This window comes from Hibiscus syriacus, unplaced genomic scaffold, assembly GCF_006381635.1.
Source record: "Hibiscus syriacus cultivar Baekdansim isolate YM2019G1 unplaced genomic scaffold, ASM638163v2 tig00002880_pilon, whole genome shotgun sequence".
Taxonomy (NCBI): Eukaryota; Viridiplantae; Streptophyta; class Magnoliopsida; order Malvales; family Malvaceae; genus Hibiscus; species Hibiscus syriacus.
Window position 1 is genome coordinate 837,091 of NW_024061952.1, and position 67,383 is coordinate 904,473.

General features: G+C 34.5%; 8 protein-coding genes, 1 long non-coding RNA gene and 2 pseudogenes across 10 annotated transcripts; 5 read left to right on the forward strand and 6 right to left on the reverse strand.

Annotated features, from left to right (window-relative positions):
- Window positions 1-1,743: 1,743 nt before the first annotated feature.
- LOC120161936 lies at window positions 1,744-3,183 on the reverse strand (annotated as a pseudogene).
- A 1,190-nt stretch (window positions 3,184-4,373) lies between these two features.
- On the reverse strand, window positions 4,374-14,713 carry LOC120161254 (annotated as a pseudogene).
- Window positions 14,714-14,911: 198 nt separating this feature from the next.
- Window positions 14,912-16,388, forward strand: LOC120161262 (flavonoid 3-O-glucosyltransferase-like). The gene is made up of 2 exons (XM_039171532.1): window positions 14,912-15,395; window positions 15,496-16,388. Exons 1-2 carry the CDS (start codon window positions 14,912-14,914, stop codon window positions 16,386-16,388), a joined length of 1,377 nt encoding a protein of 458 aa, XP_039027463.1.
- A 1,009-nt stretch (window positions 16,389-17,397) lies between these two features.
- Window positions 17,398-19,754, reverse strand: LOC120161955 (serine/threonine-protein kinase STY8-like). 2 transcript variants are annotated; one of them, XM_039172164.1, is made up of 6 exons: window positions 19,583-19,753; window positions 19,244-19,391; window positions 18,827-18,949; window positions 18,599-18,686; window positions 17,881-18,049; window positions 17,398-17,571 (listed from the first exon to the last, which is right to left on the reverse strand). In XM_039172164.1, the coding sequence occupies exons 1-5, from the start codon at window positions 19,624-19,626 to the stop codon at window positions 17,883-17,885; spliced, it is 570 nt and encodes a 189-aa protein (XP_039028095.1). In that variant the 5' UTR covers window positions 19,627-19,753; the 3' UTR covers window positions 17,398-17,571; window positions 17,881-17,882. The 2 variants fall into 2 exon arrangements, with proteins under 2 accessions (XP_039028095.1, XP_039028089.1); XM_039172158.1 differs by lacking the exon at window positions 17,398-17,571 and having other exon boundaries at window positions 17,669-18,049; window positions 19,583-19,754.
- A 2,210-nt stretch (window positions 19,755-21,964) lies between these two features.
- LOC120161947 lies at window positions 21,965-23,214 on the reverse strand. The gene is made up of 3 exons (XM_039172146.1): window positions 22,817-23,214; window positions 22,618-22,718; window positions 21,965-22,563 (listed from the first exon to the last, which is right to left on the reverse strand). Exons 1-3 carry the CDS (start codon window positions 23,088-23,090, stop codon window positions 22,318-22,320), a joined length of 621 nt encoding a protein of 206 aa, XP_039028077.1. The 5' UTR covers window positions 23,091-23,214; the 3' UTR covers window positions 21,965-22,317.
- An 11,561-nt stretch (window positions 23,215-34,775) lies between these two features.
- On the forward strand, window positions 34,776-38,085 carry LOC120161971 (nucleotide-sugar uncharacterized transporter 1-like). The gene is made up of 7 exons (XM_039172172.1): window positions 34,776-34,917; window positions 35,744-35,889; window positions 36,000-36,205; window positions 36,296-36,389; window positions 36,905-37,071; window positions 37,338-37,508; window positions 37,642-38,085. The coding sequence occupies exons 1-7, from the start codon at window positions 34,788-34,790 to the stop codon at window positions 37,910-37,912; spliced, it is 1,185 nt and encodes a 394-aa protein (XP_039028103.1). The 5' UTR covers window positions 34,776-34,787; the 3' UTR covers window positions 37,913-38,085.
- On the reverse strand, window positions 36,859-37,416 carry LOC120161979. Its single transcript, XR_005519519.1, has 2 exons — window positions 37,282-37,416; window positions 36,859-37,097 (listed from the first exon to the last, which is right to left on the reverse strand). It is a non-coding gene; the product is annotated as an uncharacterized LOC120161979 (long non-coding RNA).
- Window positions 38,046-41,752, forward strand: LOC120161268. The gene is made up of 4 exons (XM_039171543.1): window positions 38,046-38,083; window positions 39,718-39,955; window positions 40,001-40,654; window positions 40,739-41,752. Exons 1-4 carry the CDS (start codon window positions 38,046-38,048, stop codon window positions 41,750-41,752), a joined length of 1,944 nt encoding a protein of 647 aa, XP_039027474.1.
- A 4,451-nt stretch (window positions 41,753-46,203) lies between these two features.
- On the forward strand, window positions 46,204-48,370 carry LOC120161278 (pollen receptor-like kinase 2). Its single transcript, XM_039171554.1, has 3 exons — window positions 46,204-46,867; window positions 46,971-47,618; window positions 47,706-48,370. The coding sequence occupies exons 1-3, from the start codon at window positions 46,204-46,206 to the stop codon at window positions 48,368-48,370; spliced, it is 1,977 nt and encodes a 658-aa protein (XP_039027485.1).
- Window positions 48,371-50,252: 1,882 nt separating this feature from the next.
- Window positions 50,253-52,756, forward strand: LOC120161996 (FCS-Like Zinc finger 15-like). Its single transcript, XM_039172196.1, has 2 exons — window positions 50,253-50,966; window positions 52,332-52,756. The coding sequence occupies exons 1-2, from the start codon at window positions 50,524-50,526 to the stop codon at window positions 52,495-52,497; spliced, it is 609 nt and encodes a 202-aa protein (XP_039028127.1). The 5' UTR covers window positions 50,253-50,523; the 3' UTR covers window positions 52,498-52,756.
- Window positions 52,757-52,869: 113 nt separating this feature from the next.
- On the reverse strand, window positions 52,870-60,272 carry LOC120161986 (biotin carboxylase 1, chloroplastic). Its single transcript, XM_039172187.1, has 17 exons — window positions 60,108-60,272; window positions 59,935-60,005; window positions 59,407-59,732; window positions 59,044-59,185; window positions 58,150-58,248; window positions 57,998-58,054; window positions 57,349-57,420; window positions 56,561-56,650; window positions 56,034-56,093; window positions 54,942-55,127; window positions 54,770-54,862; window positions 54,612-54,693; window positions 54,224-54,330; window positions 53,827-53,902; window positions 53,424-53,470; window positions 53,276-53,338; window positions 52,870-53,198 (listed from the first exon to the last, which is right to left on the reverse strand). Exons 2-17 carry the CDS (start codon window positions 59,983-59,985, stop codon window positions 53,151-53,153), a joined length of 1,599 nt encoding a protein of 532 aa, XP_039028118.1. The 5' UTR covers window positions 59,986-60,005; window positions 60,108-60,272; the 3' UTR covers window positions 52,870-53,150.
- Between the last annotated feature and the right edge of the window lie 7,111 nt (window positions 60,273-67,383).

Below are 67,383 nucleotides of genomic sequence, written 5' to 3' on the forward strand. Positions count from 1 at the left end.
CGCACCTGGCTCACGAAGAGGTTCTTCTAGTGGAGATGAGGGCTCCTCTATGAAGAGGTCGAACAAGCGGGTAGTTTAATGCCTTCCACTTGAACTTGAAGGCATCGTGTCATACGGGTTTTGAACTGAGTGTTGTGTCGTAGAAATCTTGACATTGAGGTCGAAGAAGCACGTAGTTGAATGTCTTTTCCTGGAACTTGAAGGCATCGTGTCTAATGGGTACTGAACAGATTTTTGTATCGAGGGCATACCATATTCAAGTCAAATAAATTGTCAGATAAATGTCTTTCCCTTGAACTAGAAGCGATGCTGCCATACGGATTATTCGTGGAGCCACCTCGATAGAGATCGTAACAAGTTGCTGATGAATGTCTCCCCATTGAACTTAATGGGATGATACCAAGATGTGGATTTCCCATTAACAAGTTAAAATCATTACACATTACTTGAGTTGGGTTGTCAACTTGATCAGCTTGTTGAGTCAACCCATAGTGGGAGCATAATGACATACTATGCACCACATACACTTCAACAAATGTCGCATACATTTCTGTATCAGTGTCTGAATTTTGATTATGAGAATCAACCATCATAACAACATCGTCATCATTGGAGAGTTCAAACGTTATATAAGTTAATAGATATATTGCTGTTGAAAATTTGTATTGAAGTGAGGAAAATCTTCTAGTACTTCCAACATGAACCTTTTTTGAAATTTTAGTGATAAGCTCCTCAAGAGCGATATTTCTCTTGAAGGATATTCTCACAGAATGATTTGATGCGAAGACAGTGCCGGTTTCATCTTCTCAAATTTCTCTATCATAGTAAATAATAGTTGAAATACACCTCATTTTGAGAGTTTGAAAGTTTGAAAGATTGAAAGTCTTATATCTTTAAAAACAATAGTTGAAATACGACTAATTAAATAAATAATATACGAATTAAAATATAAACTAATGCTAAAAAATTTAAAAAATCACATTAAATTAAATAGCACAATTTAATATTGTTACCGTATCGATAACATATCTCGAGATTTGATCCCGCCTTCCATTTTACAATCGCAAAAAATAATATGAAATAGTTGGTACAAAAAATTTTGGTCAAATAATTAAATATAAAATAAAAATAAAAAATAAAAAATAATTTTACTTTATAAGAACTATAACAAAATCTACTTAGTTTGATAGAAGGAATAATGTGAAAGTAATTTTAATGTGGTTTGATATTTGCATTTGGAGGTATTTATAAGGGAGGAGATGGGTAAGTCGCCGAACTTTAAGGCTCGGATAATAATGGAGTATCTAATAATTCAATGTGAATAATAGAATGCGCGAATGGTGACTAGGAAGACGCGAATTGATCTGCGCTTTACTCGCGTGGCACCAACTCGAACGAAAACCCATTGAAGGCTTGTTTGGTGAATGTCAACAAATGAGTGTTATATCGATAAAATTTGATCAATGAATGTCTAACAGATAATTATTGATTTCTTGAGATATTTTTTTTTTTGGTAAAAACGCCTTTCTTATATGCAGTGTCAGCCAAGAGTTGAGCTCATCATGCCAATCAGTTTGTCGGGGAAACTTTCAGGGGGGAAAAACTGAAAAAAGGGACTATTCTTTTAATACTGCCCACCCAAGTTCACCTCCTATTTTATTGTTAAAAAATAAAGTTCTTAAACAATACTCAAATTAAAGAAAAAGAATTGAGCCAATGGGGATTGAGAAATAGATTCATAGATTGATCTCGGAGAAAAGCCAAGTAAGCTTGATGGACATGGGAACTCAACAAAAACTCCACAGATGCATTGCTTATACATTTTTTTACATAAAAACTGAATTAAAACCCTGGGAATTTTGATTTACTTAACTTCGATGGACTTATACGGTTATTCTAGTTGCTGGATAAAAATAACATTTGAATATTACACGACCGTGTCTTCTTCTTCTTCTTCAGCCTTCAAAAGGATGGGACGATGCCGTACTTGGTGTCAGACTTCACCAGCAGCAGATGCTGAGTTAAAGATGATGTCGATGTCGTTGTCGGTTTGAATCCTTTTGGCGAAACGGCCTTTGATTCTCGGCCTGGACTCGGCGTACGCCTTTCGTGAGGCGTATCGGATTGTTTTCTCGAATTTCCTGTTCTTTCTCTTCTCTCTGTACCTTAAAACTCTAGCCTCTCGATCCATCCCGCCTGCTTGGCTACTTGTCATGGTGTCCGACATCGGTCCGCTTGAATCGGTCATTGTTCGTCCGAAAGAATACGACATGTCGGACATGGAATTCCCGTCTGGAACTACTCCTACATCGAGCGAAGACGATGAAACCTGAAAGTTTTGTGTAATTTCCTTCAGTTTACAGAGATTTATTGATCATTTGATTGTGTAATTGAGGAAGGTGGATTGAAAATTTGAAATACATACGCTATGGCTGAGAGACCGAGTTTGGAATGCCAAGGCAGGCGACTTGGATCGACAGAATTCTATTTCGAAACAATTTTCATTGTTGATGACTGGTTTGGTCTGAACAGGAACTAAACAGTCCGTAGCTGCGTTGTGATGATCGTGTTGGACTTGAAACATGTTCTGGTACTCGAAATCGATGAAGGGGTCGATTTCGGAGAAGAACAAATCACCACCAGCAGCTTTAAATTCATTAGTCTCCATGGCAAGTTTCGGATCTACATCCTCTTGTGGGCAGCAATCGGTCCCATCATGATCCGTGGTCAGGACGAGAAAGCTGAAAGGGGAAGATTTGACCATAGAATCGGTGGAATCGAAGAAAGGCTCGACAGGGACACGCTCGTGGCGAGGAGCCAGGGGATTAGCAGAGTGGATATCGGCATCACAAGTGGCACAAAGTGCAGCAGCATCGGCCTTGCAAGTAACAGCAGCAGGCGCCTCCTCACACACCTCGCACATCCACACCCGATCATGTCGAACCGAACCGAGCTCGTTGGTACCGGAATGGACCCTGGAATCACAATTCATACACATAAAAGCCGAATCGACACGGCAAAAAATAGCCGCCGATGTCGATTTACATATGTCACATAGCTTCGTAGCCATGCCCCAGCCTCCAGTGTTCCTCCTGACGCTGCCTATCTCAATTCCCATCTTCACAAAACTAAAGCAAATTGAAGTTTTTTTTTTCAGCCTTTGGAATTTGGACTAAAACGTGTAGAGACTGCACACTCGCCTATAAGTCTGTTATTTGTATGGTTTGGCTTTGGGAGGGTGGGAAATCTAGGAGTAGACGAGTAATGGAAGGACACGTGGAACAATATACACCAAGAGAAATTAAATTCATTTTCCTTGTAAGAAAAAAATGAGCTTATTTTTAGGACAAATTTTTTTTTTTGGGGGGGTTTAATAATGTTTTGTTCGGTTGTGGTATAGAATCAAATCAAAAGAAGTATTCATTGTAATGTACGTGTCTGTGCCGACGTGGACCCCAAGTGGGACCTACCTGCATCCAACTGAGAAGGGTCGACCGCCGGAGCCGTCGCTTTCATCCACAATTCGTATGGTATTTATCTATCTTTTTCTTTATAATATAAAAAATATATTATCAACTATTTTTTAATTAGATGGATAATATTTATTTTTGTCTTTTTATTAATGTAGTTCATCACTTTTAGAAAGGGTTGTAAATGACACGAAATAGATCTCGAGTTATTTGAGATCGACTCGATCAAGATTCGATAAATATTTGGATCGAATGGACTCGAGCTCGAGCTCGACTCGAGTTCTTAACGAGCCGAAACGAGTTACTTGATATTCGATTCGAAAAGCTTGTGAGCAGCTCGAAAATATAATATATTAAGATTTTATTTTTTAAAAATAAATTATTAATAATATTAACATTTATTTATTGATTTAAAAAAAATACAGGAATATTTTCATATATTTAAGATTTATGTTCAAGTTTAAGTTTGAGGCTTCAATCGAGTTAAGTTAAAAAAAAAAATTCATTTCAGAGTTTTCGAGTCGAGTTGAGCTCAACAATATTCGAGCTCGACTCGGCTCGTTTACACCCCTACTTCTAGGTTTATTCCTTGTCTTAATTTGATGTTTGGGGATCAATTGTTTTAAATATTTGATCTTCATGTTATTTATTAAAATATAAAAGTACTATGGATACATTGCGTTTTTACAAGATTGTGGGATTACTATTTGTTCTCATAAAGATGGTCAAAGTTCTCCACTAACTAACCTTTTGAATAAAGGTTTCTACTAGCATGTAAAAATATTGTTTTTTATTAAATAATCATAAAAGGTATCTGTGTATGATGATATTAACATCTGATCAGTAATGGTATACATTGTACATATATATTACAGTGAGATCTTAATCAGTAATATGTGTTTCATACATTCTGTTGAAAATATTGTTCCAGCAAGCCTAAATGCCCTGAAAATTATGTACCATGCTAGTTGAATGGGTGGACTTCCAATGTAGCTTCATCTGCAGATTCGTCTATATTATCCTGGTTAGGATTGTGACTTTCTTCAACATTGTTCATCTCAGGAGGATTAGTAACGGTGGAGACAGTCATCCGGCAGTAGGCTGAACTCTCGATCCCGGGTTATCACGAGAATTGCGAAAGATGCATCTTCGAATGAGCTTTCCGAACATATGGTTCTCAGAGAAAAGCAAGGCTAAGAACACAATAACTGCGATGATGATAAATAGGCCTGCAAAGCTCCTGAAGTAAGACTAGGACCAGACGACGAGACCGACCCAGTGTCGTCTAGATCAATGGACACTACGCCGAAGTACTTTTTCTTGATCAGAGCCATGTCGTTTCCTTGAGTGAAATTCAGGATCGCCCTCGAAAAATTCGCCACCAGCGGCGACCCGACCGGTAATGCCTGAAATTAGAACAAAATACTAGGTGACACCTAACTTGATAGTCCAGAAAACAATACATGTATAGGAAGATGAAAATAAACATACAAATCCTAGTCCATCTGTCCTGTAGGTCGGGCCGACCATCATGTACCCCGTAGTATACTGAGCGAGAAAGATTCCCATGTACGGAATTTCGTCATAGATAGCGCAAACTCCACCGTTTTCGGATCCCTTCGACAAGGCCTCCTGATAGTCATCAACTGAACCATATGGTTTCAGCATAGACTCCTCGAACCCAAAGTGGCTTATCAGGTAATCTTTTACAAATGATAGATTCTGGTAACCAACATGACATCTTCCAAGTTCTCTGACACTCGGGATCGTCGCCTGTAACTGATTGATCGTCAAGATGGAAGACAAGTTCGCCGTGTAACTCTGCATCAATATAAATTTCGCTATTTGAACAATACATTTTTATTTTCAAAAACAATGCTATTTGAATAATACATTTTTATTTTCAATATATTCTGAGTGAATTAATAGACATGGGAAATGCCACTTTACTTTGAGGAATTGCCACTGTTAGGCATGGATACATCAAAATTTCGCTGAGCTGCTTTCTAGGTGATCCATTAAATTCCGTATTTTCACGAAGCTCTAGAACCCGAACAACGATCCCGATGAAGATGCAGATGCTGATGATTACCAGCCATAGATCCCAGCTTAATGGCTTCAAGAATATCCACGTCTTTTGGTCCATCATGTCTGGTTTTTATCAGCATTGCCACACCAGACTCCAGATATGGCAGCGTAAAATCAACACAATTTGATCTGCTGGATACAATCGAGATATCTCCCATGGCAGCATGGATTTCCTATAACATTTCACCCCCAAAACTAAATTATGTGAGCATTTGGAAGATGGAAAGTTAGAGAAATTGAACACATTACCTTAGCATCAACTTTGCAACAAAGATCATCATATGTTCCGTCCATGGTTCTAAATTCATAACCATTGGGAGATGGGCCTAAGCTCTCCCACACGGCTTTGAAAACCTCTATGGTGAAACCCGGCTTGCGTTCGTCGACTTTCTTATCCAAAGGTTGTATGTTCACAAACTCTTTGAATCCATTCTTACTCGGAACCCCTATTATCCATTTGCTTCCAATTGATTCATTTGCCTCGAGTGTTCTTCGGGTGTGTCTGGAGTTCGGATACAAGTTCTTAGATATTCCCCGGTCATGAGTCCAATAGCCGATCATCCTCTGCCCTTTTCTGGTCACATTAAATATTTCAAAGACCGAAGGCTGAATCTGCCCATTCACCAACTCAAAATCCCCACTGATCCCTCTATAACTAAAATTCAACATCCCCATTAACCAAGTACCATTTGTCTCCTTCAAGAAACGAGAATTTCGATTACGTTTTCGTTCCACACTCGAAGCTAATCTTCGAACTATATCGTAAACCCACAAGAGGGTGGCTGAGGGTGTACAAAGTGCGCGACGGCACAAGACCCAAAAAATGGGGGCTCCGAAATCTAGTATATCTATTAGTTGTTGTTATTAAGAAGTATAAAAATAGATCTAGAGCAGTGGTTAAATCATTGGGCCCAAGACTTTGTTAATCCTAAGTTTGAATCTCTTTAACAAGTAAAATTATTTTTGTGAAAACAATGCAAGTGGGTTTGCTCAGTATAATACAGTAAAGTTTTTATTATTTCAGAAAAATAAGTTCGATATCTAAGGGGCCCTTTACAAGAATTTGCACAGGGCCTCCAACAACCTAGCCATGGCCCTGAAACCCACAAACCAAAAAGATTTAGCTCATGCCCCTCGGTCTGCATCATCATGGAGAACCTTTTGTATCTCCTTCTGAAGTTCTTAAGAGCTTTCGTGTTCGGCACGTAAGGCCTTAATCCAATTACACCCTCCATTAAATCAATAGCCACATGATCCATGGTGTCTACAAAGGTCACAAGCCATGCAAATCCTTTGCTCATCAACCCCGCCTCGTTCGCAACTGCAAAGAAACGAGACGCGAGGTCTATCGACATGTGCAACACCATGAACACCGTACTTTGCAGGGTCATTAGCACTTCAAGCTGTTCTAAAATTTGAGAACTTTGGGCTGAGGTTGGGATTGCAGTCTTGTGTGATAGTTGAATGCCCATGTTCTCTAATGCATAGGTTAAATAGGGGATGATGGCATTACTGAACTCCATGTCTTCGTATACAAGTACGACTCGGTTCCATTCAAACATTTCCAAAGTTGAAATCGTAGCTTTTGCTAGGCGAGAGAAGTCGGCCACGGATGTTCTGATCAGAATAGGACTAGCAGATGGAGAAGAGCTGTCTATAAGTTCTATTGCAAATGAGGCTTCAGCTGATGTTTGTCGTAGATGCCCAACTGCATTTCGTAATTAAATTGTATATTTAAACGAATGATAAAAATTATTTATATTATTATTTTATTTTATATAAATTTAAATCTTAAAATTTATTTTAAAAAATATAATATTTTACTACTTAATGAAAATTTGTCAATTTAAATGAACCAAATGGGAGGATATGTGATAAATGAAGGGTTATTTTCAGGGTGAAAGAACTCTAATAATAGTAAGTACATTATAAATTATTTACTAAAATTTATTAATGTTGGATTTGATTCTTGTTTATTGATTTTTAATTATTTGATTTAAAAATTATATATAAGTAGGAAAATATATAAAATATTTTCATAATAATATTTTAATTCTTTAGTCACTTCAAGTCTCGGCATTGAGAAAATAACCTCAGTGACCAAAAATACCTTATAATATATGATTTTAATCAAATTTTTTTGGATTTGCCAAAATGACCAACTAAATCGCAATGCGATCGATAATTCACAACGCGATCTCCGGTATCGCAAATCAGTTTCCAGATTCGCAACGCGAACTTCGACTATCGCATTGCGATTTACATATTTGCATTGCGATAGTCGAAGTTCGCGTTGCGATTTATTCCAAATTCGTTGCGATAGTCCAAAATCACAACGACTGGTGGTATTGCATTTGTTTCTTAATAATTTTCTCTAAAAAGATAGTATTCGCGCGGACGTGTCGAAGACACGTATGACCACGACCACGACCACGAGACGGCGGCGGCGCGCGAAAGTCCCCCTTGTTCTCTATCACTCAACAAGGAAGTGGGAAAGCCAAGCCTTAAATACCATTCCCAATAGTGTTTCCAATACTATGTGAGATTGAGCATTACCAATACTTGTTTCCAATACTATGTGATTATTCAGAAAACAATTAACAATCATGCACCTTAAAACAACTGAATCAGCAACCAATTGCATTAGTATTATACGATTAAATATGTCATAATTAAAAGTCAATCTACAATCAATCGCTATTATTGCAATTTTAAGCAAAACATTCAAAAAAATTACATCACTCGCAAGAATAAAGAAAATTGTTATCGTGCAATTATAATCAATTGAAAATAAATTAGAATTGCATGAAAACTAAATGAACCACAAATACTTTTCATACAAATACTAAAGTCATTAACTATAATTAACAAATAATATCACTATTTAAGGCTCAATCCCACATAGTATTGAGAACAAGTGTTGGTAATGCTCAATCCCACATAGTATTGGAAACACTATTGGGAATGGTATTTAAGGCTTGGCTTTTCCACTTCCTTGTTGAGTGATAGAGAACAAGGAGGACTCTCGCGCGCCGCCGCCGTCGCCACCTCGTCTCGTCTCGGGTCGTGGTCGTGGTCGTGGTAATACGTGTCTTCGACACGTCCACTCGAATACTATATTTTTAGAGAAAATTCTTAAGAAACAAATGCAATACCACCATTCGTTGCGATTTTGGACTATCGCAACGAATTTGGAATAAATCGCAACGCGAACTTGGACTATCGCAACGAATTTAGAAAATCGCATTGCGATAGTCGAAGTTCTCGTTGCGATAGTCGATGTTCGCGTTGCGAATCTGGAAACTGATTTGCGATACCAGAGATCGCGTTGCGGATCGCATTGCGATTTAGTTGGTCATTTTGGTAAATCCAAAAAAAGTTGATTAAAATCGTATATTAAAAAGTTTTAGTTTTAGTTTTTGTTTAATAGAAAATTAATTTATTATTTCAGAAAAGAAAAATCAATCCTTGTTAGAATAATTATTACTTTACTGCCAATAATCTCTATTTTTTCTCTTGAATGTTTAATGTAGATGATATTTCATTGAAAATATTTTTAATACATAAAATACTTTTATATACGATTAAAATATTAAATTATTCATTAATTATCTATGTTAATCTATTTAACTCTATCTAAATAGTTCTTTTAATTTTTTTTAAAAATAATTATTCAAGTTAAATTTCATATGGATTTCTATATAAAATAATAGATAATTATTATAATAATTTATCTAAAGCTTGTTTTTAAAAACGTATTTGCCGATCTTAAGTACTGTAGCAGTGCATCGATGTACTGTAGCATTGTTCATGATACTGTTCATACCGTATAGTACTGTTCATAAATATATTTTACCTTAAATTTTTATAATGAAGCATAATTTAATAGTATATTATTGTATTTTCTTAATATGAGTTCAAATGTTTTGATATTTTATCAGAACACTGTTTTAAAAAGTCAATGTGACATCTCATAATCGTATCCGAGTCGGGTACGGGTTGGGGTGTTACACTACGCATGAAAATCATCACGCACTAAGTAAAACTTAGTGAGGCAGAAATATAGCTAAAACATAAAAATCCATAAAATATAAACAATAAACTGAAAATTTAAATAAAAACAATGAAAACTTTAAATTGTTCTAGTCAAACCGTTTTCCTTGTGAAAACTTGAAATCATCCTCCTATGATTTTATAAAAAATCATGTAAGTCATCATCAAATATCATAAATAACTTTTGTTCTTTTCATACGAACATATTTCATAATTTTTTTCAATTCTATTTTCATTCCTTTTATATATTGTCATAATTTTTTCGCTTACTGTTATAGCCCAATGTATATGTAAGAGAATACAAGATACGTGAGTATAAGGTGTGTACTAGGCACAACACGGTGCCGAATCATAACTGTAACTACGATATGATGCACTTTAGTGCAATCATAACCTAAGCACCAATGGTGCTGAACATTGGTACACGAATGTACCAAAGTGGAACTGAGATACTGATAATTGATAAGCACTAACTTAATGACATGTCAAATGTACCTACAACTCTCAATTCAACATACAATGACTTATATTTATGATCATAGAATCATTTATTAATCTACATCTGATAATTGTAAAACATCTTATAACTGAAAATCATCTGATAACGTAAATATCTGATAACTATAAATATCTAATAACTGTGAAATGTCTGATAACTGTAAACATTTAGAATTATCATCATAAATATCATATTTGGGCAGTTCATACCCAAAATCATTATAAAACTTGATGAAAAATATTATAGAAATCTTTCATACTAAAAGTTTATAAATCATACTAGAAAATAAAATGAGGTTTACTTATCGCAAGTCGTCATCGATCAGAGTGATTAAATAAATAAACTAAACTCATTTGAACAATTTACTTATAAATCACATATAAATCTCACTAAGCTTTTAAAAAAAAATTGCTTCCACTACACAATTTATTGAAATCTCATATTCTCGTAGTTTGCACTACCTTCAAAGAAATATTATTCTGTATTAATATATATATTGAAAAATTATTCGATTTGCACCAATGAAAACTAGACTCGAATAAAAATCTAACCATATAAGGCACTCCGTCTAGTTCAACCTGTACAATTTATAGCGATTTTTCAAAGTTGTATGACAAAAACTGTTTTGGACAGAATTTGTTGTCATGTTTTTCTGACCTATCACTAATTAAAAATTCATATCTTTTTTTATACTTATCGAAATCAATTTGTGTTTGTTCTAAACGAAACTAGACTGATAAACAAATCCAATGGTATAATATTTATCCTCTATCATTTTTTTATAATTTCTGATGATTTTCTAAACTTATTGTTTAAAATATAATTTCTAGGAAGATTTTACCAACTAGTGTCCTTGACTTATTCACTAGTTCTAGTAGCTTACTAAATAAACATGTAAACTTGAATCACACTTCACATAATACTAGGAGTCACTTCTTAAACGTAACTCTGACACTGGCTCATTGCAAGTCAATATTTGGTTGAAACATATATACAAATGAAATGTACTCACATTTGCCTCACTATCAAATCTTCTCCTCGATCCGACACTTTTTCTTTCCCTTTCAAGCTACTTGAATCACTAAATTTATCGTGAATTGACGACATCATATAATAACATAGAATATTCAAACTATTCGTTAGTATCGAATTAACATAAGCTAAACTTAAATATAAAATTTGATAAAAATAAATCCAATACTTAAATTGATATAAAACTAAATCGTACTTCCATCGTAAGTTCAACTTCTCAAAATATTTCTTAAATTCCATGAATATTTCGTTTCACTATCAACTCTTCAACTTTTACTAATTGGATAATCCAACCACTAATTATGAATTCTTTTTAGAATTCATATCAATTTTCATATTTAATCCATAATGACCCTTCACCCTTATGATAATTTTACATTAATCACATAAAATTTCCAGCACATCAATAAAATATTCAAATCAACAATTAAACATTCAAAAGCTTGCAATTTCATCCTAAACTTTCTTAGACTTTTCAAATTCTACCACACAACTTGATAAACTTAGAATTAAATCTCAACTTAAGAATTAAACCCAAAAACTAGCATATTAAATAAATTTCCAGCATTACAATAATTTACTCAAATGATATTTCCACATTTAATAAACTTAAAATCAAGTCCCTATAATATTGAGACTTTTCAAATTCCACCATCAAATTTTACTAAATTTGAAATTTGGTTCCAAGCAACTTTCCAACTTAAATTTCCAGCATTTTCAACTATAAAAAATCAGCATTAACCCTTCAAATATTACATTCTTGCAATAATATCTCACAATTCTCAAAACTTGTATATTAACCTTTTTACTAACTCAAGGCTCCAAATTGATCTCCAAGTCACATATAACACTTCTAATATCAATTCTAGACCATAGGAAAATTTTCAGTATTTTCCCTAATTTTTTTCCCAATGGTTGAATGCATTATGATCATAAGACTAGTTTTTCATTCAATTTCAAGCATGAATTCAACTTCCTTACTTCAAATTTATGTTATTCTAATCAACAAAACATCAAATTGAACCAAAATCCAATCAATCACCAAAACCCTAATTAGGCGAAATGCTTTAAATCATTATACACTTGATTTTAAATATCATACATGCTTGAAAATTAATCTCCAACATCAAAATTCAGCTTATTGTTCTTCTCTTGGCCGAACCACCTTGCTCAAGGTAAGGAAATTTTTTGTTTTGATTTTTGAAGTTATACACTTATTTCTTGATTATTCTAACATTAAATTAGCCTTTACATTTGTCTTTAAATTATTATAATTGAATTTTTTATTCAATTATGAGAAATTTCAAAAATACCATTAATGAGTCTTAAAAATTACCAATTGGCATTGTCATTTCCTCCATTAAAATATTCTTTAGTCAAAGATGAATCAACTTGACTTTGAATTTTCACTTTGGCCATGCAATTTTATAAAATTGCACTTTAGTCACTAAAATTCCACTGTTCGACCAAATCTGAAAAATTACATTGTTAGCCAAATTTCTTTGATCTAAAATATGGAAATAATATTTCCAACCATTTTCTAACATCCTTCAAATTTTCATAAAATTCCGGTTCGATCCAATTATCCGATTTCAATACCAAACTTTATCGCTTTATAACTTTTAACACAAATTCCGTACAAAAAAATCTAATTTCCACAAAAATTCTTGTTTTAGGATAATCTGTTAATTTATGGCTAAAATCTATAACCTTTTAAAATTATATTTTTAGTCCCTAAACTTTTACAAAGTTTATATTTTAGCCCTCAAACTTTCAAAACTTACATTTTAGTCACTAGTCAAAATTTGGGGTATTACAACGAGTTGAGTCGAGCGGCAAATTTTTTTAACGATCACTAATTGAGCACTGCCCAACTCGTGATCGACTCTCTCAATAAGCACCCTACCTAATGTTTTAACCCGAGGCCTCAAAGAATAACAACAATTTATTTACCATCAAAATCACTTAATTCATGCTATATAACATGCTACACACGAGTTTAAATTAATAAATACAAAAAATTATTATATTCAATATAGGTAAAATATATTATTTTATAAAAATTTTATTCAATGATCATAACTAGAATGATAAAAGATTTACATATCTTGTAATCGATTATTAAATAACATTTTGTAATTATTTTATGTAACGATGAGATAAAATTATAAATAAAATTAAGAAAGTATAATAGCAAAAATATTTCTAACCTTTACTTTTTTTCAATTGCACCCCTATTTTTTCGTGCTACGTTAGTAAAATATAGATAGTCTAACGACCATCTAAAATGCCAGCTACCAATTTTTATTTTTTATTGGGTAAATTACGTGCTTAGTACCTAAACTATCAATTTCGGTTTGTTTAATATCTAAACTTTTAATTTTTCAAAACTATACCTAAAGTTTAGTTTTTGTTTTATTTTAATACCCTTGTTCAAAATTTAACGTTAAATCTTGATTTTTTTTTAAAGTTTAGATACTAAAACAGACCAAAACTGATAGTTTAGATACTAAATGCGTTAAATTTTTAATAGTGGGTACTAAAATGAAACAAAAATTAAACTTTAGGTATGGTTTTGAAAAAATTAAAAGTTTAGATACTAACACGAACTAAAACTGATAATTTAAATACTAAATGTGTAGTTTACCCTTTTTATTTTTAGTTTGTGGCGTAACCGTTCGAAGTGCTTTATTATATTATGGTGTACTGGCACTGCTTCTATCAATCAAACTTCAATTAGCGAGAAAAGTTATAAAACTGACTCAAAGTTTAAATTTCGTTAATTTGATCATTAATTGAATTGAATTAAAAATTTTAATTTGTCTCATGGTGTTAATTAAACCGAAAAATAAGGAAATATAAATGAGTTGAAATGAAACAATTTCAGTTAATTCCGTTGTTTAATTAATTTTATTTTATTTTAATTTTTAACATGTAACAAATATCGAAAGATTATTTATTATGAATAGTGAATCAAAAATATAAATTTTTATAAGTTTGAAATTAGTTTCATCCATTTTACTTAACAAAATAATATTAAGGGTAAAATATACAAATAATTTCGAATGTAAGATGTTATTTTGTTGAGTCTCTCGATTATTAAAAGTTAAAAATAGTATTTCTTCTATAAGATATTGTTTTATTAAGTCCCTCGGCTATTACAAGTTATAAAATGGTCACTTGACTATTCATATTGTTTCAAACTTATCATTTTTCATTAAAAAATCGTTGATCGTCTAAGTTGGATGTTAACATGCTAATTAAGATATGATAGTCATTTGAGATTATATGATCATATTTCTATCACATATGTATCAACAAGTTAACATCAAGCTCAGATTATCGTCTATTTTTTAAATGAAAAAGATGAGTTTAGAACATATGAATAGTCACATGATCATTTCGTAACATTTAATAGTCGATGGACTAAACAAAATAATACCCTATAATCGAGGGATCAATTTACAACTTTTAATAATTAGGGAATTAATAAGTAAAAGCAAAATAAATTTCTACCCAACAACTAACACGTATGCAACAGAAAAAGACGGTTGCTTCTAAAACCGTTCATTATCGTATAAAGTCCCCATGCCAATGCGAATTATCAGCCTCGACTAATTTGTTTCTCTTTGGTTTTTACGTTTCCTTTCTTAATTTAAGAACCCTACTTCTCATCTAATTCTCATATCTCACAATCTTGTACCAGAAAAGCAAGAAAAAAAATCCCAGGGTGGTGTATTTTGAAGAGAGAATAAAGAAGATAATCCAAATGGAGGAGGTTTACAAGAATGCTTCTAAACACATAGCTGTAATGGCTTTCCCCTTCGGCACACATGCCGCCCCTCTTCTCAACCTCATCCGTTGGCTATCGGATGCTTGCCCCGACGCCGTGTTTTCCTTCCTCAGCACCCAACAATCGAACGGTTCGACGTTTCCGATGAAGCTCGAAAAGGTTAAGCCTTTTAATGTGAGGGATGGATTGCCGGAGGGATATGTGTTTAGGGGTAATCCACACGAGCCTGTTGAGTATTTCCTTCAGGCGGTACCGGGGAATTTCACGGAGGTTTTGGATGAAGTCGTGGCTGAAATTGGTAAGCAGGTTGATTGTTTGATAACGGATGCGTTTTACTCGTTCGGGGCTGATATTGCCGATGAACTGAACGTCCCGTGGATGGCGTTTTGGACGGCCGGCCCTAGGGCTCTTTTTGTTCATGTTGAGACTGATCTTATTCGCCAACATGTAGGAAATAATGGTACGAATACATACATAAATACATACATTAATGTTTTATGTGTTTCTTGATATTTGATGATCCACACATGAGACTAATATGAATGCTCTTAATGTTTCAGGTCCACAAGACAAGGCGCTTGATTTTCTTTCAGATTTTTCCGGTATACGTGTTGCCGATTTACCCGCTGGAATAACCTCCGGGGACTTTAATGATGCCATACCAGCACTGTTGCATAAAACGAGACTCGCACTGCCGCGTGCCGCCGCAATCGCCGCTAACTCCTACGAAGACTTGGATAACACAATCTTCAACATGCTTAAATTAAGATTCAAAATGTACCTCAACGTCGGTCCCTTCAATCTAGTATCAACAGTCTCCAGTGTCACCGTGGACGACTCGCACAGCTGCTTGGACTGGCTGAGCAAGTGCGAACACGCGTCGGTGGTGTACATCAGCTTCGGAAGCGTGATAACACCACCGCCCCACGAGCTACAAGCATTATGCGAAGCCCTGGAGGAAAGCGAGTTCCCATTTCTTTGGTCATACAGAGGGAGCCCCGAGAAGCAGTTGCCACCAGGGTTCCTGGAAAGAACAAGCTCGAAAGGGAAGATAGTTCCATGGGCTCCTCAGCAGAAAATATTGGAACATCCATCGGTCGGAGCATTCGTAAGCCACGGCGGATGGAATTCGATCCTGGAAAGTATCGTCGGAGGTGTGCCGATGATTTTAAGGCCGTTTTTCGGAGACCAAGGATTGAACACTCGAACTGTGGAGACTGTATGGGGATTCGGATTGGGATTAGAGGGGGGAACATTGACGAAAGAAGGAGTAATGAAAGCGTTGAAGACGACATTGTGCAGCGAACAAGGGAAGAAGATGAAAGAAAAAATTGGAGTTCAGAAAGAGCTGGCTTACAATGCAGTAAAGCCTAATGGGAGCTCAGTTGAAAATTTCAAAACACTGGTAGAAGTTTTAAGTAACAAACCAACTCTTGGTTATGTCAAGAGTTGAATATGAACATCCGTTGAGGTTCTCTGGGAAAGCATATTCCTCGAGTGTTGGTGTCTTCCGTTTGGGTATCATTTGCCAAATCGTTGTTCTTGTCTTGTTTCTACAAAAATAGGAAAATGGTCGATTGAAATGATAAAAATCTTACAGAAGAGCACTTTTGTTGAGAAGTGGTTGAATTTTCCTTCTTTTCCCTGCTGGTTTTGAGTTTCTTCTTCGACGACACTCCGCTAGAACGGTAAATGGAACGAGATAGATTGTGAATTATTCGATATAGATTTGATCAAAGTTCAATAAATATTCGACTTAAATTAACTTGATTTGAACTCAAGCTCGAATCGAGTTCTTAAGAAACCGAAATAAATTATTTGATACTCAACTTGAAAAGTTCATGAGGAACTCGAAAATATAATATATTAAGATTTTATTTAAAAAAAATAAATTATTAATAATATTAACATTTATTTATTGATTTTTTCAAAAAAAAATGTAAGATATTAAAATATATTAAGATTTTATTTAAAAAAATAAATTATATACATTTATTCGCATACAATACTCTCTATTTAAATATATATTTAAAATAAAATAGAATCATAATTTATTATACATGAGAAAATACAATAAATGATATGAGCATAATTTATTTAAGATAAGATATTAAAATTGTTTTTAAGGTCAAAACATTTTTTTTTAAAGATTTAAGGTCAAAACATCATCACAAATAAATAGTATACACCAATCAATCAGAGTATTTTATAAGAGAATATTCCATTTCCAGGTATTTAGAACTATTTTCAGTTTTGCTGAGCCTTTTCCCAACAACCAAAAGCAACCCAACCAATTAAACAAACAAAAAAACCCTACATTACAGGTCTGCATGGTGCATGCACTTTTTCCTTCCATTGACACGTAAGAACAAAGTTAAAATCATATACAACTGAAGAAAGAAATAATACAGCGTATACATCAGCTCTTTGTTCACTAATAACATAAATAATAAGGGCAAAATTGATTAATAACATATCGTCCCTAGTTTGTCTTGGTTCTTAAGCTATGTGCATTATTGGTTACCATAAATGTATATGCATCTTATAAAGGAAAACAAAAAGAAGCGCCACCTCACATGGCAGATGCATTTGGCCAAGTACTTCCAGCTTTGATGGCTATCAGAATAGCAAAAGTCCTGAGTGGGGAAGTCGAAACATGTTAATGATCATAAGAAACCGTTTCGAGCCAAATTTAATACTTCAATTGCAATAACCGAAGCTTTCACGGCTCTTCTTTGCATATCATGCGGCCTCCCACAGGTCAGAGTGTACATATTTGCACTCTTTAGAACCAGTGGCAGTACTAGTAACCCAGGCATATGAATGGTATAGCAGTGTATTATTAGCCTAAGCAGTGGATGGCCTTAAACTGCATTAATGCTCTTTTTATTTATTTTTTCCCCTGTATGATGGCGGAAAAGTTTAAATCTTAGCTTCGGGTTTACCTTTATTTTACATTTATAGCTGCCGCCATGTTCCTCAACTTCTGAGATATTTCAGAAAACGAAGGTGTCTGTCCAGGATCAGAGGCCCAACACTGCTCCATCAAAGCCTTCCACTCTGGACCACACCATACTGGTATTGTTGGACGTAAAGAGTCGTTTACGATTCCCCCTTCATGTTCAAAGAATGCGATTTTGGAGGTGATTGCAGTTAAAAAATCCATTACCGGAGTTCATGCTAAGCGTCAATATAAAGTCTAAAAACATGCATACAAGTTGAACAGAGACCATCAAATTATAAAAGATCCTTCAAAGTCTGAACTATATTGAATAAAGTTTGAAGTCCTTACTCATCCATCCGACTATTGATTTTCTCTTCCATCATCCATGTCAAATAACAAACAATTTAGTGCTTATTTTCAGATATAATTGAAAACAGAGATCAATTCATATATAGGAGAACAAAAGAAACTTTGTCAGACTTAGACCTACAAACAAAAGAAAACAAATAAATGAACAGAAGTCGCCTTCTTAATTCTCTTTTGGGAACTACCTGCTAGTTAATCAGTAAATAGCAATGCTAAAATCGCTAACAACCGAACCGTACTTCAATAACACTGTAAGTTTTAGAACTTGAAAAGTTTACAATATTTTGATGAGGCCACTGCTTTTACAATCAATGATGGAGGCTCAACTTTGAGGCACTACTTATGACACTTACCGATTATAGAAGCACAATGCATATCGGCATATGGTTCTTCACCAGTAAGTAACTTCCACATAACGATCCCAAAAGAGTAGACATCAATCTGACTCACAGACATAGATGAAACACGAAAAAAAAAGTTAATCTGGCCAAATAAACCTTAAGCAGCAAAGGAAACAAAGAACTCAGGTTCAAAACAACTGCATCTGTCCCTTATTTTTTACACTCGGTATATAGCATTACCTTTTCAGATACCATGTTACTTTTACCACTCAAAAGCTCAGGTGCCATCCACGGTAGAGTTCCACGAACCCCTCCAGAAACGAATGTATGCTGTCTAACCTTTGACAAGCCTAAATCACCAATCTAAAAAGGTACACGTGCATTGCGTGATTTCCAACTCCGTTGGCCGTTATAGGAAGAGTTATAGTAATATGCTTGAAAGAAAATATATTAAAAGAGCCTACGCTAAAGATGAAACTCATACCAAGCTTCCACCATAGAAGAAATTGCAACAAGGTGACAATAACATCCAGAGTTTTCAAGAAACTCTGGATGAACAAAAGTTTACCAAACAATCCCCCACCCCTTTTTCTCCTCTCCATATGTAGCGCGCAACTTAAAGTTTAAGTTCTAGAAACAATTTAAAAGACGGCAAACCTTGCACACTGGACGCTGTGGATCTCTCATATTTACCAACAGATTTTCACATTTCAAATCAAAATGTACAATGTTCTTTCCACGCAAATACTCCATTCCAAATGCAGCATCCATGGCTATGATGAGTCTCTTACGACGATCAATAGTCCTGCTCAATACCATTATCATGTCACACATATTACTTCAGAACATATTACATTCTGGCTTGTTTAATCTGGCTATGAAACAAAAGGGGTGCATGTTAAGGCCAACAACAGCATGAAACAAAATTCATTCCGAAACAAACTGCAGTGAAGATGCTCAAAAGGCAACTGAACACTTAGATATTAACATGGTTACCTGTCTTTCTTCCGTAGAAACTGCTTCAAGGATCCATTAACCATGAATCCTCGGATACATGACAATCGAATTTAATTTAGAAACTGAACTTAATCGGAAAACCAAATTGAATCCAAAGATAAAACACTAAAAACAGCTTACCGAGTGCGAAATTGACAAAACGAACTTCGAATTCGGACTCAGGACATCAAAAAAATATAAAATATGACTTTTTGAAAATTTTAACTTTTCGATCAAAGTCAACGGGTTGACTCGGACGAGTTGACTCAGTCCAAGTTGACTCGATCGGGTCAAATAGACCCGATACAGAATGGTTTGACTGGACCGGTTCGGTCCGGCTGGACCGGTAGGAGAGCTCCACGTTCACTGCCTGCGAGTGGTGGCGCATTCGACGGCGACGAGGCTCGCTTCCACCGACCAATTACACCCTGTTCATGTACTTGACAAAATTGATCCAAACAACATCAACATTCAGCCAAATCCATCAAAATTATAGAATAGGACTGAAACGCTTACCTACACCGACAGTCGACGAAAATGACGACAATAGGCGACGAACCCAGTCGGGTTTTGATCGAAACTGGTCGGGGAACACAATGCTGGTGTTGGTGAGACACGACGATCGACGGTTTGGTCGAAATCGACGTAAAACCAAGGCGATCGGGGGTGGAGACGACGAAGCTTTACGACGGGTTTTACGGCGAACGGTGTCGTCCCACGAAGAAATGGTGGTCGGGATTTGGTCGTCGATCGTCGGCGAGCACGATGGTAGCAACGACAAGTCGAACGGTGGTCGGACGACGATGAATTTGGGATTAAAAAGTGGGAGGGGAACGACCAGGCTAGGGATTTATGGGGGAAATTTAGGGTTTTTTTTGCATCCGATCGGGGGTTTATTTTTCACTAATAAGGAAGAATGAGAAAATTTAGGATTAAGTCCCTAAATTTACTAGAGTTTTGAAACTGAGATACAAGTTTCTAAAAATTTCAATTTAATCCTTTAAATTTAAATTAAATTAATAAAATATAGTCTCTAAATTAGGATGTGACATCTTCGGAATCTTCATGACCGTCAACAGAGTTGGCGGCGGCCGAGCCCATGGGTCTTTCTTTAACTCTGAATAAAAGCTTTATTCTATGTAAGGCTGATTAATTAGCTGATTTCTGCGTTTGATTGTTTCCTCCAAGGCTTTTCTTCGCGATACTCGGATCCATTTTGTTCATCCCAGGATTCTATTATACGAGGATTGCGTATTATGCGTATAAAGGATACAAAGGCTTCTCCTTCTCTAACATCCCCCCTGTCTAGAGCCAATTCTCCCTTCTCCTGCTCCGCCTTATGTACAGATCCCCCGTCATATATTTACTTTGTTTTGAATTTTTCGTTTCTACGGATTCCATGGTTCTGTTCTTGACTTCACTTGGTACGTTATTTGTTACATAGTGCAATTGTCATCAGTAGTCGTCTTGTTGTGTTTCTTAGACCTACAAATTAGTACCTAATGTTGTATTGATCTCATGTATTTGGAGAAATCCTTTCTTGCATCAATAGCTTTTGTATATGTTATTAGCTATAAGGTTATCATTGTTTGAAAGAATACATGGAGAGATCTTGAAGGGTTGTATTTGCTTTTCCTGTGGAATTGGTGCATATAATTAGGCAGCAAATTTTTCACTTTTGCCCTGTTTTGTTACCACTGCTGCATGACTTGTAATTGTGTGAATGTGAATGTGAATGTGAATGTGCAGAAACCTTTGTAATTGTGTCTTTGTAGACTAGGGTTTATTAGAGGTAGTATTCTTGGTGCATGAGGTAGTTCCTGACCGTAGCATTCTTAATCAGGATCGATTGTGATGCAGGAACTATGGATCGGTCCATGGTAAAAAGTTGTACTAACTGACAACAGTATAGAAAGGTGAAGATTGTGAAGATAAGTGTGTCTGTGTGTGAGAGACCACTGTTAACATCTTTTTTAACACCGCCTGATTATGAGACAACCACCTTGTAACCCATCAAACTGAAGCACTAGGTTTCTTTCTCCACTCTTCTCCCAGTTCGTAAGGTCCACAAAATCATGCCCCTCCTGTTTCCATGCATGTCTTGACCTTGTCAGGATTGTCTCTAATTTGGTTTTCATTTTTCTGACTGTTTCCTGGCATATCCCCTATTTATTTCACTGTGTTGGTGGTCTGTTCATGTTCGACATTGGTATGAGGAGAATTGACCCATGTTTATTGATAAATACACGAATTGAGCATACTCTTATTTATTCGCTTATTAAATAAATATAAAAAAATATTCATATTTATTTATTTAATTTAACAAACAAACATAAATAACGTGCATCCTTTTCTTCCTAACGAACTGAGGTGTAAGGGGTTGGTATTGTTACTTAGCGATCAAAACTAAAATATAGTTGTGATTCAATGCATACAATGGGGATGGCAAGAGCTGAAATACAAGCGTGATCAAAATAAAAGGCACTGCATCTTTAGCCTCAATTACCAAAAGAGAAGATACGTCCCATTCCCACCATCTCCATCAAGGATTTCAAGCACAATTACAACCATTTACGCCCCTCTAAACTTTGGGTATTCTCAGAAATGAATGGATAATTTTAGAAGGCAAGCAAAACCAGGGAAGCCCCGAGCCTCCTTTCACCCATCTCATTCCTTGGCCCCAACATTTACACAAAACAAAACTACACTAAATTTCCCCCACCATTAAAAGTTCATCAATCAGACCAGCTGATTGGAGTGAAAGGGTTTTGAGGAGGCTGTGGGAGCATGCAATGTTGCTGCTGCAGCTGCGGCCCCCAGTGATGATGTAAGGCCTCTCTTGGCTTCAACCCTTCAAATTGGTATCCCTCCCCTTCCTCTTCCTGCATGCTTTCTTTCTCCTCTACCTCCATTTCATCTGTTTCCATCGACTCTGCAACTGCAACTTCCTGCTCCCCATCTCTTCTTTCCACTGATGGGATCTGACAAGGAACCCATGGAACACAGCTAAAATCTCTTCTTTCCACTGATGGGATCTGACAAGGAACCCATGGAACAACAGCTAAACACCCATCGTTTTCCTTCTTCTTCTCTTCTGTTTCGGCTGATTTCGTGTCGGTTGCCCGTAGGAATTGGTCTGCACGACAAAATTTCAAACCCCAAGATCAGAACCAGGAAAAATTAACACAAAACAGGGAAGAATTGGGGGGGAAATGAAATGATGAGAAAACGTACTCTTGAAGCCGGAGATGAGGTCCGAATGGAGGGAGAAGATGGGGGTAGAAGGAGAAGAACACAAGGGAGGTGTGTTACCATGTTTAAGTGGGTTCGGGTTAAAGAGAACGATGGCTCTTTTGTGGTTCTCAGGGATGGAGTCTTCCTCGATTATGGGGGGTAAATCAGCATCCAGACGGCGAATCTTGGGGGCCGGCGACGAGAGGGAGAAATCGGAGAAGTCGTCGTTAACTTGGTCGATGTCCTTTCGCTTAAATCTCCCGATCAAACCCATTTATTTGTTTCTATCTTTTTGAGAGAACGTTGTTGTGGAGAAATTGGTGGGATTGCAATATGTGAGAGAATTTAAACGAGGGATGAAGAAATTTCTGACAGTCTCTAGAGAAATCTGCAGAATTTAGTAGTACCTTCTTTACTTTATTATTTTCCTTTTAATTTCTTAAAAAGAAAAACAGTAGAACTCGACTTTCCTCTTTGAGCCTTATGGAATGAAAGTTTTTGACATAAAATGATGTTGATTAATATTTGTAATCGCAAATGTTTTTGATTTATCACACGGTTAGGATGGCAATGGGTCGGGTTTTGGTCAATCCAACCTATCCGAAAATTTTATATATTTCACCCAAATCAATTCGAAAAATATATACCCTCAACGCGATTCGAATCTAATCTAATTTTTTGAGATAAAATTGAATTTGATCTAACTTCGACCTTAAATAATAAAAAATATTATTTTTATTTAATAAAAAAGTGATTTAATTGAAAAAAGTAATATATAGAGGGTATTATAATTATTCCTAAATATAAAGTAAAATTATATTTTTTCGGATCGGATATTTTTCAACCTAAATCCGAATTCGATCGGACTCAAACCATATTTTTTTAAAAAAGTTTGACTTGATCGAGTTGGATCGAGTCGGAACCGGCGGGTTAAGTTCCCATGCCCATCCCTAATCACACCCAGGCAGCTTTGAGTTGGAATTTGCATAGGTATATATTTGGTAAAATCATTCAAGTAGGAAACTGAAAAAAAATTAAGTAAAATTTATCGGATTTTATTTTTAAATAGGGTTGCATTTATAATAAAATATTATAAATGTTTAGATCATCCGATGTCTTTATGAAGATGTTTGAAATATCTGATGTATTCATCAAATAAATATATAGAAAGATATTGTATCTTTTCAACATTGTCCATCGAAGACATCAAATGATCCAAACGTCTTTCCCAAATGTATTACACTCATTCCATTTGAATAAATAAAATATATGTCACCCCTTATAAAAAAATGTATTTTTTCAACACATCATCTAAACAAAATTGCCTATATATAATTTTAAGTTTATACTTTTATAAAATTATAGTAAAAAAATGTTACAAGAGCAAATTAAACATCTACTAAGTAGGTGGTGTATCATCAATTAACATTATTTTAATTTTATTCGATGTTAGATTTAAGGTTTTATTTTGAGTAATTCCTTTCATTTCTTATATAAAAAAACTATAAGATAATTTTAAAAGTGTATTCATATATATTGTATAGGTTATATTTACTATTTTATTAAAATATAAGCACCAACTATGATATTAAATTTTAAACCATGGAAATAGTTGATTGCCCTTTTCAATTATTTTAAAGGGTTACGAAGTTTAGGATCAAATACCTTGATCGAGTTTCGTATGGGTAGTTTTTGTATACAAGCTCCAAATTGTGTTCTAAGATTTTGAAAGCGAGAACGCACTGAAGACAGCATCCAGGGAATCAAGGAGATGGGCTAAAACATCATAAAATATAAAGTTCTTGAACGTGCTACTGTGCATTTTTAACAAAAATGTCACCGGCAATCTTTTATTTTCTTTGGTACAAAAATAGTTTAGTCAGTTTAGGTCAGAGTATACCTAAGACTCAATTGAGATTTACATTCCACGGACATAAGATTGGACCATGGGCTTCTTTTAACAGATCACATCCAGCTTCTAACAGAATTAAAGTTGAAGGGCACAGACTCATCGAAAAAATAATTAAAGGGTCAAAGTGAGAATTTCATTGAAGTATCAGAGAACATGAGTAGTAACCCCGACCCATGCTTTTCTCCGAACTTGCCTATTTTAAGAATAAACCCAAAACATTGTCCAGCATGTTCTATACATCTACATATCTTCTTGTAATATGCAATTATGGTTAAATCATGCAGGTTAACATCCTCATGTAGCATATGGCCTAGAAATTTGAAGTAATGAAATTGCGGTCCTAACTATTTTTACATTTTTTTATCACATTTCATTAAAACTGGTCCATTCAGTAACAGGTTCTATAGCAAGCGAGGCTCTAAAATAGAGTAACCTAATTCCAGTCAAAATAGTCAGCTAGAGATGAGACCGCCTTACTCGTGTCTTGCACTAAATAGTATATTCCTTATCCTAGCAAATAAAAGCGCAAACACCACCGAGTAAAAGTGAAAAAATGCCCTATGTTACCTTTGCGTATGGATCCAACAGAACCTTGGAAGCATCATAGAAATGACCTTTTTTCACGAGAAAATTCCCCGTCAAACATGTAGCCATATAGCATATCTTTACAATCCCCTTATAAAAACACATGCCAGACATCTCCAGTCTTATTAGTCGATGGATCAAGTGGTATCTTCTCAGTAACTTTATTCTGGATGCGAAAACAACCATTTTATCCAAGTTAATCACCAAAAACAAAGATCAGAAACAGCCCATTCTTTTAGCGGCTAATTCTAAAATGAAACAACCCATGAACTTGCGCAACTGCAAAAAGATAACAAGGCTCCTTTTGGTTGTTACTATTAGGGTACGTTTGGCTCACGTAATGTAAAATTACTGATGGGAGCAGAATTACCAGCGTGAATAAGATTACTGGAAAGTTGTATTATGTGTTTTGGTTCGTTTAGGATTTAGTTAAAGTTTAAAAGATTATTGGAATATATATTTTATCAAATTATCTATTTGTTTTATTTAACAAGTTGAATTCTACTATAATATTACTATAATTAATTTATATATTTTCTTTAAAAAAATTAAATTTATAAAATTATTTAATTATTTTTACAAAATTGAAAAAGATAAATATATTTAATAAAAGGGTAAAATTTTATTTTAACCCATGAACTTCATATAAAATTCTAATTATGGATTTTTTTTTGTAAATCTAAAATAATTTAAGAATAAATTTGTAATTTAATATTTGTAGAATTTTTTTATTCAACGACAGAAGAATGATATTTTTGGAAAAAAAATTAACGGCATTTTAATCTAAAACGCCGGAAATGTAACAATATCGAAAGAAATGTGTAATCACATTCCCGATAATATACCCTCAAAATACCACTGTTGGGAATAACTTATTACCGATGATTGAAAATGTTTGTCAACCAAACAGGAGAATGACATTTCATTTCCCGAGTAATATAAGATACCCTGAACCAAACGCACTCTAACCGCTAGCTTTTCTTCGTGCAGAAGATAACAATAGATATGTATAGACAAGTCAATATTAATACAGCATGGCTAAACAATTAAAAACTTCAGATTTGATGAGAATCAAAATGAAAGATATGGTACAACCATGTCGGGAAAACACTATTACATTTTAACAGCTTGGCTACGGTTCAACGATCAAAGGAGCCACCTAAAAGTTTCAAAGTTTATCGTACTAGTGATAACTAAACCCTAAAATTGACACGTCCATCTGGAAGAGTGGCACCAAATGGAGCGGGATGGCCCTCCCGACACCTGAAATCTCTTTATCACCTTGGGATTCTTAACCACTGCAGTTTCGGCCTCAGCCGCTCCTCCTCCTCCTCCTCCTCCGCGTGCTTTAACCACCAATCTTGTCGTTGATACGGTTGCATTGGTGCTAAAGATCGTTCTGAAGTTGGGCTTCGGAGTGGTTTGGTGGCGCAATGCTGGAGGGATGAGCGTGGGAGAATATTGCAAGCAGGAAGTGCAACGAGTTAACTCCATGCGACTCAGATTAAATCAAATTTGCTCATGAGAAACGGATTATTTTCTTCTGATTTGAAATCAGTGGATTTGGCGGCTTTTTTACCCCACTGACACCGTTTATTTTTATTTTTACTTTTCTAACACCGTTCGACCAATATTTCCAAAACTAGCATCCTTTCTGCTGAGTTGGCAAAGGCGCGTCCCCGGGGACGCGCTTTACCCGTGTTTTCGCTGAGTTGGATGCCACGTGTGAAAGGCGCGTCCCCGGGGACGCGCCTTTGCCATATCAGCAGACACGTGTGGAAGGCGCATCCCCGGGACGCGCCTTCCATTAAATGTCATAAATCCTCCACGAAATAGGCAACCACCGCCATGTGGAACTCATTCGAGACGACGACATCGGTGATCCAGTTATATTTAATGTTATTTAAATAATTAAATTTCAGAATTTTATGTAATTTGGTTATGTTATTTAAATGTTTCATGGTTGTTACATACATATTTTTTTATGTTATTTTTTATTCACATTTAACATTAAATGTTTGATAAATGTTTTTAAAATACAAATTATATTATTCGAAATTTAAAATAATAGGGCAATGATAATATTCTCTGACGAAATAATGGAAGGCGCGCCCCCGGGAACGCGCCTTCACGTGAAGTGAAATAATAGGTACTGATATATCTAGTGTCCCCGAGGACATGATGACATAATAGGGCAATGATATATTCTCTGACGAAATAATGGAAGGCGCGCCCCCGGGAACGCGCCTTCACGTGAATAGTGAAATAATAGGTACTGATATATCTAGTGTCCCCGAGGGACATGAATGACATAATAGGGCAATGATAATATTCTCTGACGAAATAATGGAAGGCGCGCCCCCGGGAACGCGCCTTCACGTGAATAGTGAACCGATTATAGAAACTATTATATGCAACGTATTATAAACTTTCAAAACAAACTTCAGTTCACAATCTTTCAAATTCTCAAATTCCCAACTCTAAATTCTCAAATTCTCTGAAAATGAGTCGTCTTTCTGCTGTTGTTTTATGATGGAGAATTAAGGAAGCTGAAGAGGGGTTGTTTTTGAGTCAGATCATATATCCCCTTAACCTTGAAGAGAAACATCACAATTGAGAGTTAATCACAAAAATTTCGTTAAAGATTCGTGTAGCAGGCCAGAGAAGACTATCTTCACTTCAATACAGATTTCCTACTGAACTTTTTCCGCTCACGTATACATCATTTCAGCTTTCAAACGATTATGATGTTTCTATGATGGTTGATGCTCATATGGGGAGTTCACAATCTCTTATTGAAATGTATGCCACTTTTATTGAGGTTCGTGTAACTCGTGGTCTCTCATATTCCTCTCACTTTGGCATTGCATATCAAACTGATCAAGTTGATAGCCCTACACAACTTATCTGTAATGATTTCACATCATTAATGGCGGATCCAACGCCATATACCATGCCATCAAGTTCAATAGGAAGGCATTCATCTGCAATTGCTTATGATCTCAACCCACGTGGCTTCACCAATAATCCATATGGCAACATCTCTTCTACTTCAAGGGGCAGACATTCATCTGCCAATGTTTTCGACTTACATATGGAAATGCCAACGAGACGACAGTCTATTCACATCCCACATGATACAATGGCCTCAATTCAAGGGGAGGACACGCAAGCGGGAACTTATTTGACCTCACATTGGATTATCGGAGGAACCCTCATCTCCACCAGAAGAACCTCTTCGGCCAGGTGCATGGTGCTGAAACGGGATTATTCGTTGAACCTGACTCACCACAGTTTAACGTACATTTGATGATGACGAGGATGACGTTCCGATAAATACAACACCAGCCGAACTTCCTGCACATATGTATGAGGCTGATTATGATGCAATGTATGAGCCTGAATTTCCAGATCTTCCTGATGTTGGAAACTATGGACTTCAATCATCAGTCATGACGGTAATTTACATATTGGAATGGAGTTCGCATCGAAGGAGGAAGCAATGATGGCAATAAAGAGTTACAATATTCGTAACTCAGTTCATCCCGAGTTGATCGATCTAACACGGAGAAATATGTCTGCTATTGCGTCCAACGTCACACGGATGTCAATGGATGGTCCGTGTATCAAAGAGGAAGAGGAAGAAAACTTATGGGAACTAACCAGATACACGGTCCTCATACATGTTGTGCAACAGGTATAAACCAGGATCATCCCAACTTGGACTCCAACATTATTTGTCAAGCAATCATGCCCATTGTGAAGCAAAGCTCTCATATAGCTGTTGCAGTGTTGATTTCTGCTATACAGTCCCAATATGGGTACACTGTCTCATATAAAAAAGCGTGGTTGGCAAAACAGAATGCCATTTGCAAACTTCATGGCGAATGGGATTCCTCTTACAACGAGCTGCCCAGTTGGTTTCATGTGTGTGCAAAGACTTAATCCCGGGACAATTGTTGAGTTCGAAACTCAACATCATTACGTGAATGATCGAATGGTTCGCGATCGCTGCCAATTTTACCGAGTCTTTGGACTTACCCTCAGTGTATTAATGCAGTCAAGTACTGTAAACCAATTGTCCAAATTGATGGTACTTTCTTGTATGGGAAATACAAGCAAGTTTTATATTGGCTGTGGTCCAAGATGGAAACCGCAATATTCTTCCTGGAGCCTCCATAAAAGCAGCAATTGGACTCTTTGGGTACAATGTATAGACCTCCACATGCAACATCGTTATTGTGTCCGTCATTGCTGCAAACTATTACGGAAAATACAAGAAGAACGATGAACGTCAGTTAGTCGTGCGGATGGGTATGTTACTTTTTCCCAATTTTTCTATCAATTTCTTATTACTTATTTATACTTCATATTAACTATTAATATTCCTAATGACTTAGGTTACGAACTCTTACCTCAAAGGTTTGAGTCGATGCTACAAGAGCTGTTTGGCAAAAATAAGAAGGGGTGCGAGTACATTATGGACATCAGCAAAGAAATGTGGACAAATGCATATGACGGGGGTATCGCTATGGTCATATGACAACAAACTTGGCTGAAGCAATAAATTCAACCTTAAAGGGGGCGCGTCATTTATTTACCAGTCACGGCGTTGGTCAAAACGACTTATTTTCGTTTGGGTCAACTCTTTGCAAAACTCGGTGGACAAGCTCTTACTTGGATGCAAAACGGACATATTTACCACCCAAGACTAGTAGCCGATTTACAGAAAAAAAATGGCTACATCAAATGGGATGTTAGTTACAAATTTTTCTCGCACCCGTGAATTGTTTCGTGTAACCGAAATGCCACGTCCGCTGCAAGGGATTGAAGCTAACTCTTTCAGAGTAATCTGCAAGAGAGGTGGTGCGATTGTGGTTTCTTTCAAGCACTCAAATATCCATGCTCTCATGTCATTGCTGCTTGCTCACATTCGCATTTGGACTACAAAAATTATGTTGATCCCGTATACCAACTTTCACAAGTTTTCAAGGTATATGAATTTGAGTTTCCGCCCATAGGAAACGAAAGAGACCCAAATGAGATTCAAACTCGGCTTACAATTGTCCCAGATCCATTGCTATTGAGGGACTCAGGTCGTCCAAAATCTACTAGAATACATTGTGATATGGATATTCGGGAGAAGTCAACAGAACAAAACGATGTGGGCATTGTAGAAACATCGGGCACAATAGAAAAAATGTCCAGCTCTGTTATCATCATATAACCGTTAACTCTTATGTAATTAAAGTTTTTAAATGAATGTTTTTATTTCTAATAATTTAATGTTATTGCATTTATATAATTTGTCAATGTATGTACACCTAAATAATTTTTTTTAACTTTTAAATACATAAATATATTTAATATATTATTTAATATAATATTTAATATTATTAGTTATAATTTTTTTTAAAATATAATAATAATTCCACCTTCTAAGTAGAGAAAAATATTAAATTAAACAAATTAAAAGTTATTAAAAAATTATGTATACGATGACACATTTCATGTTCTGATTGGAGGATTAAATTTATTAAATTAAATTTTCAATAAGACTAATTTTATAAATATGTAAGTCTTGAAGATTAAATATGTAATTATACTAATTTATTAACTTATGCATCAATATTTTCGTTAAATATTGATATGAGATGACTAGATTGATAACATTTAAATAATTAACTGATAAATTAATAGATCGATAATCAAAATTAAAAATACTCGAAACTTGATAATTCTTACATTATAATCGAAACATTTTACATAATATATTATTAATTTCTAATAATAATAAAAATAAACTATTTATATAAAACAAAATACGTGTCTGCTGAGTTGGCAAAGGCGCGTCCCCGGGGCGCCTTTCACACGTGGCATCCAACTCAGCGAAAAAACCGGGTAAAGCGCGCCCCGGGGACGCGCCTTTGCCAACTCAGCAGAAAGGATGCTAGTTTTGGAAATATTGGTCGAACGATGTTAGAAAAGTAAAAATAAAAACAAACGGTGTCAGTGGGGTAAAAAAGCCGGATTTGACTGTGCTCTGCTCAACTTCTACTGTACTCTGTGCTACTAGTAAGTTTAGATTGAGTGGACCCGCTATACTACAGCTTGCTGTTATGCTTTTCCCTCCATTTGTCGTTAACTTGACGGTTGCTTATAGCTTTATCATAGGATATTTATACATTCAGCCTTGTACTTTATTAATAAAAGGTATTGATTTATTTTGGTTTATTATATATTATATAATTTACGTCACATCAATATTACATATATATTATTATTATTATATAAAAATTAAAAATATTAAACAGAATTATATTTTATATACACATTATGTTAAATGAAAAGACACATTATTGTAAAATTATAAAATTGAATTTATTTAATATTTTTCACGATAAACTGAAGGTAGAGGTGTTCATTCGGTGGCCGAATCGACCGAACTATCATTTTCGAAATAATCGAATTTTTTTTTCTTTAACCGTTAACTGAACCGATTTTTTTTTCGAAAATATTAACCGAACCGAATAAATTTCGATTAATTTGATTAATTTTCGAATTAACCGAAATTTTTTAGAATTTTAGAATTTAATATTTTTTAATTAAAAAAAACAATTTACAATTAATTTAAATAATATCTAATTATAAATAATATCTAATTAATTTGATTCAAACATTTTGCATTTAGTTTTGATATTATTTTAATTAATTAATATTGATTTGGGTTTTAAATGGATTTTAAATAGATTGAGTCTCTTAATATAATTATATTTAAAGGTTAATTCGGTTAATTAACCGATTTCGAACCGAATTAACCGTTAACCGAATTCTAAAAAAATCCTTAACCGTTCCCCGACCGAATTAATTCGGTAGCTGACCGAATTAATCGAACTAATTCGATTCAGTCGGTTAATTCGGTTAAAACCGAATTTTGAACACCCCTAACTGAAGGTGGATAAAAATATATCCTTATTTTAAATAAAAAATAAAATTACATCTTATTCGCACATCAAATACAAATTCTTATTTAATCAAAAGAATACAAATTCTTATTAAATATATTCATAACAAAAATAATAGAAATATTTGTTATAAATAAATATAAAAATTAATAATTTAATGAATTTATTCATAATATAAAGATAAAAACCATGGATGTCTCTGTTTTTTTTTTTAAAAAAAACTAATGTAATCATTGTAATATATTTTCTTTTAATGTGACCCTTAAATTCAGGAAACAAATTTATCGTGGTCTTTGATCAATATTTTTTGTCGTTGATCGTTACAATATTGACATGCTAGTTCACGGTATTAACATAACAATCACATTGCTGAGTCAGAGTTATCAATTCAGTCCATCTACCATGCCACCCGTCATGTTAATTTATCACCATGGACTGTTATATTAACATCGTGTACTGTCATGTAATCGTCGTAAACTGCTATATCAATATTATAAGACGAAAAAATGTTGATCAAATAGTTAGATGAAATTTATTTTTTAAATTAAAGAATCACATTAAAAATATAATATAAGATTCACATTAATTTTTTTAAAAAAATACAATCAATTCTAATGTCTTTTTACCTAACATAAATAATCTTAAACGTGCTTGGAATATTCTAAATTGATAAAGATAAAAAAAAGTTATATTTGCAATGGGAACCAAACTCAAACAAACATATAATATTAATATAAAATGCTGAATCCGATCAACGATTCATTACGCGAGTGTAGGGGTGTTTAAATAACCGAACTAATTCGGTTAACTGATCGAATCGAATTAGTTTGATTAATTCGGTTCGGTTATCGAATTAGTTCGGTCGGTTAATGGTTAAAAAAAATTTTAGAATTCGGTTAACGGTTAATTCGGTTTGAATTCGGTTAATTAACCGAATTAACCGAAATTAAATTTTAAATATTAAATATATTATATATAACATATGGGCTCAACCCAAACCATTTAAAACACAATTAATAATTTAAGATCTATTAACTTTTAAACCTAAATCAATATTAATTAATTAAAAAAATTATATAAATTTTTTATTTTATAATTATATATTATTTAAATTAATTGTAAACTGTTTTTTCAATTAAAAAATATTAAATATATTATATATAACATTTGGGCTAAGCCCAAACAATTTAAAACTCAATTAATAATTTAAGATCCAATAATTTTTAAATCTAAATCAATATTAATTAATTAAAAATTTTATCTGAAATTTTTATTTTATAATTATATATTATTTAAATTAATTATACACTTTTTTTGAATTAAAAATATTTAATTTTTATATAAATTAGAAAAATTTAAAAAAAAATCGGTTAATTCGAAAATTAACCGAATTAACCGAAATTAAATCGGTTCGGTTAATATGTTTGAAAAAAAGTTCGGTTCGGTTAAAGAAAAAAAAGTTCGGTTAATTCGGTTAAGGGTAATTCGGTTCGGTCGACCACCGTTTTAACCGAATGAATACCCCTACGCGAGTGATTGACGCCAAAGGAAACAGTAGTTTTGATCGTTGAGCGTGTAACCCGGCGAAGAAACATTATGTCTCAGTTGCGTCAATTTTAATAGATGATTAAAGAAAAATATCACCGTAAATATTAATATTTTTTACTAAAAATATTAATATTAAACGCTATTTAAAATATTTAACATTTTTCGATAAATCATTACATAAAATATTTTTTTATTCAAAATATTAATATTGAATTATATCAAAACTTAATTAATGAAATTAATATTTTTAATAAAAAGTAATATTTTAAATAATATTTTATCAATTAAGAATGCCATCCAGCAGCAGAACTACCGACAGGGCAGAAGACAAAAGCACACTGGTTTTCACGAGGATTCCAACACAATCTCACAAGCGAAGCACAAAGCCACGTACTTTCTTTTTGTTTCCCAGTAGTTCTTCAGGTGTCGGTCGGTAAAGATTAATGTGTAGTTTGTTTATTTTAAAATGATTAAACGTTGATTTAAATATTAAATGATTTAAATGTTGAATGATTTAGGGTCTGTTTGTTTATTTTAGAATGTTTAAGCGTTGATTCAAATATTGAATGATTCAAATACTGAATGATTTAGAGGCTCTTATGAATTAACTCTGAATATGAAATGTTATTTGATAATGACTCTAAATCATTTAAAATATATTTCTATACTAAATCATTCAATACTATCTTACTGAATCAATTAACACTGAATCATTTAAAGTTAAGAAACAAATACGCTGAATGTTGAATGATTCAACATTCAAAACTGAATGATTCTATTCAGAACCAAACAACCAGCCTCGGTCAAACCGTGACTTTCTCTCACTTTCCATAGTTTTTCGGTTCAGCTAACACCGCCACGTGGCTTCTCTATTTTCTCACATAAAAATTGAATATTTTATACTAAAATTAAAATGAATCAAAAGCAGAAAGCACTCTACTAAAGTGGCAGTGTGTGATGGATGTGTAGAAAACCCAGCAAGCTGAAAGAGGAAACCAAAATGCTCTGTAGCCGTGAGATTTTCAAGTTTTTAGTGAGGAAAGATGTGAGGAAGATACTGAAGCGGAAGGACAGCGATGCTGGCGAAAGAGGTAAACGAAAATGGGGTTCTTTTCCCACTCATTTTCTCGATTTTCTCATTTAAATTTGTTGTAGTGTGTTCGTTTCCTCAATTTCTTTTTGGGTTTTCAGTAATCGGTATTTCTGATATTGGGAGTTAAATGTTTAGGATTTTTCTCTAGAAATATTTTTTATTTTTTCAATTTTTTTAACGTTGTACCAATTTCAAGACTACATTTTTGTGAACTCTATTTCGCTTGCATTTCTTTAGAAAGAAATTTCGAATGCCTCTGATATTCATTTCAATATTAAGTAGGTGTTTTGAACTTTTCTTTGAAGCAATAATGTTTCTTTTTAGAGATCATGTTAGTAGAAATTAGAAATTAGCTCAAAATGGGTACTTGAAATGCTTCTCGTCATGACTGGATTGTACTACTAGACTGTTCTTCTGAAACGTTTTTCTTGGTTAAGGATGCATAATCTTAACACCCTTTTTTTATTATGTTTAATTGTTGATGATTTCTGGTGAATTTCAGCCTTTATTACTTTAAATGTCAATCTATTGACATCTATTTACTTTGCCGGAAACTATTGGAATCATTCGGTAATCCATCTGTGCTGCACTTTATCCCTTAACCTCTACTATAGGTTTTTAACTATCCTTTCGTGCTTAATAGCTCTGTCAATGTTCTGTACAAAGCACGGAACTCTATTTTACTGATTTTATTATTTCATTCGTGGATTGAAATACTTTAACTATCGGAACAAGTATACGAATTGACCGAAAAGCATTATTCTCTATGCTGTGTTTCTCACTTTTTTTTGGCTTCCTTCTGGTTCCTTGCCTTACAAATTCAGGGAAAGCCCTTGAGGACCTGCGAGCCTCACTCTTTAACAAATTCTACTCACTCGATAGTGCCAAGCATCAACGAACCTGTGGCCCTGTTGCTGCTCTTACATTCAACTTTATGGTTGCTGTTGGCATCATTTTCATAAACAAATGGGTTTGTATGCCAATTTTTCTCACATATAAAACAACTATTTTTCAAGATCTTGGTTTTAGATTTAACAGAATTATCCCATATGGCTGATATACTCGTTTTGTGTTTTTCAGGTACTTAAAAATGTAGGATTCGAGTTTCCGGTATTTCTGACTTTTATTCACTATGCTGTCAGTTGGGTGCTGATGGCCATCTTGCATTCGTTTTCCCTCCTCCCGGCATCTCCACCCACAAAATCAACCTCATTGTCTTTGTTTACTCTTGGTATTGTTATGTCTTTATCTACTGGTCTTGCAAATGTCAGCTTGAAATACAACAGGTTAGATATTTTATTTCTCTTTTAACAATAACTAACCAAACTCGCTCGGAGGACCTTTTGACTTAATTGTTAATGAATTTGTTTTTCCAGTGTAGGATTTTATCAGATGGCTAAGATTGCTGTCACGCCATCTATTGTCCTTGCAGAATTTATATGGTATCAGAAGAGGGTCACTTTCTCCAAGGTAACTTGATCATTTCTCTTTTCTGCGAACTTGGAAAACATGTGTTGTCATTTCAAGTTCATTGGCCTTAGTTTTAGCGGTAGCAAAATGAGAAAGTTCTTAGTATGGAGCTTAAATAAATTTTAGATTTTCTCTAGATGAAATAAGCTGCTATCATTTGCCATCCAGACATTTTTATTCACCATGTTGATAGGATAATGTTTCCCAAAAATTGGAAGGCATGTACCCATCATCAAGTGGATTTTTTTTATAAACATTGTCAAATACCTTCTTGAAAACGAGTTCTTATTCACTCCCTTGTAACTTTATGGACTACTAACGGCATGCACACTATTTGGCCCTCATAAATGTTTTAGGGTTTCTGAGCTCTACAAGACTTGAATTTATCTGTGTGCAACATCGCATGAGATTTAATGTATATTATGATATGCCGTTGTTATTTTTTTTCTACTGAACTCTGCATGTTGTAATATTTGTCCCCTTTTTCTTGAAATTCTTCCTATGTAATCTGTCAGGTGATTGCACTGACGGTTGTATCTATTGGTGTTGCAATTGCTACGGTAACTGATCTCCAGTTCAGCCTCTTTGGAGCATGTGTAGCGATGGCATGGATTATCCCTAGTGCCATCAATAAAATCCTTTGGTCCAACTTGCAGCAACAAGAGAACTGGACAGCATTGTCGTATGTTGCAAGCCCCTTTGAGCACACTTGTAGTTTTTACTTGTTGATGGAAAGGAATTCAAAGGATAAGCTTAGCCCAAGGAAATCAAGATAATAGATTATTTATTATCCATTATTCTTTTCTATTTTTTTATTAATCGGCAATAGAAAGTGGATCCGTTGCTTCGCCTGGGCTTTTCTTTTCCTTTCTTTTCTTCTCCTTGTGTTAACTTTGTTTCTAAAACTTCTCTATTTGGTGTTGCTGAAGTTATGAATTTGTTGAACAGGTTAATGTGGAAAACAACACCGATCACTCTGCTGTTTCTGGTTTCTATGATTCCTTTCCTTGATCCCCCGGGTGTGCTCGCCTTCCATTGGAGCTTCAACAATACATCGGCAATCCTCTTATCAGCTTTTCTCGGCTTCTTGCTTCAGTGGTCGGGGGCTTTGGCACTTGGGTAATAGATCTTTGCATTTATCATAAAATGTTGTAATATGCTAGTTTGTTCTGGCCAAACATTTGCTTTTTGTACGCTTGTCCCGCCTGGCCAATCTGGTACAGTTCTTGATTCTCGTTCTATCAACTTTCAGGGCAACGTCTGCCATCTCCCACGTGGTTCTCGGACAATTCAAAACCTGTGTTCTGCTTCTCGGAAGCTTCTACCTCTTCGGTTCTAATCCAGGCACAACCAGTATTTGTGGAGCGTTTATAGCTATCGGAGGCATGTCCCTTTTCACGTACCTCAACTTAAATGCTAAGAAGCAACCGGCACCTCTGAAAGTTTCCTCCGCTTTACCCAAGTCCAAATTCAGTGAAGGTAACGGAGAGAGCCACCATGGAAACGGCGCCGATAGTGTCTAACCGAAACGATTCTACGTGGATAGTATTCGACACAAGATGCTATTAATCTATTTAACCAAACCCTTTGCTGCTCTCCGTAACCTGATGGTTTCGATGTGGCGCAATGGATTAGAGTGTGTTTGCAGCTTTGTTTATGGGAAGTGGAAGCCTTAGCAGCTTTTGCTTAAAGATGTAACCGAGCCGAGTGCTTTAATCCGTAGGGCAAAAACACAGATGCTGATTATAGATTCAATTTTTAATATTTTTTTCTTGTGTGTTATCATTTCAATTGTTTTCTTTCGCGCACGTTATAAATGTGTTACAATCTTGTTTTTGTAATATTAATTATTTTGTTTAAATCTAATTATAAATTTATATAATATTAAGATGTCAAACATTATTCACTAAATAGTCTCATTTGAATTATTATTATTACCTTGAACTTTATTGAGAATATATGTTTAAACTATGATACATGGAGCAACGACTTAATTGAGCATGTTTAATTTCTTTAATGTGTTTGATTGGAAATTTTAAAATAATTTTTGAACAATTAAACTTAAAATATATGCAAGTATGAGAAAATATTTCTTTTTTTTTCCATAAATATCTTGAAATTTTGATAAAAATTAAAATATATTATTTAATTTTAAATATAAATTACTTTACCAATAGATTGAATATTGATGTTTAAAATGATAGGATAAGTTACACATGTAGTACCTAAATTATTATTTTTGTTTTGTTTTGGTACCAAAACTTATTTTTTTCAAAATCATACCTATTATTTAGTTTAGGTTTCGATTTTGTATCCTATCAATTTAGTGGTGTTCAATTGGTTAATTCGGTTAACCGATCGAACCTGACTACCCAAAATTTATTAACCGATTTTTTTCCTATAACCATTAATCGAACCAGCTATTTTTCAAGGTTTTTTTAACCGAAGTGGACTAAGTTCGGTTAATTAGTTAGTTAATCTAATTAATCAAAATTTATAAGTAATATATAAATAATATATGATATATTTAATATTTTCAGTTAACTTAGTTAAAACTGAAGTTTAAACACCTATAAAGCTAAATAATATATATAATATATTAAATATTTAATAATTTAAATTAATTTGATTAATTCGATTAATTAACTGAATTTCGAACTGAGTTAACTGATAACCGAAGTTTGAAAAAACTATTAACCGTTAGCCAAACGAATTAAAAATTAACTAGCCGCTTAACTGAAATAAATTTTGGTTCGATCGATTAATTAGATTTTAACCGAATTATGAACACCCCTAATTGTCATTAAAAAAATTAACAAAATTGCTTACATATTTTTTATTTATTTTTTTCAATGATGATGTGACATTACCTTAAGGTAATACGCCAACATCATAATTAATTTTTTAACGGCAATGTACCAAAATGAAACTTAAACTAAACGTTAGGTATGACTAAAAAATAAAGTTCGAATACCAAAACGAAATAAAAATAATAGTTTAAGTAGTTTACCCAAAATAAAAATACAGTATATTAGAATTAATAGTTATAAACTACTATAAAGGAATAAATTAATAAGTATATGAGTTAATTGTAAATGAATGATACGAGTCTAATCTATAAAAGTGAGACAAAAGGATTACGAACACTAAAACAACAAATAATATCATGAAAAGATAAACTAAATTATTATCAAAATTAAATAAATAATAAAAGACGTGAATGTACAAATTTAAAAGATATAAAATAAATATGAAAAAGATAAAATAAATAAATTTATATTAGATTAAAGTAAAAAAAAAATCCCTCTATTAAACGTGGTCGGGGTAGACCAGCGAAAGAACTTAAAGCTGCTTTAGGAGCTTCAAAAAACAAGTTTGAGGTTCTTACCTCAATTGATCCTGAAAATTTGTTGCTTGCTGATGATGGTAAGAAGCAGAGAGCAGCTTCTTTAGGAGTGTCTAAACTTGTTCAGGACTTAAAGTTGAAGAAAAAAGAACAGCTTGATAAAGTGAAGAAAATGGAGGACAGGGGTGGTACCCTCTTCCTCTCCCATTATTTCATGTTAGTTAGTTTTTGGAATATCTGAGGATTTAATAATCCTCATAAACAGAGGAAAATCATTAATTGGGCTACTAGCTGTCATATAAGCATCCTCTGTCTGCTGGAAACTCGTGTTAAGGAAATCAACTCTGCTGACATTCTAAACCGGAGTTTTAGTGACTGGGACTCCTATTGCAACTACAATCACGCAGTCAATGGTCGTATTTGGGTTCTTTGGCATAAATACCTGGCTTGTTCTGTCATCTCTGCGTATGATCAGAGTGTTTCGATTAAGGGCTCTTTTGAGGGACAAAGCTTTTGTGTCACTGCAGTGCATGGATTGAATGATGGTAATGCTCGGAGACACCTATGGAACCAATTAATCTCCCTGGATATTGTCAACCTTCCATGGCTGATTGGGGGCGATTTTAATATCATTTTGAACCCTGAGGAGAGCTCGGGTAGCATCAATACTTCTACTCTAGCTGATATCTCGGACTTTCGGAGCTGTGTGGAAAACCTGGGGGGTTTTGACCACTCGTTCACTGGTCCCTTACTTACCTGGTCAAATAAGCAGCAGGATTCGTATTTAGCTCGCAAACTGGACCGAGTCCTGGTGAACTCTGCTTGGATTGATGCTTTTCCTGAATCCGATGTGGAGTTCCTCGCCCCGGGGGATTCTGACCACTGTCCTGCTGTAGTGTGGCTCCGGAAAGCAGCCCCTGTGACTAGGCCTAAACCGTTTCGGTTCTTTAATTTTTGGGCTTTGCACCCGGACTTTTTAGCCATCGTTAGGGATTCTTGGTAGGTTCCAGTGGAGGGTAATCCTGCCCAAGTACTTTTTCAAAAGCTCAAACGGTTAAAATGTCCTCTCAGATATCTCAACAAAAGCCACTTCAATGACATCTCCAATCAGGTGAAACTGAAAAGAGAGGAGCTGATGCGTATTCAACTTGCAAATCTTTCTGCTGGCAGTATTGTCAACGATGAAATGCAAGCTGAAAGGGAGCTTCATTCCCTTGAAGAAGCTGAGATGCTTTTTTATAAGCAAAAGGCTAAAGTCAGTTGGATAAATGAGGGTGATCAAGGTACTCGCTTCTTTCATTCGGTGGTGGCTAGCAAAAGGAAAAGCAGTACGATAATGGTTCTTTTTGATCAATCTGGTACTAGGCTCGACACTTTCGATGATATGGCAAATGAGGTGATCAAATTCTTTCAGTATCAGCTGGGTACGACCGATGCAAATGTAAAGGGCTGTAGCACAGCTACAATTAAAGATCTCCTCAATTACTCCCTTCCCTTGGGTGCTGACACTGTTTTATGTCGTGATGTCTCTGACGTGGAGATTCGGAAAGCCTTATGGGGACAGGGAAACGACAAGTCCCCTGGACCTGACGGTTATAATCCTTTTTTTTATAAGGTTGCTTGGCCCATTATTGGAGATGATTTCACAACTGCTGTTAGGTATTGCTTCGAAAACTCTTTCATTCTTCCTGCTTTTAACTCCACAGCTGTTGTTCTTGTTCCCAAAGTGCCAAATCCTAGCTTAGTCAAAGATTTCAGGCCTATTTCTTGTTGCACTGTGATTTATAAGACCATCACCAGGATATTGGTTAAGCGCTTGTCTGCTGTGTTCCCCGACATGGTAACCAAAAACCAAACTGCTTTCGTTAAAGAGAGAAGCATTGTTGACAACACCCTCCTTGCCCAAGAGATTGTCAGGGGTTATAATAGGAAAAATATTTCCCCTAGATGTACGTTGAAGATAGACCTCCAGAAGGCTTCGACTCCCTTGATTGGAACTTCATTTTGGTTACTCTGAAGGCATTGGGCTTGCCTGAGAAATTTATTGGTTGGATTGGGGCATGCTTCACTAAACCGAGCTACTCGATCATGTTCAATGGCAGTCTCGTTGGCTATTTCAGAGGTGGCCGTGGTGTTAGACAAGGCGACCCTCTTTCGCCTTACCTCTTTGTTCTCGCTATGAACATTTTATCGAATTTGTTGAATGTGGCAGCTCTTAGAGGCAGTTTTAAGTTTCACCCCAAATGCAAAAGGATAGGCTTGACTCATCTTTGTTTTGCCGACGATCTCCTCATTTTCTGCAAAGCCTCCATTGATTCTATCATTGGTGTACAAACTGTCTTGGATGTCTTCTATTCTTTCTCTGGGCTCAAATTAAATATCAATAAATGCGAGATGTTTGTTGCTGGGATGTCAGCTGATCAATGTAGAGATCTAAGTGTGAACACGGGGTTTAAAGTAGGGAAGCTCCCTGTGCGATACTTGGGTATCCCGCTGGTTACAAAGAAGCTTATTATAGCTGATTGTCAGCCTCTTCTTGATAAAATAAGGGCACGGTTGAACCTTTGGGCTAACAGGCATTTGAGCTTTGCCGGTAGGCTCCAACTTATATGTGCTGTTCTTTTTAGTTTAACTAACTATTGGTGTAGGCAGATTATGGTTCCTGCTGAGGTGATCAGGAGGGTGGAACAGTTGTGCTCTTGCTTCTTTTGGAAGGGAGCTGATCTGCCTGCGAAGGGAGCTCGGGTGAGTTGGAAACAGATATGCCTTCTAAAGTCTGAAGGGGGTCTTGGGGTCATTGATATCCTTGGCTGGAAAAAAGCTTGTTTCGTTAAGCTTATCAGGAACTTGTTGGCAGAGGAGGGTTCCCTATGGGTAGCTTGGATTCGTTCCTATATTATTAAAAGCTCGGACTTTTGGCAGTTGAACTTACCTTATAATGCTAGCTGGTACTTCAGGAGATTGCTGAAGTTGAGACCTGATGCTCATCATTTATTTGTTAATCGGGGCAAAGAACTTAGCACAAGGCAGATTTGGGAGGCCATTCGCCCTGAGGCACCTAAGGTTGTGTGGCATCATCTAGTTTGGTTTGCTGGACGTATCCCTAAGTACTGTATTATTCTTTGGATGGCAATCCTGGATATACTTCCTACCAGGATTAGGCTGTTGCGAATGGGACTTGCCATAGATAATGATAAGTGCTTGTTATGTAACTTGGAGTCTGAGACACGGAACCACTTATTCTTTGAGTGTGACTACGCGGGGAATCTCTGGAAGGCCATTCTGCAGCTCTATGGTGTTAATCGTCGAGCTTCTCACTGGGATGGCGAGCTTGCTTGGGCCACTCACCGTTTTAAAGGCAAATCCCTCATCACGCGAGTGCTTAAACTTGCTTTGTCGAGCCATGTGTACTAGATATGGAAGGAGAGAAATGACAGGTTGTTTGGGGGAGTCCCTAGACCGTGGTCTACTATCCTTGAGGATGTAAAAGCTGTCGTACGAATTAGGTTGCGTGGTTGCTCTATCAACGTAGCAGATCCGAGGAACGCTACTCTCTGCGCTAGCTGGAACATTGCGTGATATCTTGAAGCGCTTCCCCCTCTGTTGATCACCTTGTACTGGTTTTTGGTTATTTGTTGCTAGGGGATTTTGTTTTTTAAAACAGTTTGTTTCTTTGTAAAGTACTGGTTCATATGTAGCAGTCTTCTGCTTCTCTGGGGTAATAAATACAGATTATCCAAAAAAAAATCCAAAAACTGAGAGTAAATTAATTAAAAGGAAAGGGAAAAAATAAATTTAAAAGGATACAACATAATTAGCTGACTCTATTCTCATATGTAATGGGGTAAGGGGAGATAGGATAGTAGGCTGCCCTCAACGTCAGGTTGAGAGCAGCTTCCGTGGGAGACCTCCAATTATGAATTGCCCACCGACAAACATTAAATTTAATAAAAATCTTATTTAAGAAGGAAGCAACATGCTTAACATGAGTAAAAATGAAAAAACAAATTTCAATTGAATTAAGAAGCAAGCGATGGAAATTTAATTAAAAGGGAAAAAGGGTTTAAAATGAATTAACATGAAATTGAAAGGTCAAATTAAATTTTTTTAAAACAAAATAATGAATAAGGGGCTAAAGTGAAATTAAAAAAATGTAAAGATATCGACTGTAATTATTTCATACGTAAAAATAAGTGGATCCCATAGAGATGAAATTTGGGTCATCGGGCGTTTAATTAACTACTAAGCCCAAAAATAATACTAATTCATTTTATTCCTTTCAAACTTTGAATATAAAATAAAAATTGTTTTTTATTCAAGATCTACCATCAGTTTTTATCGAGAAATCTCAAGAAACACTAGATTTATTTGATAGTATTTTTCTTATTTTTTGGTTTTCTCCGATAGGATTTTTGAAAGAGAAAAAACAAGTTCGGGGTCGATAAAAAAGAAAAAGAAAAAGAAAACGAATAAAAATAAATTAACTTAAAAGAAACTCAATTTTATTGTTCTTATTCGTCATATTACAATAGGGGCAGCTGGAAGACCGAGGGAGAGTAGGCTGGAGACTAGTCTACGTGGAACACGAGAATGATGTTCTGCTAGTAGGAGATGACCCATGGGAGTAAGCCCTGTTGCTCCTTTTCTCATAAACACAGCTCGTCCCATACATTCTTTACATTGTTTGCCCCAACGAAAACGACCCAAGCCATTAGACTAATCGATGAAAGTGAAACTATATACAGCAACATTTAATATCCTCGTCCTGACATTCTCTTTTTAACATCTGTTTCATTTCAGGGAGTTTGTCAACTGTGTCCGAAGCATCAAAATCCTCTCCCCTCGAGAAATCCAGCAGATGAGTGTGGAGGGAGATTTCCGGAACTCTGTCCTGCCTAATCAGGCCTGTAGTAGCTCTGGCAATGTAAATGCATAAACTAGTATAGCAACAGGCTAATGACCATCACTAGTTCGGAGCTTATACAGCTTGTACAATAGGATTCGGTCTATCGCTTTCTATACGATATATATTTTCTGCCATAAATGGCATTCGCTTTCATATCCTTCTGCCGGCAAAAGGAGAGATGATTGGTGACAGAAGCAGAAAAGTTGGCAAAGTGTTGGTTTTGATCATGTAAGAAATTACTCCGTTTGCAAACCTAGGTTGATTCAATAGGTTCAGTTAGGGATGGGCATACCCGATCGAGTCGGGTTTTAAAAAAAAAAAGGATTTGAGTCAGATTCGGGTTTATGGTGAAAAATATCCGACATGACCTGGAAAAAAATATAATTTTACCTTATATATTTAGGAATAATTACAATAATATCCATCTATATATTATTTTTTAATTAAATCATTGTTTTTATTGAATAAAAATAATATTTTTATTATTATTTCAAGTAGGGTAGAGTCGGATCGGGTTTGGATTTTATGTAAAAAAATCGGATCAAGTTTGGATCTAGTGAAGAATATATTTTTTTAGTCGGGTTAGATTGACCGAAACCCGACTCATGCCTATCCTTAGGTTATGTATTCATTAGTAGCTCGGTAAGAACTAAGGCTAGAGTCTTACCAAGCCTTCGCATTCGAACTGTCAAAAACTTTGAATTCGCTTTTGATACTCTTTGTACAAACCAGAAATTGTGAATTTTGCGGCTTAACTTCCTTTTGTATGATATGTTGATTTGTACGAACATAGGATTTGTGTTACTATTTGTACATATTTCAGGTTCGATTCGATCAAAATATCAGTTTATTTCGATCGTCGAGGTGTGTTTCGGTCTATTTTGATTTTTCGACTCTTTTCGATCTATGTCTATATTTGTACAAGAATCTAATATTTCTAACCATAATTTTCTTTATAATTATATTTTTAAAAAAGTACGATCTTTTTAAACTTAGTAAATCTATATTTTTATATAAATATATAATTAAAATATAAAAATATGATAGACTCGAAAATGATATACCCAAACTTATGGATATCGAAAATATTAACTACTTCGTTTTGGCCCCTAAACTGTTAGATTAAACAATTTCTTAGACCTCAATTTGTTTTGAAACTAAACAAAATAAGTCTTAATACTCTCAGTTTTTGGATTAATTGCATCTTTGGTCCCCATTATTTTGGTTAAAATACTTTTCTGAACATAAAAATATAAGATTACGAAGGTAATACAGAATAAAAATGGATATTTAGTTGTATAATATATTTGTATCCAATTCAACGGTGACAGAAGAAAATGAAGAAGATGAACTTATCAACGGCGGTAGCAACTACCAAACTCCTTTCGAATTTTGGCTCCAACGGCCTTTTAACGTTTAACAGCACAGCAACTCTGTTTCTAGCGCTTTGATATTTATTATTCCAAATCCCATGAATGGCATCAACATCTCCTCTTGTCTCCAAAAATCAAAGCAATCTTTCTTCCCCTTGACACCGCGACGCCGGCGCTGCCACCACAGCAATGGCCTTTCGTCGTCAACTTCAGCTCATGATCCTACATCTTATCCTGCTGCATTTTTCCATGTTTTCTATTTCTTATGCATTGTCGGATCCCGAAATCCTTCTCAAGTTCAAATCCTCGTTGGCCAACAGCGCTGCTTTGAAGAAGTGGGAAAACAATTCCAGCCCTATATGCAACGGCATACGTGCTAACTGGGCCGGCGTCATTTGTTTAAAAGACACCGTTTGGGGTTTACGGCTCGAGAACATGGGATTATCAGGCACCATTGATGTCGACACCTTGACCGCCCTGCCTCGCTTGAGAGCCTTGAGCTTTATGAACAATAATTTTAATGGTTCCATTCCCGAGTTCAAGAAGATTTCTGGGTTGAGATCCATTTATTTATCCAACAATCGGTTTTCTGGAAATATTCCTGACAATGCATTCCAAGGCATGGTTTGGCTCAAGAAGCTTTATCTATCGAAAAACCAGTTTACCGGTCCGATTCCGGCGTCGCTGGCCACCCTGCCCAGGCTTTCGGTGCTTAAGCTCGACGGTAACCGGTTTTCGGGAGAACTACCGGATTTTGAGTTGAAACAGTTGCATGTAGTTGATCTCTCGAATAATCAATTGGAGGGTCCTATACCAGCTAGCCTTAGTAAGATGAAAGCCGACATGTTTGCAGGTGACCAACACTATTCTAATCCGAATCATCTAAAAAGAATAACATTTACTTTTATCACTCTATCATTTAATTAAATGTGTGATTATATATATATATATCGTAGGCAATAAAGGTGTTTGTGGAGCACCATTGACGGCATGTAAGTCGACCCCTGCTGATGATCCAAACAAAAACGTTGCTGCTGCTGCTCCTTCCAAGAAGAATATCTCAAGATGGGCTATTGTGATCCCTATTATAGTCGGTGTCCTCATAGCCATAGTTGCAGTCATCATGATCAATTGGCGCAAAAGGCAGCAACCGGGTCCAAAAGTGGAGGTTTCACCACCATCAAACCCCAAAACCAAAACAGGTCTCAAGGTACAAGACCGTGCTATCGCCGCCACGCCGTCGCCGCGCTCGAGCAACGGAATGAAGTTAGCGGAGTCCGCTACGAAACTTACTTTCTTGAGGGATGATGACAGAGACAAGTTCAATTTGCCGGACTTGCTCAGAGCCTCGGCCGAGGTGTTGGGAAGTGGGTACTTCGGGTCATCTTATAGGACTGAACTACCAAATGGGTCGGCCATGGTGGTTAAGAGGTATAAACAGATGACCAACGCCGGGAAAGAAGATTTCCAAGAGCATATGAGAAGGATGGGGAGACTGAAACATGAAAACGTGCTTACTCTCGTCGCTTATCATTACAGGAAGGACGAAAAGCTCATTGTCTGCGATTTTGTCAAAAATGGCAGCTTGGCTGTTCATCTTCATGGTTTGTTGAGCGAACTTTCAATTATTTCAAAATTTTGCTAATATATGTTCAAATATATAGTATTTTTGACGATGTTCTTTCCTGCAGGCCATCAAACTTTGGGGCAACAAGGCCTTGATTGGCCAACTCGATTGAACATCGTGAAAGGAATAGCCAAGGGGCTGGCGTACCTATACAAGGAATTGCCTAGTTTGGTCGCACCACACGGTCACCTCAAATCCTCAAACGTTCTCCTCAACGAATCCTTCGAACCACTCCTCACCGATTACGGACTGATCCCAGTGATCGACCCGGAGAATGCTCAAGCCTTCATGACGGCCTATAAATCACCCGAATTCGTGCACCACGGTCGAGTCACGAAGAAGACCGACGTATGGGGTCTCGGTGTACTAATTCTAGAGATTATGACCGGGAAGTTCCCCTCCAACTTCTTGCAGATGGGAAAAGGAAGCGGCGAAGAGGACTTAACGACATGGGTGAAATCGATAGTCGGCGACGACGAAGAAACGTCGTCGATCGACATGGAGGCGTTCGACAAAGAAATGGGAGCCGTAAGCGATCGTGACGGGAAAACGATGCTCCAGCTGTTGAAGATCGGGTTGAGTTGCTGCGAAGATGATGCACTGAAGAGATTAGATTTGAAAGAAGCCGTGAACAGAATTGATAGATTGAAGCTCGGAAACATTAGCAGTGATGAGGAATCTTATCAGCAATATTGGTCCAGTAGTGGCAGTGACGAAGACAACAAGTGATGAATGTCTCATGAATTAGGTTCATGTACGATGTCTTAATTTGTGTGGAAGTTTATTGAAGGGTGCAACTGATGTTAGAGATTTTATGTTCTATATATATATAAGCCACTCAATATTATAACTATATATTAAATAACTTTGTTTTTTCTTTTACTTTTTATTTAGACAAACCTACTATTTTCTCTTTTTAAAATTTTTTTATATTATCTCGAAGGCTAATTTGACGTGACTTTCTAAAAACACTTTTAAATAAAAAAGTTCGTTTTGAACTCAAAATCAATGTCAAACATATAAAAATTGGAAAAAAATAATAATGGTGGAAACGATTATTTTAAACCAAACTCAAAAGTTAGGATTTGTAGTTTTTTCAGTTTGCGTTTGAAAGTAAATTATAGTTTTACCCTTACTAATATATGAGTTTCACTCAATTATTTATTTCTATTTTGTTTTGATCATTTAATATTAAAATCCTTAAAAAATAATTTATTACTTAATAATTTATTTTAGTTACTTAAAAATAAATAAAATTCATGGTTTATATATTAACATATTAATAGTGAGTTATTATGAAATATATTTTTATTATAATTATATTTTTTTTATTATAGTTTAAATTGAATTGATATATTTTATATATCATAATATTAATAAATATAAATATAATTTATATTTTTTATTTTTTATTTTTAATTTACAACATAATGTTTATAATGGATATATTATCTTTTTAAACTCATTTTTAATAATAATTCTAAACAAATAAATTTTTAACTACATTTTTAATAATATTTTTAAAAAAAATTATTATCGCATTTTTAAAAGTAATATCAATCCAGATCGAACGTCGACCATTGGCCTTTCTTATTTTTCTTCCTCTGTTTTGTATATCTTAATTACGTTATTTTGGTTTTTTTCCCTTATTATATATTTTATTTTACGTCATCTTTTTTATTATTTTATTGATATGTTTTTATTTGAAATATTTAAATTAATTCTTTCTTATTGATAGACACTCGTGGTTATTAAAGATAGATCAACTTGTGATAAAGTTAATTTGTCATTGTATAATCATTATTAAAGTCAATTTTTTTAATTTAATCTTTATAGTTAAAATAAAAATAAGAAATAAAATTAAAATTATCGATGATTACCAGTGATTTTGACAATATCACCGTTGAAAGAAGAAATAAATAAAACACTTAAAATTATTAATAAATATTCAAAAGTAAATACACAATTTTAAATTTCGAATTATCAATATAATTTTAACTTCTTTTAAAATTTTATAATATATCTACGGTTCAAAAAGAAACCTAATTTATAATTTTATTTAACTTAAATAAATTAAATTTCCAGTAAACTATGCATTTAGTATCTAAACTATCAGTTTTAGTACCTAAACTTTTAATTTTTTTTAAAATTATCCCTAACGTTTTGTTTTTATTTTATTTTAGTATCTCACCGTCAAAAATTTAACGTGTTTAATATCTAAACTATCAATTTTGATATGTTTTAGTACTTAAATTTTCAAAAAAAAAATCAAAACTTAATGTGAAATTTTGAATGAGGATACTAGAATGAAATAAAAACTAATATTTAAGTATAATTTTAAAAATTAAAAGTTTAAATAAAAAAACAGATTAAAAACAATAGATAATTTTTTTTTTACCAATTTTATTAAAAAATAATAACAAAATCAATAATATATTTACTTACCAATATATTAAGCAGGCTGCACGTCAGATTTTATTTAAAAAAAGCATTTTAAAAGAAAGAACAAATTCATCAAATTACCTGTACAGATCATCCTATAGGCTTGAGTAATCTTAAAAATACCAACTTTCCCAATTATTTTTGTCTTTAACCCTTTTTCCTTAATTTAGCCACCAATCTGTTTATATTTTCTGAGCAAGGAGAGAGGGTGAAAGGAGAGAAGAAAGAGACCTGATTGATTGAAAACAATGAAATAAATAAAGCTTTCGTCCCTCTCCCTCTCCCTCTCCCTCTCCCTCTCCCTCTCCAGCTTTCTCATTCAGAAACGAATACATCTAATTCACTCCTTTCCGATTTCCCCCTTGCTTCAATATCCTATATCTTCCGTAATTACGACCCAACAAGATCCTATGAATTGAATTGATCCGAACCGAATCGAAATGGAAAATTTTGGTGGGAAAAAGAGACCCGCCATCAATCTCAACCTGTTCACCAGTTTTTCCCCAACGAAATCCACAAGGAACTTCCAAGACGGTGTGGTTGGGCTAGGCATAGTAGCGGCTATGACTGATGAAACCTATACTCGTCAGCCTATTTGCTTTGCTCCGTCGCCGAGATCCGCCACCTCCGTGCCTGTAGTTCCATCTGTTCAAGCAGCACCCAATTCCCGAGGTGGCTTTAGTTTGGAGAATTCCGGTGAATTATCTCAGAACCCCGATTGTGTTATTTCTCATTCCGGCGATAATAGCAAAGGTTGCAGGGCTTTCACTTCTTCTTCTTCGGTTATGGGTCAATTCAAGAGGGAGTTTTGGGGTGATGACTTTCTGGCTTATTGTCATCTTTGCAGGAAGGAACTCCTTGGTTTGGATATTTTCATGTACAGGTATTGGATTTTGATCATCTTCTGATTGGTTTATGTTTTCAGTAATGTTGGGTTTTGATTCTCGACGATGCTTTTGCTGATTTACAACGAATTGATGCGTAAAAGGATGTAACGATTGCTTGGATATGATTTTGTATAAGTTTTTGTTGATTAGTTTATGGTGGAGTTTTTTGAATCAGCTTTGTTGAGTAGAATTGAATTTCTTGGTTAAGTAATTGACTATAGTTTCTTCAAAGGCTTTATCTTTGGAAAAGATATCTAAGGATCCAAAGGTCTGTAGGATTTAATAGAAAATGCTATGACAGGAAGGAGAACAATGAGTATTCAATGACAGGTGGCTTTTTCATTGTTTGAATACTAAGCCAGCTTTGGTTGACCTTACTCTTAAACAGACCACTTTACTATAACATTGGCTTCATTGTTTGAATACAAAGATGCAGTCAATGTTGCTTACTATAAGTTGTAAGCACGTTTGTTATAGACTTTAGCACCGTAGAATCTACCACTTTACAATCCTTGCTGTATCTTTGAAGTCGTTAGCATGCTAACTGCTTTATCAACCATCACTGTAAGGGATAATTAATTTTGATTGTGTTTTTAGTTTTTACTGCCACTTCATTTGTTAAATATCTAGCAAATAATGCCTGCTGCAATGTGATTTGTGAATGATGTATTGAGTTGCATTTGTTACTTTTTTCCTTTGGAAGATGAAATTGAGATGCCATAAATTTTGGATGTTGCTGTTTCATTGTTATAAAGTTCAAAGTTTCAATTCAGTCGTGCTAAATCACTTAATTTTTTTTGAAGTGTGGCTTGAAAAATAAGGATTTATCATATAATCGAACATTGTCACCATCTGACTAATTGGACATTTTTGAAGTAGAATCTGTATGAAGAAAGGGGTTCGTTGTAAAGTTACACATCTTTGTTGTGTCTTCTGGATCAAAACCTTGGTTCCTTTTCCTAGTTGACATATTACTTGGACTTGGGGAGTAGTGTAGATCTACATATCAATGTATGCCGGATATTTATTTGGCCGACAGAATACTTAATGTAAAATGAAGAGTCATTTTAATTTGGTGGAAAACTTGTCTTTCTTCTGTTTATGGTCAATTTATTCCTGAATTTTAGTGGTTATGCCCGTTTGCTTGAGATATTTCTTGATAGTGAAATATAATAATGAATGATATATGCATCTGCAGCTCGTATGTGTTGTTGATTGTCAACTTTTGAACAAGACAAAATTTCCTTTCCTGGTGTCCCCAAAGCCAGCCTGTGTTTCCTTTGCTTTTGGGGAATATTATAATAGATTGATACTGATGGCATCAAAGAATCTTTTCACTGATAAAAACATTGGATTGGCAGAGGGGAGAAGGCATTTTGCAGTGATGAGTGCCGTGACAAGCAAATTACAAAGGATAATAATCACAAACAAACATGTAGGGCCGAAGACAGGAAGAAACCACTCTCTGAGTCTGCACCCCACTGTTCTGGCCCGCAGGTGTTGTTCACCGTGGTTGCTGCCGCATAGACTATTACTTAATCATTACTTATACATGATACATAATTAAATGGACAAATAAATGAAAGGAAAGAAGATGGCAACATGCAGGTGCAACTGCAGAATTTTGGTAGGATTTTGAGTTTCAGTTTCAGCATCTGAGTGGAACAAGAACCATATGATATTTCCTTTTCCTTTTGGCCTTCAGAATCTCAAGGCTTTTCAGCTTATTGTATATAAGAAAATGTTAGCATATTTATATGTATTATTATGAAGAGTTCAGATGCTATGAATATTATAGTTCAGCAGTAATGAACACAATAAAATCAACATGTTGGAAATATATGGCTATTTGTTTTGCACTTACTTCCCTGACATAAAATGTTCCAAGCGCTATGGAAATTACGCGCGTACATTCAAGAATAAAATCACAGTTGAAAAACAGAATTTGATCAAAACAGAGGAGCAATAAAACGTCACTAGACAATGTATCTTAGAATGTCAGCTGAACAACAAACAGGAGCTTGATGAACCCCACTCTTCTACCCGGGATGTAGTTTCACGTCTCAGAATCATCAATGAAAAAGAATGGCTTTTCCACTACCAACATTTCAAACAACAAGACAGCTACATGGCTTATACCACAAAAGCTGAAGATGATGACAAGGAAGATGGCCAACCTTCTAAGCAGTCGCACTAGTCAATTCTTTTGTGACAGCCATTTTTTGAGGCTGCAAACATAAAACAAAGTGTTTTAAGCTTTTTTGCATTTTTGAACATTTTTTATTGGAAACAAGCAAGTTCTTACCGCGGCCAACTCTTCTTCATGTTTTGGAATGAAAGCAGTGTCAACCTTTCCGTTTCTGAAGTCCTGTAAAGTGTTGCATGTTAGATTGAATACTTTTTACCAAAAAGTATAATATTCTCCAACTAAACATTAACAAAATATTACCAACCTCAATATCAAGGATGAGTTTATGGTATTCAATCGTTGTAGGAACCCCTGAAACGAAAAAGTACAGATTTAGGATATTCTTTGATGGGTAGAGTTTTGCTAGATAACAAAAACAAAGAAAATCAAACGGCTCCTTTTGGTCCAAACAAGTTCAATTGCATGCCTGAAGCACCAACAGAAGTCACACTGACAATGGTCGATGAAAGTGGATCCTCTCAAACACATGCTTATAGTCGCTTTTTTTTCTTTCTAGTTATAGGTTTCTTCTCCCATGCCCCATGTAACCTTATGCATTTGAATGTTTACAATAATTGACTAAAGATATATGAAAACGCTAATGATAAAAAATAATAAAGCTCATGAAACAAAGTTCAAATAGTAAACCTTGGTCAATAACCAAGTACCTGTAATCACAGTGTCATCAAGTGCCCTTTTCATGCGCTCAATTGCTTTTTCCCTTGTTGGAGCCCATACGATAAGCTACATTAGAGTAAATAGTTAGAACAATATCAAAGGTAGAGAAGCAGCGCCCAAGGCCATTTTCATATACATGAATCAAACATACATGCAGTTCTCCATGAAAGTTTTTGCTTATGTTTTACTATGTTAAGAATTGCCTTCAAAATTGAGATAATTCAGTTTACTATAAGCACCTTGAAATAAGACAAATTATGGTATTCTCATTACTCCTTCAAGAAACAAAGTTAGAATTTTCTTCTCTTCCACAATATGACCTTAAGGATTTGCATCAAATTGCTCGTATATACATAATCTTAATAGTACAATACAGATTTTACTGACCTTTCCAAGTAATGAATCATAGCTTGGAGGAACTACATAATCAGGATAAACATGACTATCCATTCTAACAAATGGGCCTCCAGATGGCAAGTATGATGTTATTCTCCCTGTCATTAAGAAATCAGAGGAGGAATTTAAACAATCAAACTATTAGACCAAGTACTTCCATTTCCTCCCTATTCTTTTGGTTGCTTGAGAACATCCGATAGAAATTGCGGAAAGATTTGTGTAGCAACTTCGAAAGTATAAAATATATTTTTTAAATAAAAAGTAAATGATAGTCTATAATGTTACTATAAGCATATGCAAGCTTGAATGATAGTAGCAAGCAGAACCTACTGCCAGAGTAAGTACAAATGAACACAAAAAAACAGAAAATAGGACATACCAGGTCCAGGTCTGAACCCTTTAAATGCATCTTCTGCATTGATACGACATTCAATTGAATGCCCTCTGAGCACAATATCTTCCTGCAAATCATATGAACAGTTGAATATAACGTGTTTGATGCTCCAAAACTTTTAGCTGAAACTTTTAATCTCATACCTGTTTGTAGCGAAGTTTTTCTCCCATAGCTACACGAATTTGTTCTTCAATCAAGTCAACAGAGGAAATCATCTCAGTTACAGGGTGCTCCACCTGAGTTTAATTGACAAAAATACATGATTAATACGCCAATAGGTAATTCATGAATTAGAATTCCCAGTCCTTATTCAACCTGGATTCTAGTGTTCATTTCCATGAAGTAGAAGGAACCTCTTTCATCTAAAAGAAACTCGATAGTTCCTACACCAATATAACCAATAGAAGCTGCTGCTGCAACTGCTGCATCGCCCATGGCCTTACGTAACTCTGGTGTCAATGCTGGAGAAGGTGCCTCTTCTAGAAGTTTTTGATTCCGTCTCTGCATAGCAAGTTACATTCAACAAAATTTTTTGTCAGTAATCTAGTTATTCTTTCTTTAACAATTAAGAGGCAAGGGGGTAAGAAATAACACTGTGCTGCCAAAAGATTGGTTAATATCCGTAAACTGCAGCAAAGATTTGGGAAATAGCCACCAGACTTTTGTAAAGCATAGTTGCTCCATTTAAGAGAAGGGTACAATATTTGGAGGCTATATCAAGAATAGGATGCTTTAATTTCCAAAAGGAAATGGTGATCTGATCTGCTTGAAAATCAGTGTTGATAAAGCCATCCAAGGGTTATCGAGTAAAGTTCGGATTATCTTGGGGGTTTCTAGCTGGAAACTATTCCTTAAAGTTCATATTGTTATTTAGGCTCCATCAGGTGTTACTTTTGTTACTTATTTTTACTTTCCTAAAGTTGGCATAAAATATAAAAGTCAAATACTAAAAGAGAAGAATGCTAGATTTGTTAATAGTGCATAAAGTTTTAAAATGAGCATCAATTTGCACATAGTTGTTTCATTAACAGTAAAGTCATGTTTTTAGTTATTCATTAAAATTAAATTTGTAGCTTTTAATTCTTCAAGGATTTCGCTGACTTTCACAATCAAATGTATAAATTGATTAAAGCAAAAAGTAAGCGAACCCTAGCCCACCATAAACATAAGCAGGCAAGCCTTTTCAAATATGCCCCACACCCCAAAGAATTTGGAGGAATGGAGAAAATTTAAAATCTCTAAATTAGTAATTATGGATTGTTTTGCTATTCCATAAAACTTCAGCATCATAAAACTTCAGCATTCTTGTTAACTCTTTTCTAATTGTTAAAAGTGATTTCTTTATAAATTTGGTTTCAAAAAACAAGATGCAGATAAGTTAGAGAGAACTAAACGTAGTAATAGTACCTGGATGCTGCAATCACGCTCACCAAAGTGAACAACATTACCATATTTATCTGCGAGAACCTGCAAAACCATAAAAGTGGTGCAAGATAATTAAAAACTTGCATATAGTTTACTTTTAACAGAGCATAAGAAGCACAGGGCAGTGTGGCTTAACCAACAGGTCAGTACTCATTATAAATGTTACATATACAAATTATATTAAGTTATCAAGAAAACATACTAACTATAAAGGTGAACAGATCTAGACTGCCCTCCAGATTTATGTTACTAAAGTTTGATTCAAGCACATGAAGAGAAGTGAAATTATACAAAGCAACCAACTACTAATTGGTCTAGTGGGATGATATACTAGACCCCTTAAACAACGTCCAGGATTCGAATTGTGATGTTGTGAATGGAGCAAATTAGGTTGAGAGGGTCACTCCAATAATGGATATTTACAATACACAATCCAAATTAGTCAGCCAATGGATGGAATATTGGTGGTTATACCCAAAAATAAATTATACAAAGCACAGAATAATCACCTGGAACTCTATGTGCCTTGGATTCTGAATGTACTTCTCCAAATAAACTCCATCATTTCCAAATGCAGCAGCAGCTTCACTTTTGGCTTGCTGTTAGATGTACAAATCAAAAGAAAACTGAGCACAGATATTTCATTTAGATAAAGCGTAATTCAATTCTTTTGGATGACATTAATTTATATTAATCCATAAAAATGAAAACTAACTACCATTTTAGAGTATATATGAAAAATAAATTTCATGTCACATGTTATATAAACTATTGATCAAGAATAGACATGAAATGTCAAAAAAAAAAGTCCCACGTAACCTAAGAAAACAATGTTCCTTAAAGTGAAATCTACGAGAAATACGGCAGAATTGGAAGTACAATATATTTTAAAAAACAATATTTGATGTTGCTAGGGTTTCTTCGAGCTGCTTAGCAGGTTCCGTGACTGTAACTGTAAGTAACTGCTTCAAGCTGTGAAACTAGCAACCCGTGAACATTTGGGTCAAATTATCAAGGGCCAGTCGTTTTCTTCGTTCACAGGTTCCAAAATAGGGTCTAATGATTATAACTACTCATAACAAGGGGATTAGAGCAGTAGAAAAATTAAATAAGGATAAGGATGCATTCCATGATTTCTGCACTTCCCCGGGAGGCAAAAAAAAGAAAGAAAAGAATGGTCATGATTCATGAGCCAAATGGCAATTGACATGATTAAATAAATTGCATAAAGCCAAAAACATTAAAAGAGAAATATGCCAACTAAAATAGTTGGAGCAACTGATATTTGAAGAAATACCTGCAATAACTTCACAAACTCATCAGGTTCTTTAGCAAGACGCATCCCACGCCCTCCACCACCAGCTGTCGCCTTGAATCATAAAAGAAAAAACAACAAATAAATTAATAAAATTTTACTGAATATGACACATTTCAATGCAGTCTCATAAACAGGAGTGCCTTCTTGACACTCAAAACATATTTCATAGCTGCATTTTGGCAGCTATGCCATAAAAATAATACAATATTCTGGCTGGCATCTTTTAACAATGAAACACGTTTGAAACACTAAAATGTGTTGTAGCAATTAAATGACACCCAAAAATATTAGGAAATGATCAATAAGTGGTCAGATTTTGCAACGATTCTAAGAAGTTGCATCTAGATCAAAAGTGAGGTTCATGAGCTCATGCTTGGAAAGGATTCAAAATTTTCTTTAAACCAAAATATTTTGCTTTTTCCATCATGTAATCCATTAGGTTTGTTACATTTGGAGCACTTTGCCCTCTGAATTAGAAAAGAAAAAGATTAACTGAATTATTAAACAGAATTTTCTAAACAAAACCTAAGTTAGCTAGAAAAATGCCAAATTTCCATGTTGATCGTTGAGCCAGTAAATTATATTGAAAATAGACCATATGTTGATTGTTAGGGATCAGAATAATCACCTTGATCATCACGGGAAAGCCAATCTCATGCGCAAGCCTGATTGCTTCCTCGGTACTCTATAATAAACAGAAAGTTAAGTAGGGACTGCAAACTGATCATATCAATGCTCTGCTTGAGGTTGCATACACAAACAATTGACCAAATATAGTACCTGTAACAAACCGTCACTTCCAGGAACAGTAGGGACACCTGCATTCTTCATTGTTTCTCGGGCAGTTGCTTTGTCACCCATGACACGGATACTGTCAGGCTGCCAAAGCATAGCCAGAAATCATTTCTTCAAATTAGGACTAAGGATGAGCAAAAACCAAAACAGTACCCAAGCTGTAAAAATTGAGCTAAAAAGTATTATATTAGTGTAGTTTATGACCCATCAAATACATAACTTAGCCATTCTCAACGCAGAATGACTACATATTTTAATCACAAAATGAACCATTTCTGTTAATTAAATGCTAAAAGCAAATGACTCCAACTTAGAGAAGAGACTAAAGTAAATGCACAAAACTAAATCATAAAATCCTACCTAACAACAGTACCCCATGCCAATAGTCAGATTCTATACCAAAACACCAGAAGTGTACATCCAGGGTAAAGTTGGCACCAATTTAGAACAACAACAATAAAAAGGACAATGGTATGTATTCTCTCATAAGTGGATTTATGAACTGCATGTAAATATAACTAACTGAAATCTAGAGTAGTTAGAGTTTTTTTTTAGAGAAAAATTTGCTTTTAGCATCTATTTCAAACCGGCAAACACTTTTATATTCAGGAAGCCCCTTATTAAACATAAGGTTAATGTCATTATAAGGTATTATTCAAGTACCAAATGAAGGTTTATTAGCCTCATCAGAAAGCAGAGATTGAAACTCTAGATATCAATATTTTATCCACCATACGTGGACAATGTATTCTGCACATTCATTATTTCTGAGCAAGAAAATAACAGGTTAAATTAGTTTTTCCAATCAATTAGAGAGATAACAAACTAGATTTCCAATAATAAAAGTATTCTCACGTGAATTAATAGTTTGGTACTTACATTAGGCCCAATAAAGTTTATTCTGTGATCTCTACACATTTCCACGAAGGTTGCATTTTCAGCAAGGAAACCATATCCAGGATGAAGCATTGTACAATTACGGCTAATTGCGGCGGATAGGACATTTGGAATCAATAAATACCTGAACAAAGACAGTTCAACATAAAAAAAAAAATATGCTGTTTCAAGTGCTAAAACTGAATAAATAGTTAAATACATAAATGAAAGTCGAACGAAGATCATTCGACACAGATAGATAGGAAGTAATAAGACAAATTAATAGTAAACTTTGATGGAAAAGCTAAGACAATTATTAAAAAATCTGATTAAAAACCCATAGAGGCTCAAGTTATGACTACTCACGATTGACTGCTCGGTGCTTCACCTATGCAAACCGATTCATCAGCCAATTTCACATGGAGTGCATCCTTATCTATTGTTGAGTAAACAGCAACACAAGGTATTCCCATCTCATGAGCAGTTCGGATTACCCGGACAGCGATTTCTCCTCTATTTGCCACCAGGATTTTCTCAGCACGACATGTAGCACCAAGAGCTCCTCCACGCTTACTGGATTTACATCTAACTTGGGTTGCCTGAGCTATCTGCCTGGGAAAGTTGATCCTGCTTCCCACCATAAAGTTACATTGGGAACTCCTAATACCTCTACTCCTCCCCAAGAATAAGCCCTTCAATTGGAAACAATAATATAAACAATAAATGAAAACTAAAGGGACCCTCTTTGCTTAACAACATCTGATAAAGATTGGAGCTTTGGAAATAACCGATTCCAGGAAAGTAAACCCAAATTCCAAAATCAAGTTCTTTACAGAACCATTGAAAGCATCAAACAGATGGAACAAAGTGAACCCCGAATAGCAGAAAACTTACAGGAGCTGAAGTGACAGATTTGCACATAGTCAGTGAAGCATCCATTGCCATACTGAAAACAAAAGAAATGCCTGCAACAACAAACACCCATTTCAGCCATATCACGGATCAACATGTCTATGCATAAAAAAACACTGAGAATCAAAGAAAGAGAGAAAGAGAATGAAAGATACCAGTGAAACCGAGGGGAATGGTGGTGCAGAAGAAAGAGAAAGCTAGGAGGGATTGATTGATATAGAGAAGATTGTCGATGGAAACGAGGCTTTAGTGTTAGTGTGAGGGTATTGGACTTGGATCGAATTCTCCGCCTACAATGGTTGTGGATATCAGCCCGACATCTCTGTGCTTGACTTTTTCTCTAGGCTTGCTTTTCTCTCCACTCTTCCAATGAGATCGTTCCGCGTTTCTATTTGTCCCCACCAACCCTGTCATGCAGATCACCCAACCAAAAATTTCCGCCTTCACAATCTTTCCCGTGCCTTTCACGAAGAAAATTTCAACTATTCCTCATTTCTTGCATACTATTTATATCCGATACAATCTGCTACATGTTTCAATGGTTTAATGCTATGCCTACCAACATAAGATAGAAGAATTTTATGTCATTTACATTTTCAAGAAGTTACATTAAAACGATAAAAATGTGAAATTACAAGATTTTAAGTATACGAAAATAAATTAATAAGATGAAATGAAAATAAAATACTCGAAATTTTAGGAGTAGAACATAGAACATTTCCTAAGTAGATCGTTATGGAGTATTTTTCAAGCAAATACTTATAACAATTAAACAAATATCAGTAGCTAGGATGAATTGAATTTTTCCCTAATGATATACATTCCAAATTTTGTTTGTTGAGCTATGGTGCATATACTTCAATTTTGGATAAATTGTGCATTTAGTACTTAAACTATCAATTTTGGTTCGTTTTAATATCTAAATTTTTTATTTTTTTAAATCATATCCAACGTTTAGTTTTAATTTCATTCAATTACTCAATCAAATAATCACCTAATTATCATCTTTAGTTTTAATACATTGGCACGGGCCACACAAACAAGTGAACAGTATATATTCATTATTATTCTTGATTTTGATTTTTTTTACCTTTAATTAATTAGTTTTTTCTTAATATTTTATTTTAAGATAAAAAATATTTTTTATAGATAAAAATAATCAGTTACCAAAAGATCAATGTTTCAAATAAATACCTTTTTGCTCAAAAATAAAATATTATAAGTCAAAACAGTCGAAAAATAAAGACTAAAATAATTATTTAATTAAATGTTAGAGAATATGTTACTTTAAAATAAAATAACGAATACCAAAATATTTTTAAAAATAAAATAAATTAATTATTTAATCAAATCTTAAAAATCACTTTTTAATATTATATTTAAAAATTAAATATCATATTGTAAATATATATCAAAATTAAATACTTAATTATACACATAAATATTATTTTTAAATTAATAATCTACTTTACTTTTAAAATTTTATAAATTTATTATTTTTTAAAAAAAATAAAATTTATCTTTAATGTAAAATTATGTCGTTTGTGTTAAATGACACACCATAGATAGATAATAAAATTAGGTATCAAAAGTTACGAGTATTTATGAATGACAAAGCCAAGTGGAAGGGATAGTGAAGAATTATTTGTAGATTTCACAGTGCCAGGTGGCAGTCAGTGATAGGTCGGATATTCATTGGGAAACCAATCAATGACATCAATTTAATTCAATTTTAAATTAGAATTAAGTTATAATTCATAATTTATAATAAATTATGAGTTTCTTTAAATGTTATTTGGATATATGAGTGCTCCAAAAAATCTATAAATTTATGTTAACAAAAAATAGTAAAAAACTTAAAATACAAAATAATAATAAAAAATTGAAAATATATAAAATCCTTAAAACTAGACATTTTTACTAAAATAATTTCTTTATTAATATGCTTTGATAATATGTGTTCAAAAGATCCGCAACTATTTAACAATGGACGTTCGAATACCATGTGGTCGCTGAAACTCGAACATAAAACCTCTAAGAATAACAATCATATTTTTAACAACTTAGATCGTTTAATTGTATAATAATATTTTTTTATTATTTAATAAAATAACACTTTAAATAATTATTTAGGAAATGACACATTTTCAGATCCAATGTCACATAAACAAAAGATGCATTCCATCAACAATATTTTTAGAAGGCATGTCTGACTGAATACGTTGTTTACCTACGCGAGACACCAAAACAAAGGAATATCGTTCTCTATAGACAACCTATTAAAAACTGATCTCGGTGATAAAAGTGAATATCGTTCTCCATAGAAAACCTGAATTCAAATAATGACATTTGTAATGCATGTGTATTGTCAATAACTAATAAATATTCTAAATATATATTATTTTATAATCACGATATACTATTTAAAAAGTATATACTCTCATTTTCAACAAAAAAATGTCTTGCTCAATTCACCTTGAAATATCAAAATTGTGTTTTTTATTTTTAGAAACAACACAATAACTATTAGCTTTAACAATCAAATGAAAATATGCCAAGAAAAGGGGTGGATTGACATTTTGAAAATCTAGTAGAAAAAATAAAACATTTTGCATAACGATTTTAGAGTGGTTCGAGTTCTAAACTAAGTCTACATCCACTACTTTAGCATCCACACTAATTGTAACACCCCTAACCTGAATCCGACCTGGATCCGAGTTTGAGGTGTCACATTGACTTTTTAAAACATTTACTTGTACAAAATAGTGAGTAATTTAAAAACTTTTATAACATATAACTTATTCAAAACATTTACAGAACTATTCAGAGCTTATACAATTCAAATCCTTTAAATACATGCCAACTAGACTTTTATACCATAAAATACATTTAAATCATCTATTTTCTGATCTGAAACTTTGTAAGGAAAAATGTTGACCTGACTTGCACCTCATAAGCTTGTAAGAACCTGCGTGTGAAACACTCACACGCTAAGTCTATGACTTAGTGAGGCGAATAAATATATAATGTAAACTCTAACTTGTAATCATGCAGGAGCAACTATTATTATCATATCATACACATCATATCAAATCATCTCACTCATATGCTTTTCATATAACAATTACATACATATCATCATTTATGTTTTTATCTTGCTCCTATATTATTATACTTCATATCTCTTATTTCTTATTCATATGTTCTCTTACATTCATGCTCTATAACTTATAACAAATTCTTATATCATCATATATAAGTCATTTATACTCACTCACATATACATCAACATATATTCATGTAACAGATACAATAACCCATATCAAACATATATCATATCATGCAATTCATATACATATATCACATACATTGATTTCACAATTATCTCTTTATTAGCCCATGTATACATGTGAGAACTGTAGACATGTGAGTCTATTGAGGTTGTGCATTATGCTGTCACCACAGCTCGTATAATTCCCACTAGGGACGCATAGAATTTGTCCCGAACGACCACGTAGATATCCCAAAGGACTACATATAACACATATGTCCCGAAGGACCACTATGTCCCAAAGGACCACTATGTCCCGAAGGACCGCGTAGACCCTCGACTCTTGGTATGTCAACTATATCTCTAGCTCTCCTAACACTTACATGGGCATTATTTTTTATATCGTTTCACATAATCATATCTCATATACTCATAGCTTTTATCATATCATTTCTCATATTCATATAATAATATGATTCACTTTCAAATATCACATATACACATTCATATCACATGTTCTTATAAACTCATAACTTATTTCACATGTACATGTAATCAGGTAGTTTATTTTCACGTTGTTCATGTAACTTTTCATATCATTCATTTATCACATACATAATCTCTATCATATATACATTTCTTCACTTATCTCATAGTTATGTATCATATTACATAATTTAACTTATATCATAATATCAAGTGTGCATATATCATGGACAATTAACATGTATCATATAAACATTTATTCACTCATATCATTAACATATGTAACAATCAATAACACACACATAACATGTCAAACATATGATCATATTAATGAATTCATGCATTCTACTGTAAGAAATAGACTTGTCACAAGTCTTATTTCCATTAATATATAATACACTATCTAATGTGTACTCACCTTGGCCTCACTACGTTCCAATACACTTTATGATTTTCCTCTCTTTCGATCGAATCTTAACTTGCCAATCGACCCGGACTTGTTCGTGCTAGATATCTATATAATCATACATTGATACATATCAGTATCCAATTGACATACACTAATCTATCATTTCTTAGATCAAAAGAAATGTCTATTTCAATTTTCCCTTGAAGTGCATCTGTAGATGCTCGTTTTTGTCCGGGGTTAGATCGCTAAACCCGACCCCAAAATCCGTTGAAGGCCCGATTCAAGTCCAATGATCCAGTAGAGCAGCCTCTGTTCCACGTGAGAATTCCCTAAAATAAAAACGGTTATGGGGAGTTAACAAGCATGAATGAGAAGTTACCAATAGGATTGAGGTTTATAATCGTATGAGGAAACTGAAAAGGGGTTCAGTTTTTATTTGGGGGTAACCATATCGAGAGGACCAGGAAAAAGGAGAGGAATTTTTTACACAAAAACAGGGGGCTCGGTTCAGGAACCATAAAACCAACACAAAAAACGGTAACCAGTGGGAAACCATTCGATCGGCAGGAGGGGTTCAAAAACCAGAAAGGAGTCAAGCAGAGATTTTTCATAACCAAAGGGGTCGACTTTTGGGACAGCAACAAAGGACCAGCTATTATCCCAAACGGAAGAAAAGACGGAGAGGGAACCAACATACGAACAGGAGTACGAACAGAAAAGCAGAAAAACGCCGCAACAGACAGAAGAGATTCTACTCTTGTAAACCCACAAAAACAGTGTGTAAGCAAAGCAAAAATTGATCTTAGTTTACATTTATTTGGTTTTCATAATTTTCTTTGTGGGTGTGTGTTGTTTGAAACAAAAACAAAGAGAGTTAATAGATTAATTTACCCTTCTTGGATCCTCTTCGCCTGTGTGCGTTGTCGGGGGTTGGTGAGAGGTGCGACCATGGTGGTCGGTTGGGTTGTTTAGCCTAGGTTTAGTTTTGAGGATCCGTGAGATGGCGGCAGATGTGGTGGCTAGCCAGCAGCGTTGGAGGCTCGGGTGGGTTTCGACTGAGGGTTTCGGTTGTAAAGAAAAAAATAGAAGAATGGAGTAGTGACTAGTGAGGAAGAAGAGAGGGAGAGAACGGCGCCTCTGTTGATGGGGGGTTTGCAATTAAAATTAGGAAATGTTTTACCCTAGATATCACTTATATCAAAGAATTGGAACGGTGCCGTTTAGTGAGTGTTTAGGGATCCTGTTTTGCGCGTGGTTATGTGCCGTTTGAGCCATTCAACTTTTTGGTTTCATGCATTTTGGTCCATAAATCATGTTTTCCTATTTTCAATTTTGCATCTTTATTTTATGCGTTTTAATTTTCAGTCCCAAATATTATGTTATTTAGTTTTTGTTAATTTAGACATTTAACTTCTGAATTGTTGCATGTTCGTTTTAGTCACTAAATCACATTTTTCAAGTTTATAATTTTATCTTCATGTTTGTAAGTGTTTCTTTTTTTAGTCATCTGTTCATATATCTTTTTTTACTGTTTACGCATTTGGCTCGTAATTTTGGTTAATTGGCATTTTAGTCTTTAAATCTAATTTGTTGTGTTTTTAATTTGATCTTTGTATTTCATGCGCATTTAATTTAAGTCACAAATGTTGGTTATTTTGTTTTTGTGATTTAGACATTAGGGCTCCAAGTTTTTACATGTTACGTTTTAGTTCATGTTTAAGTTTCTTACGTGTATGTATGTGTGATTAGTTAGGGTTCGTTTCGGGTGTATACTTATCCTAGGTTTGAGTGATGATGATATGTGTGCATATGTTATTACGTGGTTCATAAGTATGGATTTAGGTGTAACATATATTTTTATTTAATTAATCTTTGCATGACATCATTTTTGCATAATTTACATGATAGCCTCACGTGCATAACTTGACTCTTATTACATAATTTAACTAAGGGTAATATCCTTTTAATTTAAAATTGTTGAAGTAGGCAGTCATAACTGATTTGAGGTCTGCTTTTAATGATTTTAAAATAAAAGTGTATCCCGAAAGTGAAACAAAAAAATTGATTTGTCACCTAAAATTTTGGGAACGAGCGAAAAAGAAATGTTCGTTTATTTAAATATATCGAGAAAAGGTTGTTATATCTTTAAGATCTGGTCTCGATATTTGTAAATAATCGAACATTCTTTATCTTTCTAAAATGACTTGGTAATTTTAATTTAATTCGTTTGAGTGTTCTTGAATGTTTTAAATTTACATTTTTGTTTTATGGGATCAAAATTCAAATTAACTTCGAATTTGTAAAGTTCATTGCAAAAACGTTAATTAATCGATTAGGTACCGATTTAGGGCATTGTGGGGGTGCTAATCCTTCCCCGCACGTAACCGACTCCAGAACTTGGATTTTGGTAACGCAGACCTCAATTTGTTATTTTAATTAAAGTTAATTTTTATTTAAAATGACAAAGCATTTTTGGGTGCCCAATCACACCCTAATCAAAGATTGGTAGCGACTCTTCGAACCGTATTTTTCGATCGTAAAGGAAATTCAAATCTTTTCGAAACGAGGGGTCTTTTAAATCGCATATGTTTTTAAAATGAAAAGAGATAATTAAGAATTAATGCGGTTTTCAAAATCTCACCTTTTCTCACACCTTTAAGGAAAAATCGTTTTACCAGCTTGGCGACTCTGCTGGGGACTTTTTTTAGAGAGTCAGGCCGATAGTTGATTAATTAATTGTCTTTGCAATTGAAAATTATAAATTCGATTTAATTTGATTTTTGATCCATTGTTTGGTTTTTAATAATTTTTGTTTGTATTTTGATTTCTTTAATTTAATTCGATTAACAATTAAATAGTTGTACTAATTTGTTTGTTAATGATTTCAGACTGATTGTGTGAATTTAGGAAAGTTGAGTGTTTTTATTGTGTGCTTTTTCGCTTTTCCTCACACACTGCACAGTTGCATTATCATAAGATGAGCTAAAACCCCGCTCCGTCCTGTTTAAGTAGGAGTGAGAGACTATGCCCTCGTGTGGTTTTCACCTCCGCATGGGATAGTGGATCACTCCTGGAGCTCACGCCTTATGGTCCTCGTGATGGTAATCACCTCCGCATGGACATAAGGAGGTGTGTTCCCTCGAAATTGAACTCGATCCCCTAAAGCCTGTGATGGTCCAGGATTGAGGGTTCGGCAGCCCAAGGGGGCACCGACAAGGACAATTCGATAACCTATTACTTTAGAACCGAACCCAGCATATAGTGA

Bases quoted from the DNA above. Each gene is read 5' to 3' on its own strand.
- LOC120161947 (XM_039172146.1), bottom strand. From the start codon at position 23,090: ATGGGTTTGATCGGGAGATTTAAGCGAAAGGACATCGACCAAGTTAAC. The intron at 22,719-22,816 runs GTACGTTTTCTC...TTTGTCGTGCAG, and splicing joins CCTCATCTCCGGCTTCAAGA to ACCAATTCCTACGGGCAACC. The intron at 22,564-22,617 runs ATCCCATCAGTG...GTTCCTTGTCAG, and splicing joins TTCCATGGGTTCCTTGTCAG to ATCCCATCAGTGGAAAGAAG.
- LOC120161986 (XM_039172187.1), bottom strand. From the start codon at position 59,985: ATGGCAATGGATGCTTCACTGACTATGTGCAAATCTGTCACTTCAGCT. The intron at 58,055-58,149 runs GTACTATATTTG...TGTTTATTATAG, and splicing joins GAAGTGACGGTTTGTTACAG to AGTACCGAGGAAGCAATCAG. The intron at 54,694-54,769 runs GTATGAGATTAA...TATGATTTGCAG, and splicing joins AAAAACTTCGCTACAAACAG to GAAGATATTGTGCTCAGAGG.
- LOC120161278 (XM_039171554.1), top strand. From the start codon at position 46,204: ATGGCCTTTCGTCGTCAACTTCAGCTCATGATCCTACATCTTATCCTG. The intron at 46,868-46,970 runs GTGACCAACACT...TATATATCGTAG, and splicing joins GAAAGCCGACATGTTTGCAG to GCAATAAAGGTGTTTGTGGA. The intron at 47,619-47,705 runs GTTTGTTGAGCG...TCTTTCCTGCAG, and splicing joins CTTGGCTGTTCATCTTCATG to GCCATCAAACTTTGGGGCAA.
- LOC120161996 (XM_039172196.1), top strand. From the start codon at position 50,524: ATGGAAAATTTTGGTGGGAAAAAGAGACCCGCCATCAATCTCAACCTG. The intron at 50,967-52,331 runs GTATTGGATTTT...TTGGATTGGCAG, and splicing joins TTGGATATTTTCATGTACAG to AGGGGAGAAGGCATTTTGCA.
- LOC120161971 (XM_039172172.1), top strand. From the start codon at position 34,788: ATGTGTAGAAAACCCAGCAAGCTGAAAGAGGAAACCAAAATGCTCTGT. The intron at 35,890-35,999 runs GTTTGTATGCCA...TGTGTTTTTCAG, and splicing joins TCATTTTCATAAACAAATGG to GTACTTAAAAATGTAGGATT. The intron at 36,206-36,295 runs GTTAGATATTTT...TTGTTTTTCCAG, and splicing joins GTCAGCTTGAAATACAACAG to TGTAGGATTTTATCAGATGG.
- LOC120161268 (XM_039171543.1), top strand. From the start codon at position 38,046: ATGGGAAGTGGAAGCCTTAGCAGCTTTTGCTTAAAGAT. The intron at 38,084-39,717 runs GTAACCGAGCCG...TGGTCGGGGTAG, and splicing joins AGCAGCTTTTGCTTAAAGAT to ACCAGCGAAAGAACTTAAAG. The intron at 39,956-40,000 runs GTTAGTTTTTGG...CCTCATAAACAG, and splicing joins TCTCCCATTATTTCATGTTA to AGGAAAATCATTAATTGGGC.
- LOC120161955 (XM_039172164.1), bottom strand. From the start codon at position 19,626: ATGGTTAATGGATCCTTGAAGCAGTTTCTACGGAAGAAAGACAG. The intron at 18,950-19,243 runs GTTTGCCGTCTT...GTACCTTTTTAG, and splicing joins CACAGCGTCCAGTGTGCAAG to ATTGGTGATTTAGGCTTGTC. The intron at 18,050-18,598 runs GTAAGTGTCATA...TTGAACATGAAG, and splicing joins GCATTGTGCTTCTATAATCG to GGGGAATCGTAAACGACTCT.
- LOC120161262 (XM_039171532.1), top strand. From the start codon at position 14,912: ATGGAGGAGGTTTACAAGAATGCTTCTAAACACATAGCTGTAATGGCT. The intron at 15,396-15,495 runs GTACGAATACAT...TTAATGTTTCAG, and splicing joins CCAACATGTAGGAAATAATG to GTCCACAAGACAAGGCGCTT.